Source organism: Xenopus laevis, chromosome 3S (genome assembly GCF_017654675.1).
Source record: "Xenopus laevis strain J_2021 chromosome 3S, Xenopus_laevis_v10.1, whole genome shotgun sequence".
In the NCBI taxonomy this organism is placed as follows: Eukaryota; Metazoa; Chordata; class Amphibia; order Anura; family Pipidae; genus Xenopus; species Xenopus laevis.
The window spans coordinates 99,383,402-99,455,490 of record NC_054376.1 but is presented as its reverse complement, the minus strand read 5'-3'; the positions used below and the strand labels follow the sequence as shown (position 1 = coordinate 99,455,490).

Genomic DNA, 72,089 nt, shown 5'->3' with positions numbered 1-72,089 from the left:
GAAACAAAATAAGTAGAACTTCTGAATAGTTTACTGACAGTTGACATGTCACTGAAATATTGGGATGCCAGTTTGATCCTATGCCTCTGTGGGCATTGCCATTAGTACATTAACTGATGCATTTGCAATGCTCTAATTTGGCAAAAACTTGTGAATGGGTTATTACTATAGTACGTGGGGCTTTATGATCAGAGGTGAAAGTAATCAAGCAAGTGTAAGGATAGGAACTCATTACTAGTATTCTTAGATATTGTAGTAAAATATATATATGGTTTTATTGATGTGACTTCTGCTCTGTACTGTAATACAACATATCAACTTTTAACTGAATAGTCAATAATCCTAAGAATGTATCCTCAATTACACACACAATAAAGTCACTACATCCTGTTTTACTAATGACCTGAGGCTGTCACCTGAAGGCGTTGTTAATCCCTATATGGAAGCTGCATGCATGAGCAACCCTTTCCTCCTCCGGATACCTTAATGAGATGGTGTAGAACAATTTCATGCTCTGTTTGTTTTTTTCATCCTTTCACCGCTGATGCATCTCCTGTCCAACAAGCTTCACTTGCTTAGCACAAAAAGCCACAAACTGTTTATCTTGCACCTGAATACTTGCGGAATTAGTGATCAAACTCTCCTCCGGTAGCCCCTCTCCATAGGTAGCACCCTCAGGAGACAACTCAGATACCGGTAATAGGGAGTCACTGAATCAATACAAATAGCTTAGACTGTATTCCTATAAAGAGTCTATGCAGTCTTATCATACTGTAAGTACTGTACAGGGAAGCACATTTTGATTCTATAAAAGCACTATTAGACCCTGCTGCAAATATACCAGAAACATGTTTTGCCGGCATTTACTACACTTTTTAAGGATCTGTACATCTGATAGCACAGTGCTCTCCACCTGAATGCAATGGACCATTCAGCTTAAGTCTTATCCTGACTAGAGTTTAAGCCCCCCAATCTCTGCTTTGGTAATGACAGAGGGGCTACTGAGAATCTTTCCTCAAATAATATACCAACTACTACCCTAAGTTATTAGCAAGATTTTAGAAAAAAAATCTACATTTAAATCTCCATCTCCTTGTAAAATAGTGGCAATCTGGGAAATAAAAATAATTAGGGCCACACACAGTGTTTTAGATATCATTGGCCTCATTTACTTAGAGGAGAAACAAACCCCTTATTGAAAAAAACCCCACCCCCCCTACCCCACATAGATCCCCTCCCTCCTCTCTCCAGCCTAGCTGCTACCCCGGTCAAATGCCCCTAGCTTTTTACTTACCCCTCTGGGCAGCTCACGGCAGCTATTTTCCAGGTCTTCGTGTCTTCTTCTGGCGCTTTGGCAATTTCCATCAATTTCAGCGCATGCGCAGTTGTTGCGAACCTGGAAATTGCTCCAACTGCGCATGCACCACCACACCGGTCTCTTTGTCAGATTACCAAAAAAACCCAGAAGATGGCTGCTGTGAACTCCGATCCCTGAATCTGCACCGAAGGGTAAGTAAAAGGTATGGGGCATTTGCCCGGGGTAACAGCTAGACTGGTGGGGGGGGGGTCTATGTGGGGTAGGGTGGTAGGGTTTTTTTTTAATAAGGCGTTTGTTTCTCCTTTAAAGGAATTGTTCAGTGTAAAAATAAAAACTGGATAAATGGGTATGCTGTGCAAAATAAAAAATGTTTCTAATATAGTTAGTTGGGCAAAAATGTAAAGTATAAAGGCTGGAGTGACTGGATGTCTTACATAATAGCCAGAACACTACTTCCTGCTTTTCAGCTCTCTTGGATTACACTGACTGGTTACCCTGGTTACTTGAGGGGGGGGGCACATGGGTCATAACTGTTGCTTTTGAATCTGAGCTGAATGCTGAGGATCATTTACAAACTCACTGAACAGAAATGTCCCATGTGGCCCCCCTTCAAGTCGCTGACTAACTCAGAGTTATAGAGCTGCAAAGCAGGAAGTAGTGTTCTGGCTATTATGTTAGACATCCAGTCACTCCAGCCTTTATACATTACATTATTGGCTAACTAACTATATTAGAAACATTTATTATTTTGCACAGCCTATTTACCCAGTTTTTACTTTCACACTGAACTGTTCCTTTAAGGTGGTCATACCATAGCTGATCCTCTAAGGCAGTGAGCCCCAACTAGTGGCTCATGAGTAACATGTTGCTCTCCAACCCCTCGGATGTTGCTCCCAGTGACCTCAAAGCAGGTGCTTATTTTTTAGTTCCTGGCTTGGAGGCAAGTTTTCATTGCATAAAAACCATGTGTACTGCCAAACAGAACCTCCTGTAGGCTGCTGGTCCACATAGTGATGTGAGTACAAAATAGCCAATCACAGTCCTTATTTGGCACCCCAGGGACTTTTTTCATGCTTGTGTTTCTCTCCAACTCTTTTTTTTACATTTGAGTGTGGCTCACAGGTATAAAAGGTTGGGGACCCCTGCTCTAAGGTATCCAAATGATCAACCTAAGGGCTATACGGACAGATACCATATGAACAGTTGCAAACATGACAACCTCGCACGTGCACCTGCTTGACAAATTTGTGGTTTGGGTGAGTGCTGACCAATTGTTCCAGTTGCAAACATGTAACCAGGTAACCTTCCTTTGTGCAATAATACAAGAGGTGAAAAGTAACTTCGCCTTCTACTGATTCACTGTGCACTAATCACAATTTCCATTTGGTCTATGTTTTTTTACTTTATGGTGGATTTTTATTGATTGCAAGCCTCACAGGTTTTTACTTTTCGTCTATTAAGGATGCATCAAATTTGTAATTTTTTGAAGTTGGACAAATAACATATTCTCCACTTAAAAACAAATTATGTGAGGGATGTGGATTTTTGTAATTATCAGCATTCCAATTTTTGAATTTTTCCCCATGATTGAAATTCTTTGTGCAAATACTCCCGTAATTCAAATTATGGTTTCCAGAACTTGAATGTCTGATATTAATTAAGAAAAATAATGTGAAAAAAACAAATATAAAACTTCAGCATCTAAAAACTTGCAAGTTCATGTAGAAGTCAATGGAAGTTGTCCTAAGCAAAAGTTCTGTTTTTTTCAGTTTGTGTTTTATGAGTTTTTCACATTTGAGAGTTTTTAGAACATTGAGTATGATGGGTAGAATGAATTTAAGTATTTTTTTAACGGTTTCATTTAATAGTGTTTTTTTATATCTGAATTTTTTAAATAAATAAGCAAACATTTGGGTTAGGTAAAAATAATTTTGGAAAAAATTCTAAAATGTGCAAATTTGAAATTTGGCAAATAAGCCTCCCAGAATCAGCTGAATAAAAATTCTGCAAGTGCATATCTTAAACCACATCCTAGGTTCAGTGTATCACTAGTTTTCATCTCTTCAGTGAGTCAGGGCAGGACTGCCATCAGAAATCATGGGGCCTGTACAACAAAAAATTCTGGCCCCCCTGGGCCCCGCCCACCATCACATGCTCCACCCTAGACCCCATACCACAGTAAGTAAGCCACACAAACATGGATGCTAAAAACCCATTGGTGGCCAGGGTCCGCCCTACAAGTTAAAAAAAAAACCAATTGTTGGTCAGGGGCCCCCCATAAAAGTTAAAAAAGCTTCACTGGTGGCCACCCCCCCCCCTGCATTTTAAATAACACATTGGTGGCCAGGGTCCCCCCTACAAGTTAAAAAAACATTGGTGGTCAGCGGCCCCATAGAATTTTTTTTTAAATGATCAGGGGGCCCATAGAAAATTAAAAAAAACAATTGTTTTCAGGGGCCCCATAAAATAATTAAAAAAAAAAAAAAAACATTGGTGGCCAGGGGCCTATAGAGGGTAAAAAATACATTGGTCGCCAGGGGTTTATTAAAGTAAAAAAAAAACCACATTGGTGTCCAGTGGAACTTACCTTAGGTTCTTCTTCCTTGTCCTCGGCAATGCCAGACCCAAAAGCTCCCTTTATGGCTTTGGGTCTTTTCATGGCTTCTGGGCTTCAGCTTCTTTTCCTTTAGTGGCTTTGAGTCTTTCTGCAGCTTCAGCTCTGTTCGCAGATTCGGTCTTCTGTGCTTTGTAATCTCAAGACTTCTTCGGAACTACGACACGTTGGGATTTTGGGTTCAGCTTGCATGATGTTAAGGGGAGCCCGGTACAACTGTACCCCCTGTGCCCCTCTGATGGCGGCCCTGTATCAGGGTGCTCACAGAACAGTGTCCCCCACTGCTTTGAATGTTAGTACATTTATATAAGGTATTTCCCTGAATGGAGATGGGTCCAGCATTAGGAATGACCCATTGTACAGCAGTCTTGCACAAGTGCTTGTTATGGAGACATACAGGAAAACCATCTGCTCAAATGTAACTCTACCTGCTCAAAATTCAAAAAATCTACATCACGGACATTAAACTTACAGAGTGCCAGGTGGAGTAGATTCTTCTTTGGCAAGTTAAATAGTAATCTATGGGAATATTATATAGGAATACAGAGGCAAAGCAGAGCAGACAAAATCAGGTAAGTTCTTTGTTCTATGCCCTTTGGCCCTCAACCACGTGTTATAAAGAAGAAAAGTTTCAATCACTGGGGGCTGTTGTAAGACACCACCTGTGACTAAAATCACTAACCCTGGGACTAACCCTGGGCTAGCGTGCCTCTGCCTTAAAAATTAACCAGTACATACCTCCAGAGAGCCATGCCTCCATTTTTTCACAGTTCCCAGTTGTTACTCACAATGAACACTGGGCCAGTTTACCTTTAAAAAGAAGTTAAAAAGTTATGCCCAGAACTAAAAGCCTTTGAAAATTAAGAGTAGGAGTTCTTAAGCTATTTTCAAATCAGTGTAATTCCAGGTCATTTAGCAGTGTCTACTTCAGTGAATTTGGGCCCTAGAGATGTCTTTACATTCTATGAAGCCAAGATAAGAATTTTATTAGCGGAGGAACCTGTTCTCTTTTAGAAGAGAGGATTCTTGCAGCAGAATTTACATGCTTTTGTGGGGAGAGATGAGACTTGGGGAGGCAAGTTAGTATCTGGTTACATTAATCTGGGCTGGATAGGATGAGAGCATTTCCTAGTTGTTGGTTGCAAAGAAAGGGAATTTGGTAATATTGCAAAATAATATCTCACAGGTTTGACAGTGGTGTTAATAATGTGGTAAGATGTAGAGAGATATTAGAGGCAATTTGTAATTGTTATTCATTTTTTTATTTTTTAAAGTTTTTTTGATTTATTCATCTTTTTTGTTCATCAGCTTTCCAGTTTGATATTCCACCATTTATCTTCTTTCTTGGTCCATTTTACCCTGGTAACCAGACTGAATGAGAAACTGAAATATGAATAGCAGAAGGCTGCAAATAATAACAAACACCAATAATTAGTTAACTAATAATAACTTAATTAAATTGTGAACTACTCCAATAAGGAGCGGACTGCTGTGGTGAATCAGTTGCTAACTGGGAAAAGGAGGTTTCTGGATCAGGGATCTTTCTGTAATTTAATTGAATTTGCACCCTTATGTGCTTGGTGCCCTCTTAGTATAGCTTTTGTATTGTACCCTTCTGTGGTGGGTATGGAGAGTCCTTGTAAAAATACCTACACTTTATGTGATTAGTTTTATTTCAGAGGCATAACTACAGAGAAAGTATACCCTGTGGTTGCAGGGGGCCCAGGAATGTTGACCATAATTAATGAGCAGTTTTAATGTCTTAGTATTAAAAGTACAATTTTCCTAAATTGAATTTATTGTGGGGCTCAGTAACATCTAGTTACACTGTTACTTCATTTATACATATTATCATTATGTATGCTATAACTGATTGAAGTACTGTTCATCATTTCTATTATTGATTATTTTTCTTTGTTTTTCTGCAAATTTTTGAAATGCGTTATAACATATCATGTGTAGTCTCTGTGGTTATGAGCAGGGAATATTATAGTAACCCTTCTTCTTTTGGAACAATTTTCTGCACTCATGGGGTACATTTTTTTGTGTCGTTAGACACAAATTACAGCAGTAATTAAGCACTGATTATAACCAATGACATCACTAACAACCGTTTATAAGGATATAATTAACAGGGTATTCATGTTTCTAGTGGAGTATATGACTTTTAAAATCCCCCAAACTTCTAATTGGGGCTATCTACTAGCCTAGAAGTGAATAATTATGTTCGGTAATAAAAAAAAACATTTAGAGACTCTCTGAATATGAGGTGTATATTCCATTACTTTGTAAAGGGCTTGTTCACCTACAAACACCTTTTTCAGTTCAGTTGTTTTTAGATTGTTCACCATAAACAAATACTTATTTGCTTTCCATTGTTTATATTTTACCATTTTCCCAAAATGTAAGTTTAAAGCATAATGTTTGTGTCTCTAGTGTTTCAGTCTGGCAGCTCAGTGATCCAAAAGCATTCTGAAATGTTACAATTTGCTACATTTAATTGCTACATTAGTTGATACATTTCTCAGTAGCATTTGTGGACTATTAGTAGCTATTGTATCAATTCTAAAAGCTGCCTTTAATAAAACTCAGGGACACAGATAACAAATGTATGAACTAAATGTATCAATTTAGAACGGTTACAGAGTCGGAGACCCCCCCTCCCAAAGCTGCTTTAGAAGATGGTAAATGAAACTTTACTCTTCAATATTATGAAAACAGTCACAAATAGAAAACAGAAAGAAATTGGAAAAAGTCTTTATTTCTGGAAAAAGTGTTAGTTAAAAATAATTATGTATAATGTGTTAAGAAGCTTGGGAAGTCCAATTTACTGGTATGGTTTATTGTTGATTTATTGTTTACCCTTTGCTAAATATGCCTTCTGGTCCACATCACAAAAGTTCATTTTTTTCCTAATTTTTAATGTATAATTTTAATGTTTCATACAAATGGGGAAATATTCACCATCAGTAAGAAAACAATGTAGTTGTTATTGGCTTATATGCTCAGTGCATATTATAGGCATTATCAGGACAACATTTTAAATGATAGGTATTATATGGGTAACAAAATTTAAAATGCTAAAAAAATTGTTATATTTAAAAAAGGGTTTATAATAATCACAGAAACACATCTATCTGTCTATATATGTAAGTGTATGCCATTATAGCTTGATCCTTTTAATACAATTGGTATAGTTTTGATTCTCAAATGAAATTGTAGGTCAATTTGCAATTCAATTGGGTCCTAGACATGTCTAGCTGGTTATGTGAAAACAACACTGTAGCAGTTACAAACCTTTTTTTTTATATATATTATTAATATATTGAAAACAAGGAAAGGTAAAAAAAAAAATTAGAAAAAAAGCCTACATTAATGACAATAAAATTACAGCAAGTAATTTAAAATCTCAGGTATACAAAACTTTAAAAGTAACTTCTGGCTCTAGTGATGTCTGGAATACACGTGACTGTGTGTATACAGACAGACAGACAGACACGTGCATAGACACTTATTTGTGTGGGATTGGGTTATATATGTGTATATTTTAAAACGTCTCTCAAAAAATGTATTTTCCCTTTGCAATTCAACCTGAAGTCTGAGTACTAGTTTAGCTGAGTTGTAGGTAATGTCTGACAACTGAAATGAAATAATCTTTACTGAACACAGAATTTAATGGTGCTAAATTCTATTTCATCTAAAATGAACCTGATGTTCACCTTACAAAGCATCAATTTAATTTGACCCGTTATTTGTTAATTTAATCAATAATTTCGTTATGTCAGAAATGTTTAGTAATTCGTGATACAGTTTAATCCACCCACCCCTACAATGTCTGGTAATCGCTGCTTGTTGCATTCGTACCGTACAAAGCCGGTGAAGGTCAGTGAAAACCGAAACGTTTGCATTGTGCACTATATAAACACAGGGGCAGTGTATTTATACTTGTATTTAGGTGCTATCGCTGTAAGGGTTATTACATATATTTATTCGTGCAAGTTAGGAAATACGAAAGGCTCTTTGCCCAAATTTAACAGCCGGGACATAACAGTTTATTGCCTCTCCCCGAAACGTTTTCATAGGCAAATCGGTCATCGGTTGGATATGAAAGAAGAAATATAATCAGCACAAAAAGCAAAATGTAGGATATTTTTTTTCTCCAGGAAAATGAGAGGTTGAATTGAAACGTCAGACGCAGTGATATTACTACTAATAAGTGAGATGATGCAGCGCATGGTATAGTAAATTGGCGCAGAATTTGGGAGGCTAGTAGTGCTGGCTGGGAGAAGAGAAGGTGTAATTGTAGTAGAGCAGTACAAGTAGGTAGCACATAGGTGCACCCTTGCCAAGTGCCACACAGCACAGCAAACTGCCAATTAATTGCATAACAAGGCGCCTAGGACTGTACATAAGGTTATGTAAGATTATAAAGTGCTTGGCACTAGTACTGGAATGTAGTTGCTGTACAGCAGATGTTATTATCAGCCAAAGTGCAACCACCAACACTCACTGACCGAACTCCCTGAAGTCTGACAACCTGACTCGGATTCCATTTAGTACTATCTATCCCTAGGATTTACTGTAATGGGGATGCACGTTGTAGAGAGTGATATCCTGAGACAATTTGCAATTGGTTTTAATTTTTTTTTTAATTATTGAAGGGTTTTGAGTTATTTAGCTTTTTATTCAGCAGCTCTTGACCAATCTGGTAACTAAGGTCCAAATTTCCCTAGCAACCATGCATTGATTTGAATAAGAGACTGGACTATGAATAGGAGAGGCCTGATTAGAAGGATCAGTAATAAAAATGACTGAGCAATAACAATACATTTGTTGCCTTACAGAGCTTTTGTATTTTTTTTTTTACAAGGGGCCAGCGACGCCCATTTGAAAGCTGCAAAGATGCAGAATAAAAAGGCAAATAACTATAAAACAATAGAAAATAAATAATGAAAACCAATATTTTAATAATAAAAGTTACCTTAAAGGTGAACCACCCCTTTAAATTGTCCCAAGAGCTTGCATTTTGTGTATTTTCCAGCATCAGAAACAGCTACAAGCTTCAGCAGTAATGATACAATGTGGTTGTACTTACACCCCCTTTTCTTACAGTTGCACCTTCCTTCCAGAAATGAGAGTTTAATAATTTCAATACAGTAACAATACAGTTTTTTTTCTTTAGAACTATCCCATGCTGCAGCTGTGGGGGGGATCCTGCCCAATGTGCTGTGTCTCGGTGGGGCTTATGTGTGTGCAGCGCAGGTGAGTTGTCGGGAAAAGGGAAAAGAAAGCAGGGAGGGAAAGCACAGGGACAGCAAGCAGATCACTTCAGTTCATCCTCCCGGCAAGGTGCTAGAGACTGGGATCGGAGGTGCGACATGCCCACGCCCATCTTCAACGCTATTGGTCGGTGACAGGATGACAGGCCAGCAGGGACGGGGATTAGAGCAGAAACCTGGGAAAGGTACAATCTGACGCGCAGAAGCCAATACCTGCCGCAACCCTCCCTCTCCCGCTGTCCTGAATCCTTGCGCCCAGTTTAAAGTATTGACACTATCCGTGCGCTTGGAGTGGGGACAGAAGAAGAGACTTATCCCCCCGGGCATTGGCAACAAGTTCACGACATATTGGGAGGAGCGTAAGTTTCCTTGGGAGAACGACCAGGTATTTTACCTGCTGCCATCGCAAAGCACCGCTAATTGCAACCCCCAAACCCGGAGCCTCTTGGTACAGCTTATTCCCTGACACTGACGTGGAACAGAACTTGATCTGGGACTGGGATACGTTTCGCCTGACTGTGCGGCACCTGCTTCAGCCGGGGACAGAAACCTCTACATCTACTGCCCTATAATAATAAGGATCCGCAACACTGGGCCGCTCCTTATAGCAGGTGTCCTGCCCGGCTGGGATGAGGATTTCCCTACATTAGTGATCTGCCCCAGGGCAGCGCCATGTTTCTACCCCCAGTTAGGAAGGGCTTCTCCATCGAAGCTTTGGTGGGTCCAGATCGATTTCCCGAGGAACCCCTTAGGCCCACTGCACTCAAGTACCCTGATCATGGCCATGGGCTGACCCCGACCCCTCTGCGGCCTGGGCTCCGCCTCTTGGGGGTCCCAGACCTTCTATTCCCAGACCCAGTGGCTTCTCCCTATGGGCCCAGCTTGGGACTCGCTCAGCATCGCTTACTGCACCGGGACCCTCTCAGTTTCTGCCCCTGGATACTCCGCCACCGGCTGCCAGGTGAGGCCTTAGCTATGGCTCTGTACTAGCGGATTCTATTGGGGGCACTGCAGGGGTTATATGTGTCAGTGTAGGCTACAGGGATTACACTGGGAACTGGCATCTGCCAGGCAGAAATTGGATAAAGGACTGTGAGTTTTTGGAATAAATTTGTACAGAAAACAATGAGTGTGAGAGGGAAGGGATTGTCCTGGGGACTGGCTGCAATATTGTCAAACACCAAAATATATGAAGTAACCATTAGACTAAGCTTTTGCTTAATTTGTTTCATGAATCTACTTATTATATGTAAATATGGGCTACGTGTATAGAGATTGTGGTTCACCTTCACCCACATTTTAGTGTGTCATAGAATGGCCTCTAAGCAACTTTTCAATTGGTCTTCATAATTAATTTTTTTTTATAGTTTTATAGTTTTGTGCCTTTTTCTTCTGACTCTTTGCAGCTTTCAAATGGGCGTCGCTGACCCCCACTAAAAAGCAAAGGCTCTGTAAGGCTACAAATGTATTAACATTGCTACTTTTTAGTTTAGTCCTCTTTTTAATTTAGACCTCTCCTAATCATATTCCCAGTCTCTTATTCCAATCAGTGCATGGTTACTAGGACCCTAGCTATCAGATTTCTTAACATGCTAATTAAAGAGCTGCTGAATAAAAAGCTTTATAATTCAAAAACCTTAAATAGTAAAAAATGAAAACCAGTTGCAAATTGTGAAGGTGAACAGTCAGTTGAGGAACGTCTGCAAAAAATTTAATCAAAATGTGCAAAAATGGCAAGAGTGGCAGTAGCTTTGGGGAGTGTTTATCAAAGAACATAGAGAGAGTTTACATGAACACAGACTCACTAAATACCATTTCTAATAATAAAATGATTTAATAATGATTTAATAAAATGATTTAATAAATTAAATAAAGCTAAATAATTCTCCTCCACCTTCAGATTCCTATCATCTTTGAAATAATGTTTAAAACTTCTAGGTGCCATTTCTAGGGCTATATAATAGGAAACATATGTCATATACATTTTCTGATTTACAGTATATGGGGTTAGATGTGTCAGTGTAGGGTACAGGGATTAAATTGGGAACTGGGATCTTGAAGGCAGAAATTGTATAAAGGATGTGAGTTTGTGAAATAAATTTGTACAGAAAACAATGAGTGTGTGAGGGAAGGGATTGTCCTGGGGACTGGCTGCTGGCGAGTCTGACATTGAGGGTTAGACTACATGAATGTATGTGAGAAGCCATGTGTGGCCCCTGGCATAGTCAGATTCATGTGAACCGCAAATATAAGTGATTATAGAGATGTATGTAATATCAGATTGGCCATGAACCTTTTAGCAAAAATACTGAAACAGGAATGTGACAAGTTTTTATTCACACAAACAAATTTGGGACTATTTTATCCACCCGCATTTTGATGGTTTGATGGTTTTGATGATTATAGTCTTTGGGATCTCCACACGGACAAAGAAATATATATATATATATATATATATATATATATATATATATATTAATTTCATTGTAGTAGTTTAAAGTCATGTGTAAATGTAATTGCCATTGAAACTTTATCTGTCATTGGTGAAGAACGTTCTCACAACTTCCCAAAACAATTCCATTCGATACATATTGTTTCTGCTTGCAACATTGTTTATACATAGGGTTACAGATAATTTCATGAGCAAGTGCATATAAAATGTCCCAGTTGCAGTGTATGTATTATGTGCAATTAATGTAGTGCTGCCCTGGAGAATCTGCTGCCATTGCACTCTCCCGCCTGCCTGGTGTAATCATCCACAGTAAATAGGCGCAATATATATATATATATGTGTGTGTTTATTGTTGTAGTCGATGTTGTTGTCGCTCTTATGTCCTAAAGTCTCATCAGAGGAAGGAAGAAGATAGTTAGGGAAGATTTATCTTTCTATAGACTCGCAACATGTCTATTCTTGCAATTTCTGCGTGAAGACGCCCTTGATGTTGCTATAAACTCAACTTTCAGAGTCTCTATCTTTGGAAAGGAAATTGTAGTTTAACAACCTACCTACTTGTCGCCTAAAGTTTTGGAAGTAAAACTATGACATGCTTTGGTCAGTCCATCCTTGATGTAGTCGCATCTGGGTGATTGATTTTTATATTCTTCATGTAAATGACATACCCGTGGGTATAATATATGTCTATATGTAGTATAGGAATCTGATTACATTGAATATGTTGAATTGCTGGCCTATTACATGTTGTCAAAATCAGTGCTTCATAATTACTAGCATGAAGCAAATATCACTTAAGGAAGGAAAGGTTTTTGATTAATACAGTTTTTTTCTGATTAATACTAATATATTATTGTATCTGTACACAATTGCATATACCCTGAAAATAAAATCTAAATTATATATTATTAGCACTAAGGAATAAGAAATAATATATGCATAAATAACAATAGTACAGAACTTTTTATTTTCAGCCAGTGGCAGTCTTTAGGGCAAGGCCAAACGTGGCGTTTTTGCAGCGTTATTACATTGCGTTTTTAAAAAAGAACAGCCATGCATAAATATGCCACTAAAACCACATGCGACCGTCAACATGCGTTTTTCAACACGTAGGATTCTTTTCCCAACATGCACTTCTCGTTGTTTTCACTGTTCTCATTGAGAATTTGGACGCCATATTTAAAATACGCTGCGTATTTACGCAAAGTGTGGTTTCAAATGTGCAGATCCCATAGAGTCAATTGATTTGGTAGTTTCTTGACATATTGGCGTTTCTGCTAAAAAAACGCCAATACTGGCGTCCTGTGGCGGATTTCAGCTTGCAAGCGCCCTGTGTGAATCGCCATAGTGCGTTTTTCATTAGTTTCAGTGGCAGTGCAGTTTATGCGTATTTACGCCTGGCTGTTCTTTTTTAAAAACGCACCGCAAAAACACCACGTCTGGCCTTGCCCTTATAAAACTTCAGTTTTTTAGGACTGAACATAAGAATATGTTTATAATCCACAAGAACCATGATTAACCCATAAATGTATATTGAGAACTGAATCCACAGTGACATGTAAAAAAAAATAGTTTTGGGATCATCAGAAAACTTTTATTAGGGTCCCAGATAACTGCAGGAATCCACATAAGTTGCAGGGTCAGCTTCCAGCACACACGCAATATTTTCAAACACCAAAGTATAAGAAGTAACCATCACAATAAGGGGCATATTTATCAAGGGTTGAATTGAAAAAATGTCAAAATTTCGAATTCAAAAAGACCAACCGAAATTAAGACTTTTAAGTTTTTTTTGGGTCAAATATGTCAGTTTTCGATCGAATAAGTACCAATCGAAATAATAGCGCAATCGATCGATTAGATTCAAAGTTTTTCCCCAAAAAAACTTTGATTTTTCAAAGTCCCCAATTGACTCCAAATAGGTTCTAGGAGGTCCCCCATAGGCTAAAACAGCAATTCAGCAGGTTTTAGATGGTGAATCGTCGAAGTTTAATTTTTCAAGAGACAGTACACGATAAATTTGATATTCTGATTTTCGAATCTTTTTCAAATTCAAATCGAATTTGGACCATTCCCTAGTAGAAGTACACAAATAGCTCGTAATTCAAATTTTTTTCATTCGAAAATTCACCTCGACCTTTGATAAATCTGCCCCTAAGCTTCTCTTCAGAAAAGGCAATCGGGTGATCCATCGTGCGGCAGTCGATTTCTCCTCCCTGCCTTCCATATAGGAGATAGCCAAGGAGGAGAAAACGAGCGCCGCATGATCGCCCTGTCGCCTTTTCTGAAGAGGAGCGCAATCTGAGTTTTAATTATTTCTAAATAAAGACTTTGCGATTTTAAAGTTTAATATGTGTTGTTTTTTGTTTTTTTTCCGTAGTATACTAACAAATTTTTTTTTTAAACATTTTAATGTTACTGGTCTTAAATCACAGTGCCATTATAAATGTAATGCATGCCATGGAGGCTGTTGTGTTGTGTGGGAGTTGTACTTCAGCAGTAACTGAAAGGCTGCGGGTTGGGTAGCACTGAATTATAATAATACATTTTGTGTTTATTAAATATTTGCATTATTCATTTAAGAATTATAAGAATCCTGCCACCACAGGAAGAAACCTCTGCTCCAGATTCCATATCCTTTATCTCCACCATGCAATTTGCCAACCTAGTTGAGGAATCTTTCCATATGTTCAATAAACCAGAATAAAATAGTTGCCCAAAAATCCCAGGAAAAAATAAAAACATATATAGAACAAGGGATCAGCACACTCCTTTTTTCAATAGTGAATGAATGCTTTTATTTTTGCATTTTACCCAACATTTCGGTCCCATTTGGGGACCTTTTTCAAGGTTCTTCAAGGATTATATGATTTACCAATTGATCGAGCACCTCCAACTATTGGATGTCAGAAGTGCGGGCGCTCCAAGCAATTTTGTATATATAATATATAGATAATTTTCAGCTTGGCATGGCAACAACTAAAAGTGTATTCTTTGCTCTTGATTGGCAACAAGAGACATTTCCCTTTAATATATATATACAGTATATATCAGTCTGATGAGTATCTGCGCTCCAGGGCAATTCTTCCATGTATAGCTGGGGTGCACGGTTATAATGTATGTATATCCATGAATATCAAAGAACCGGCACACCCATGTAAAAAATCGACACCTCTTTATTTTTATCGTATCAAAGTCCAACGTTTCGGTCCTCATTAGGACCTTTTTCAAGGATCTTTTTTTCAAGGACCTTGAAAAAGGTCCTATGAGGACCGAAACGTTGGACTTTGATACGCTAAAAATAAAGAGGTGAAGATTTTTTACATGGGTGTGCCGGTTCTTTGATATTCGTGGATATACATCCATTATAACCGTGCATGCCAGCTATACATGGAAGAATTGCCTTGGAAGACGGATATTCATCAGACTGATATATACTGTATATATACATTTCCTGCTAAGTGTCTTTCAATAAATACACAGTGAATTGTGTGAACATTATATTAATACGCCCATTTACCTTATACAGCTATTTTGTGGATATACAGATTTCTAGATCATTAGATGGATGTCAAGAATACAGAGGGGTATATTTATCAAAGAGTGAAGTTAGAGATCGCCACAGTTCGCTAGAGTGAAATTCCACCACTTTCCATTCATTTCTATGGGATTTTGAAAAGTGTATTTATCAAAGGATGAACTTTCACTTTCACCCATTGATAAATACTCTTTCAAAAACCCCATAGAAATGATTGGAGAGTGGCGGAATTTCACTCCAGAGGACTTCGGTGACCTCTACTCTTTGATAAATATACCCCAGAGTCTCTCTCCTCTCTTCTCCTTAAAAGTTTAGATTTAAGTTTTAAAAACACCTCTTTCCTTAAGTAATGGAAGCACACATAAATTTAGGGGCCCCTTGACTACTCAAATAGGCCACACATTGTATATCATGCTGCCGTGCTGGCTAGCAATACTGTCAGACAGCCCTGTAGAATATTCCCTTATTACGATTACATTTCAAAAAAATGCCCCTACATGTGTTTTCTTGCACAGGTACACACTTTGAATCACTTTTCAGTATGCTGTATATGAAAAGATTTCTTTTTGTACTTGTACGATGTCTGTGTAGCACAGTGATTTGGCATAGTGAATAGTAAATGCTACCTATGCTTATCTGAAAACAACACATTGCAGATGTTTTAATCAAATGTGGCAACGTGAGTTACATTATGTTGTGTGCATATAAATATTTCTATGTACTTTCCACTCCTTAACATCTTTGAAGGCAGAAAAAAATGGCTTCCTGGTGGGTGCCCTAGCTATAAGACCACAGGTGAACATATAGGGACTGCCTGTGCAATACTGATAATACAGTATATTGATGAGCCATAAATATTTTTGAATTATTATTATAGCTAGACCAATACAGGCACCAAAACTCAGACTAGTATGGTCTAGAAGGGGCACCCAGCCATTCTTGACTTATTTGAGTGTTTTGTGCTTCCTGTGCAGGTGTTAAATGGGGGACCTCCTAGAACTTATTTGGAGTCAATTGGTCGACTTTGAAAAATCATAGGTTTTTTTTCGAAAAACTTTGAATCGAATTCTATCGATTCGTATGATTCGAATTCGGCCGAATACGGACCTATTCGATCGAAAACTGACCTATTTGACCAAAAAAAACCTTCACCTTAGGGGCATATTTATCAAGGGTCACATTTCAAATTCAAAAAGACCAACTGAAATTAAGTTTTCTTTTGGTCGAATAGGTTTGTTTTCGATTTTTGTTTGGGGGAAAAACTATAATTTTTCAAATTCCACCAATTGACTCCAAATAGATTCTAGGAGGTCCCCCATAGGCTAAAACAGCAATTTGCAGGTTTTAGATGGCGAATGGTCGAAGTTGAATTTTTAAAAAAACAGTACATGATAAATTTTGTTATTTGAATTTTCAAATTATTTTCAAATTCGGATCGAATTTGGACTATTCCCTAGTCAAAGTACACAAAAAATAGCTCGAAATTCAATTTTTTTTCATTCGAAAATTCACCTCGACCTTTGATAAATCTGCCCCTCTAAAATTTCGGTTGGTCTTTTTGAATTCAAAGTTTTTTCAATTTGAAATTTGACCCTTGATAAATATGCCCCTTAACATAAGCTTCCTCATACTGAAGTAAGACATTTTCTAAATACAATCACTTAAAAAAAATTGCATTGTTTCTGAAATAATCAAGTTTATCTTTAGTATTCCTCTCTTAGCATCTGTTTCTCTTCATTCTGTCTTCATGCAGCAGTTGGGTGTCAGATGAATGATCCAATATAACTTATGGGGGGGGGGCTTCTTTCCTAGCAGATGTATTAGAGCTCACTCAAATAATGATTCCAGTACAAACAAAATATAACAAAATAACTGCCTTTTGCACATATTCTGCATGAAGAGAGACAGGATTTCTGGCTATTTTAATAGAGTGAGCTCTAATACATCTTCTAGGCAAAAGGAAGCCCCCCTATTGGGTCATTCATCTGACACCCAACTCCTGCATGAAGACAGAATGAGGAGAAACAGATGCTGAGAGAGGAATAGTAAAGATAAACTTGAGTATTTCAGAAACAGTATATATTTAATTAATTGTATTTAGAACGTTTCTTATTTCAGTATGCTGAATCTTATATTACATTTTCATTTTTGCGAAAGTTTCCCTTTAAGTGGTGGTGATGGTGTAAGTAAACGTGCTTGGGCCCCTCTGCAAAGACAAATGACAAAAACAAACGTTCCCATTGTTTCCCTTTTCACTTTCATAAAACCTTGTCTTAGGACAGTTCCATTTTTAAATTTAAATGTAATTAATTGTAAATAAAGCAAAAGTAAGCAAGACTGATTATAAACAGAACCAGTTTTAAACTAGCTGGGATTTGGAGGAAGAGTTTAAGGTAAAAATGATGACTTGCAGTAATCTGTGTGAGATCAATAACATAAGGAAAACATTGGTGCATTGTTGTGTGTCAGAAATAGAAAAATCTGTCAATTAAGTCACTGGTTACATTCATGATGAGATGTCCCGAAGCTGAATTTCAGACTGAAAATAAGAGAATTTCTATTTGCTTTATTGGACTACAACTTTTAAGTCATATACCATCTTAATACAGTGATGAAGAATCTTATCTGGGGTGTCACCTTAAAGAAAATATCATATTTATTTTATTTACCCCTCTAGGAAGTTTGTGATCAGATTATACACAATACACTGCTGCAACCAGAAAATTGGATTTTTAAAAATATTGTGTCACAAGGATTATATATTGCTAAGAACTTCATCCATTCCACTTTGTTCTTTTACATTGTGGGAACTATGTCCTCACGGAATTGCACTACATACAAAAGAAAAACATGACTCATTATATTGAGTCTGAGTCAATTTCCACATATACAACATACTTTTACAGTATATTAGCCGCTATTTGTGATGTGTAAAAGGTTGTCAGGCAGTTCTTTGTGGTTATTCAGGATCACTGACTTACATATTAACTAATTATAAAAAATAACCGCCAGAATGCCTTTTGTTACAAAGGTATTATCGCACTTAATCCAGCCATTTCTTTTAAAAAACACACAAGCCATGCCAACAAAATAATGAAACTCTTCACAGAGTTGTGTAGTGGAGGTGACTGTGCAACACATGGAAAGTACAGAGTTATAGTTAGATATGTTACATTAGACAAAATCTCACACGGGGACCAAGCAACGTTGTTGAAGAATAAGTACTGAAGTATAGAAGGGCACATTTTTTGGTTGGTCCATCTGCTGTATTGTTAAAAAACAATTATGAATAAAACCATCAAAAACAGTGTCATAACTGATAAGATATCTGCTGAATTGTACTTTTAAGGGAACTCTGACATATGTTCCTTATATTTAAATAATGATAATATGAAATTAATGAACATTAGCACCATATTTTTCTGGGGTGATTTTTCTTGCATTATATTTACATTCAATTTTTTTTTTAAGTGACAGCATGTTAACTTTGATATTAGATGCTGGCCATGTACCCAAGTGTCGAAAGTGTGTGGAGGGGGGGGGGGGATGCATCCACTAATGGTAATTAGTGATGTGATTACATTTCATCTTAAATAATCAATTTATGAAATTATTTTACCTTCAAAAAATATGCAGCTAATATTCATAAGTCGGAAACTTTATACATAGAAGTGGCTGGCAACTGCAAGAAAGGAGTAACAATTACCACAGTTTCCCCTACGTGACATAGCTTAGTTACATCGCATTCCACCCCTTCTGTATATATGTTGTGCTCGTGCTGATGGGAGTTTGTTTTCCCTATATTTGAAAATGGTGTTCATTTTAAGGTTGCTTGAGGCCAGTTAGATTTAACACAGTGGGAAGCAGTAAATGTGTTTTCATAGGCTTTGCTGTACCGCTGGGGCCCCTCTGATGCTGAGGGCCCAATAGCACTGATTGTTTTGTCTATTAAACTGAAAACAGATGTTTTTTTATATTAATATTGTAAGATAAAATAATGACCAACTGTTTCCCCTTTAAATACAGCCTAGAATTACATGCTATAACATGAGAAAATGACTCATTTGCAATATATGCTGACTTGATACTGTGGGGCATGCTGCTACTTATAATAATAACCATAATAAGTTGGGTATTATTACCTTGTCACACAAACTTCCTGCCAATCAATAAACCTCTTTGCTGTTTGCTTCAATCCACTGTAATTAAACATGCCAAGTGTTAGAATCACAAGACATTTATATGATGCGTCCTTCATATGTGTTTTTTCTTCAAAGTTTCAATTATCACATTCACAAAAAGTAAAATAACTCTGGTGATCTGCAGTGAACTGGCCTGTCACCCTTTTGTCAGTATGCCCTCCAGGTATCATGTTGCAGCTTAAAACCTGTTTAAGAGCTCATATGAATCAACAAATAAATAAGAATTTACAAAAAGCAGCTCATTTTGGCAAAAAAAACATCATTTTGTGGTTTTTAAGCTGTTGCTCAGATGTCTGCAAGATGGAGGCTGTTTTTTTTTTGCATGCACTTCCTGATTTCTAAAGAGACCAACGTATATCCAGTAGAGATTCCAACTGTACCTCTGTTTCTGTCTATTTCACAGAACCATGCTATGAGATCATAGAGGACTAATATGATAATAAAATCAAATTTGTTGCTGAGAATATTTCAAAGTGTCGTTTTTAATTGTATTAATGAAACATTCTAAACCTATAAACAGCTAAATGTAGCTTCCTACTAAAACTTTATATTTCTTCACACCTGCATCAAAACAATTACAGAATAACAAGCTCCTCATAATCCATTTGATTTGAGTCTAAACTCAGCACTTTTGAGTTTAGCCCTGATTTCTGCTGAGAACAGTGACTGGCATTAGCTAAACTACACTAAACTTTATTATGATGGAGACAGCGGTATTTTATTGTGGCTTTTGAAATAACTTTTCCCAATGTTGCTTTTGATTCTGTAATTTAAGGAGAAGGAAAGGTTAAGTAAGCTTCATCAGAAAGGTCTATATAAATCTACCAGTAAACCCTCAAAGTAATGCTGCTCAGAGTCCTCTGTCAAAAGAAACACCACATTTTTTACCTTCTATTGTGTACAAATGGACTTCTGTATCAGACTTCCTGTTTTCAGTTTAAACCGCCAGGGCTTGGACTTGAGCATGCTCAGTTTGCACCTCTCCCCCTTCCTCCTCCCATCCCTGCTGTAATCTGAGTTCAGGGCTATGAGCCAGCAGGGAGAGACTCAGGCAGGAAGTAATGTCACACCAAGCTAATATGGCAGCTACTATCCTAAACAAATAGAGACAATGTCTACAGCTGTTTACTCAGGTATGGTAAAGCATTCCAAAGAATAAAAATGGCGTTCTAACTTGTACTTTTGTGGCTAAACTATTGGCAGTAAACTGCCTTGGTAGCTTTCCTTCTCCTTTAAATTTACAGAAATGTAATTTATGTTTATTATAAACTGTATACTGATAGTACATTAGGCTTTGCCCCGTGCGCTTGATTGGCAACTGGAAGATCAATGAGAAAGTTTTCATGCCCATGACAATACCACTCTTCATTCAGGGAGAGCATTTAAGAAATATATGTTTGTTGCGAGATACATCTTCCCAGACCAGTTTGGAATGCAGCCAGTCCATTTCTTAAACAAAAGTTTTATAGACACGTGCCATTATAGCTTAGATGTGTTTTTGCCAAAGGCATAAGCCACCTATGATTATCATAATATTTTTAAGACATTATATTTTTATTCTGTGTTTAATCCTGTGAAAATCCTTTCCCAGTGACTATTGTTCAGAGATGCCCTTACGCTGGCAAAGTTTGCACACAGAAAATTTAGGGGCAGATTTACTAAGCTCGAGTGATGGTTCGAATTTCAGAAAGTTCGAATTTCGAAGTAAATTTTTGGGTACTTCGACCATCAAATAGGCTATATTCGACCATTCGACTTTGATTTGAACGATTCGAAGTAAAAATCGTTTGACTATTCGACCATTCGATAATCTAAGTACTGTCTCTTTAAAAAAAACTTTGACTTTATACTTCGCCACATTAAAGCTACCGAAGTGCAATGTTAGCCTATGGGGACCTTCCAGAGCACTTTTCTACGTTTTTTTGGTCGAATAGAAATCTTTCGATCGATCACTAAAAATCGTTCGAATCGTTCGTTTCGAACAATTTAATCGTTCCATTGAACGATTTTCATTCAACCGCAGGATTGCCAAATTTGTTGAAAAAACTTCGAATTCAACATTTTTTAATTCGATGGTCGAATTTCGTATTTTTTTGTACTTCGAAATTCGACCCTTGATAAATCTGCCCATTAGTGTTTTAGTTGCTCCCTTATTGAGTTGCCTCTGTGTCATAATATCAATGTTATGATCACTATTCCCTAAATGCTCAACCACACAAATGCTAGAGATGAGTTCAGTATTGTTAGTTATTACAAGGTCCAAAAAGATTAATTCTTAGTAGGCTCCTGAACGAGCTGAAATAAAAAGTTGTCATTCAGCATATTAACAAACCTGATGGCTTTAATTCAGGCTTTACAAACAGACAAACTCATCCACCCTTTTTAATCCCTCTGTCCCTCTCAAAAAGGGTATAGTCATTTAAGTTCACAGTTCAGTCACATTTTTCATCCCACCAGTTATACCAATTATATCATAATTTTTAGTGCAAGCAATTAACTCGCGCTCTCCCATTTTACCTGACAAACTCTGTGCATTCGCCAACATGCATCAGAGGTAACTACTTCTTCCTCTGATATTTACCTAATGGAGAATTAGTTCTTAAATTAGTATTAGCCTGTTTTCTTGAATATGTCCTACATTCTTGTCAGTGTTAATTGTTAATCAAGTTGGTAACATAAAAAACTAAGCTTTTTTTTATTCTTTTCCTAGGAGACGAGAATAACCCAGATAATTATTTGCTTCATGGGCCTTTCTCCCGCAAGCCGAAAAGGATACGAACTGCCTTCTCACCTTCTCAGCTCCTGTGTCTTGAAGGTGCTTTTGAAAAGAACCATTATGTGGTGGGAGCAGAAAGGAAACAACTGGCTAACAGCTTGTTTCTTACAGAAACTCAGGTAAAGTATCTTTTGCTTTACAGTCCCAATATTACACAGTAAAATCACCAGACACAAGTCGCTTCTTTTGCAATTTAAATGTTGTTATACATCAGTGATATCTAGCATGTAGTCCTAAAGCCTTTAGCTGCCATCATAATGCTGGAACTATGTGGATTAACAACCCTCCAAAAAAGGTTCTGCTGAATAATGTACAAAATCTGAACCTTACTTTGCACATTTAAACTTAAGCATAATCAGAAAAAAAATGGCATCATCTGAAAACATGCAATATTTTAAGGTGTGGAAACTCACATGATTTTAAGGCCAGTGTTACATGGGGTACATTCTCTGCTGCCATTCTTCAGCCAGAGGTTTTTTTATTTTGGCCTGTTATTTAATTAAATTAATTTGCCTCACTAGTACAGGTATGGGACCTGTTATCCAGAATGCTGTGGACCTGGGGTTTTCCGGATAACGGATCTTCCCGTAATTTGGGTAGATTTAAGTCAACTAGAAAATCATGTAAACATTAAATAAACCCAATAGGCTGGTTTTTCTTCCAATAAGGATTAATTATATCTTAGTTGGGATCAAGTACAAGCTACTGTTTTATTATTACAGAGAAAAAGGAAATCATTTTTAAAAATTTGGATTATTTGGATAAAACGGAGTCTATGGGAGACATCCATTCTGTAATTCGGAGCTTTCTGGATATTGGTTTCTGGATAAGGGATCCTATACCTGTAGTGACCAGCTTGTTTTTGCCAGGAAATACTAATCCTTTGACCAATCTCTGTCTTTCAAAACAGCTACTTTGCAATAGGCCTGTTGGGGTGGGGGTAAAGAGTCTGTCATGAAATTCTTCAGACTAGACTGTGATAAAAAATGCTGGGGGCCACACACTGTGTCTGTCACGAAATGCTTAGAGTCAGAAAAAGTCTGGAAATTGTAAGGGCTCCTTGTACTTATTTACTTGTTCCAACCATATCAGAATCAATGTGCTTTTGTTATGTCGACTTTTATTATGTTTTTAAATACAGGGAGGTATGCATCTGTAATGTCTGTACTAAGCCCGGCCAATATGTAGGGATATTGGTAGCTGCTACTTGTAGCTGCCTAGAAATAGTATATTTTCTATATAGGAATTAGTTTATTGTGTCCCACAGAAAACAATAAAACCAATTTCTAAACAGCTTCTAATCCCTTTTGTGTCATCATCATCATCATCGTCATCATTTATTTATTTATATGGCGCCAACAAGTTACGCAGTGCTTTACATTAGTTTATAACGAACACTTAATGGTTTAGGAACGCACACCTTGACAATTATGTTAAAAACAAAGGTTTTCACATAACCTGATAACATATACTGTAGATATAATACATCATTGCAAAGATTTCTTTTTTCACTTATGTATATTTTCTACTCCCTTTCTATTCAGGTAAAAGTGTGGTTCCAAAACAGAAGGACAAAGCACAAGCGTCAAAAACTAGAAGAAGAGTGTCCAGACTCTCAGGAAAAGAGGAAAAGCACCCAACATGTTAGTAGATGGAGGATGGCAACATGTCAGCCAAGTCCTAAGGATATTGATGTCACATCAGATGAATAAAAACAATGACTTGACGGAAACAGACTGTTAATGGATTTTTACAAGACACCTTCCCTGCAGACGTTGCTTAATTGAAGTCTGTTCTCAATTTGTAGAAACACAGATAACACAGTTCAACCCAAACTTTTTGTCTACAAATTTACATTAAGGAGTAACACGAACACAATATTTTAGACAAAGGACTTATAATAAATAATTCTTTGACTAGTTTTTTTTTTGTGATCTGGACTAACAGAACTTTATTTTGAATTTAAAGGAACTATACCGTGCCCACTTTCCCACTCTTGGGCTATTTTCTATCACTTCTTCAGCAGGATATTTTTAATAATAATATTTTAAAGGACCAGTAACATAAAAAAAAATTCAGAAAGCGATTGGGCGATCCATCGTGCGGCGCTCAATTTCTCCTCCCTGCCTTCCTTATAGGAGATAGCCAGGGAGGAGAAATTGAGCGCCGCATGATGGATCGTCGCCGTGCCGCCTTTTCTGAAGAGGAGCCAAAGCGGAGTTTCTGTAAGTTATTTCTTAATAAAAGCTTTGCGATTTTAGGGGTCCGTTTACTAAAGCGCAGTAAAAATACGCGCACAAAATATAGACAAATTTGTCGCTGAAAATGTTTTTGCCAGTTTACTAACCTGCGGTAAATATAAATTTGCGAATTTTATTGTGCAAGAATATGTTTTCGCCAGTTATCGCATTTGCTGAAAATAACGCTACGTACACATTAATGCCTGGTTTATTAAACAGCGAAATGTACAAAAGACAAAATAAACTTTTACCGCCATCTATATAGTGGCAGTAATTTATTTTTTCGCCAGAAAATTCTCAAGGGGACAGGAAATATTCCACAACACCTTGATGTTTTGGATTATTCTTTTGTCTGCTGCTACAGCAGCCTTTTGAGATGAAAGACGATTTATTATGGCTAGGAGGGACCAAAGGCTTCGTCAGCCTAGATTAAACCACATTTATATGATGCACACAGATTTATTGGTAAAACTTGTTTATGAATTTTATTTATATGATTCTATTGGCAGAGGGTTAATCTTGTGACTGGATGTATTGAAATGTGGATTTATCTGATGCCTACATGTTTGATTGGGTGAAATCTGTTTACTGTGTTGTTCATAATATCTATAAAGTTTAGCAGTTTTGAAGATACATATCTGGCCATGAATCATGCCATAATAAACGCCATAAAACAAGACTATTTTATAGCATAAATATTCGCAAACTTAATTTGTCGCCAGAAAATTCACAACCCGCTAAAATTACCGCTAACGTAAGCTGGTTCGTTAACGTAGTTACCGCCAGTGATTGACAATGACTTCTGAGCGCATCGCTGTTTAGTAAACTTAGTCGCTGCAAATATTCGGGAGGAAAAATATACGCAGCGATAACATGCGGAAACTTAAAGTCACATTTACCGCACTTTATTTAGCGGACCCCTTAAAGTTTCATTTGTCTTGGTGGTCGACTTCAATACTTCGCCAACTTAAAAAAAGTTTTTTGTATTCGAAGGAAAATCGTACGATAAAATCGTTCGAATCGTACGATTCGAAGTACGATCGGAGTACGATCGGAATACGATCGTACAATGAATAAAATCCTCCGACTTCTAATTCAAATGTCGGAGGATTCCATTCGATGGTCGAATTTCGAAGTATTTTCCTTTTCGAAATTCGATACTTAATGTCAGGCTTATTTAAAAGTATAGTTCATTTTAAACTAGTACAAAAAAAAAACCATTTACCTCAGGAATCTACTTTCTTCATTTGATGGAGCCAGTGTAAATATATATATATTTAAGTTGAAATATGTGGTGATGCACACGAATAAAGATGTATTACAGGTTATCAATACAGTTAGCAAATGAGATGAACTCAAAATAAATTAAAATACAGTATTAACGTTTATATGGTCTCCTCAAAGTGTAAATAAAGTGATGCAGCAACATAAAAGTGTGTCTTTATTCTAGTATGCATTCTAGTATACTTTGTGGCTTGTATTGAAATGTTTTGATCCATTTTGATCCATTTTTTGATCCATGTTTTGATCCATTTTGATTCATCCATGTCAGGGAAACTGTTTGTACACAGGTGCAGAAAATGTCAAAACCAACCCAACAAAACTGGGTGGGCAAGATCAGAGTGACCCTGACATGAAACAAGCATGTTGCTATACCCTAAGGTACAAAAAACATAAGCTTGAAAGGGGTTATTCACCTTAAAATGAACTTTTAGTATGATATACATATGTGATATTAGGAGACATGTTTCTCTTCATTTATAATTATCTGTGGTTTTGAATTATTTTTTTTCAAGCGACTAGGGTCCCAAATAACCCCAACAACCAGGCGGCAATGTGAATGAGAGACAGGAGAATGAATAGGAGAGGCCTAAATAGCAATAAAATTGTGTGCTCACAGAACGATAGTTTTGGCTGACAGGGTCAGAAGAAGATTAGGGATAACTTAAAAACTATAACATATAAAAAATTAAGACCAAGTAAAAAGTTGCTAAGAATTGGCCATTCTAAAACATACAAAAAATTCATTTAAAGTTGAACCACCCCTTTAAGTTTCATAGCTAGCAGATTATCACATGTTCTATGCACAGGTGGTAGGAACAGACTGCGCATCCTGCTGCTCCTACCTTGCTCCTCAAAATTAAAGGGCATGTAAAGGCAAAAAAATAAAATCCCATTTTTACTTTCTTTAATGAAAAAGAAACCAATATACTGCTAATTAAAAAATGTGTACCGTTTTTATAAGAAATCTGACTATATGCAGTGAAATTCTCCCTTCATTTACTGCTGTGGATAGGAATTGTCAGACAGTCCCTAACTGCTGAGCAGGGAACAATCATACTTATGAACAGCAGGGGGAGCCCCCGCCTTACTTCCCAGCCGTGCAGAACTCAAGCAGCTTTGTTTATGACGATCCCTAAGCAGCCCAGACCACACTGAGCATGTGCACAGTCTTAGTCTTGCAAAGATGTTTAACAAAGTTACAAGATGGTGACCCCCTGTAGCCCCCTGTAGCCAACTATTATTTGTTTGATTAGGCTTGTGGTGCAGTAATTTCATGTTTATATTTAGTATACAAAATAAAGCATTTATTCTATTTTAGACTTTACATGCCCTTTAATAGGAATGTAAGGGGCTGAAGGGAAGGATGTCTACATGCCTCCCCCTACATGCTCCTTTTGAATCGAGTGTGGTTAAATGCACTTTATGTTAAATTCAAAGCTGAGGTTATTTGCACAATGCTCCACATAGTGAGAAAAGTAAATGTTCACACTTTGTGGGGCATTGTAACTAAATCCTAAAATATTTTGGGCTAGAAAAACTTTATTTATAAAGCAATACCTACCAGATTTGTATAACATCCTAAGGGTGAACTTCATCAGGGGTAATTAATATGTCTTCATGGTCTATGAACACGGGAGGAAACCTAAACATGAAGCAGGAAAAACATACAAACATCTCAGGTAATAATCAGTCTCAGGATACCGGATTTGTATAACATCCTATAGTTCAATTTTATCAGGAGCGAATTAATCTGCCTACATGTTGTAGGAGGAAGCCATACAAATGCAGGAAAACCATACAAACTGAATCAATCCCAGGATACCAGCACTGCAAGGCAGCAACGTAACTCTGAGTCAGGCTTCATTTAGTTGTACTCTGGTATATGTGGTATAAGTAGGTGATTATTTTAACCAACAGCCTAAGAAATCTAAAACAGATACTGTCATTAGAATAAAAGTATTCACTTTTGCATAAAAACAAAAAAAATAAATTTGTGTTTAGTAAGGAAAATGCCTTACTTTAAACTTTAAATTGTTATTTTTAGCGCTTGCATGGGGAATCCTTTTACCAGTACAGCTATCAGACCTATTATCTTGAATTCTCTGAACCTGGGATTTTTATGAGAAGGAGATCCCCATACCGTAATTTACCCCTCATATGGAATTATGGCGATTAATTCACTTAAAAAAAAAAATAATTCAAAATTATTTTCACTAATTATTGTCTATTGGAAATGTTAATAGTTGAAGATATAGTTATTTCCCCAAACTTTATGTGAATGTATTATTGGCTCAACTTGCTTTAGCCCAGTCAAAGCTGCCATGAGCTCACTGCCACATGATATTTATCACCCCCACAGTATTTGTAATTCCATTGCAAAGAGCAAGAAGACAGTTGTGGTTTAGCAGTCCAAAGAGTGGGGTATGATATTACTGAGGGGGGCTGTGCTGGCCAAACAGAGGATTAAGGGGGTTATTTATTAAGCTCTGAATACCCGAAATTTGGATTTTTCAGACCTTAAAAAAATAAAAATCTGAATTTTTCAAGATTTATTCAAGTCTGATGGTATGAAAACTCTAAATCTGTAAACCCGGCATCTCAAAGCTTTCGGGTCCTGTTTTAGTCAACGGGGAAGGTCCCAATGTCTGCGCTGCTGTCAGTACTGATATCCGATGATTTCGGGGATTTTGGGCCAAAAAGTCCAAAAACAACTAAAAATGTGTGGTTTTTTTTGTTTTTCAGGCAAAGGTCCGAAGTTTTCCGGTTTTTGCCCAAACCTATTTTTTTTGAATGATAAATAAGGTCCATTTGGGAATTTGGAGTTGCTCGGATTTTTCTCTTAGAAATACTGAGATAAATTCGGAGCTTGATAAATAACCCCCTAAATGTCACTTTCATAGCAGAAACAACTCCTTGGGTGAGTGTAGGTTGGTTAATACTAGTTTTTTACATTGTGTAGCCTTAGGGATACTGCTGTCCTTCCATTGTATTTCCTTCTCTTCATAATACTGATATAACTTCAAAGATTTCTAATTCAAGTTTAATGTAAAGATCATTTGTTCATAAAGGATAAACACACCCTTCCCTTTCTCTGTATGTTCTCATCAATAGACAATGACATATTTGCCTCTGTAGAAATAATTTAATGAATGTCAATAGAAAAGTGTTTTGTCATTATCAAAATTAGAGTTTCTTACCTGCAACTGATACTGTATATGTTAACATAGAGGGAAGAAATCCTTTGCAGCCTCAGCCAATCATCGTTGCCATAGGGGCACTATGATGCCAAATAAAAAGATCTAAGAAAAATAACTATAGTATAAAATAGATAACTGGCAAGTGGCAATGCCTCATACAAACAAAACATTGATGGCTATGAGTGGACAGACAGGATGGGATTTAGGAACTGGGGACATACAGTAGGGGGCACATTTTCTAAGGGTCAAATTTAAAGTTAAAAAACTTCTAAATTTGACCATCGAATTTGATACTTCGATAGTCAAAGTATTTTTTCGATTGAAAATGGCTGTCTTCGAGCAAAGTAAAAATCGCTCGAACGATTTAATCCTTCGAATCGAACGATTCAAAGGATCGTACAAAAAACTTTGGCTTCCAAAGGTTCTAGGAGGTCCCCCATAGGCTAAACAGCAATTCTGCAGGTTTAAGGTGGTGAAGTGTCGAAGTCGACGTTTTTTAAAGAGACAGTACTTCGATTTTCGAATGGTGGAATTTGTGAAGTTTTTCAATTCAAATCGAATTTTGGCCTATTTGATAGTCGAAGTACCCAAAAATTACTTTGAAGTTTTTGAATTCGAAAATTCACTTCAACCCTTAGTAAATGGGCCCCTAGGTGTTTGGGTGTGATAAGCAGATGACCTTGCACAATTTTTTCTCACCAGAGCTCTCATTGTGCTCTTTAAAGCCTTAAACATTCATTGTTGGTAAAAATAAAGAAACTGAATATCACTTAAAAGGTTGTATATATTCTAGCACACACATTTGCATGCCTCGTGCTGACCTGGAGCAACATTGTAATTGAATTCTTATTGCTTTCTTTTGTTCCTACCTTTATAAGTGCAACAAGTCTGCCCATGACACATGTCTAAGCATTGTTGTCTGTCAATCTTTCACTGGCTGCCCTTACAGGTAACCATTTATCTTCTGCTCATAGTTCTCTGACAAAAAGAAAATGTAGCCATATTTTCCCTTAGGAAAAACAGAATTATAGCTCCATCCCTCTTTAGAACTTCAAAGACCACAATTCATCCATCACTACAAGATATTTCAGCAAACTGTCTTGAGAAAATTGAAAAAATTGAAGAATTTGCCATTTCCAATAACTGAACTGTAGGATTATGTGGGGCTACATTATACCCCCAAAGCATAATATCCCATAATAAACCATAATTTAAATTCCCATACCTTTAGTCCATATCTAGGAGCCTAGTGTAGGTAAGAAAGTGGCTACGAGAGTGAATTTCTTTGAACTATGAAGGAAGCACACCTTGTGGCCCAGGCCCCGTTTGCGGGGTCTGCTTCCTTTATAGTCGGAAGCTTTCGCATTAGAAAGGCATTTTCAGAAGATTTGTTGCCCATAGTAGTGCAGATTTACCTGCAGGTGATAAACCTCCTTGTATGCCAGAACTATACTGCACAAAATGACACCTGAATGCAGACTTTAGACGTCTAAATATGGCTATTTTTTTAATTAAACATGACAAACACACATTTAAATAATTATTATTAGCAGTATATAAGTAAAGAGCCATTCTAATTAGTGATGGGCGAATATTCCCCTTTCGCTTCACTGAAAAATTTGTGAATTTTCCGCGAAATGGCGAAAAATTAGCAAAACGCGTATTTTGCCACCCGCATCAAATTTGACACTGGTGTTGAAGTCAATGGGCACCTGAATAATGTTGATGCGCAACAGTTGTGACGCGATTGACCTTTCCGGTGCATATCCAAAAATTTTTGACACCGGCGAATTTTCGTGGTAGTTTTGGGAATTTATTTGCTGGCGGCGAAACATGGAAATTCGCTGCGGAGTAGCTCCTGGCGAATTTATTTGCCCATCACTTATTCTAATTCTTTCCCTTGCTTTTGGTAGTATCTGGAAGGGCCCCACATAATGGCACCACAACAACATCTTGTTCCTTCACAAGGAAATTGTCTGTTTTGACATCCGTAGGGCACATATTAGATTTGATATCAATTTACAAATGTTTCTTGCTGGGCTCTGTATACTGTAAATGCGTGTTTTGCCACCCACATCAATTTTGACACTGGTGTTGAAGTCAATGGGCACCTGAATAATGTTGATGCGCAACAGTTGTGACACGATTGACCTTTCCGGCGCACATCCAAAAATTTTTGACGCCGGCGAATTTTCGTGGCAGTTATGGGAATTTATTTGCTGGCGGCGAAACATGGAAATTCGCTGCGAAGTAGCTCCTGGCGAATTTATTTGCCCATCACTTATTCTAATTCTTTCCCTTGCTTTTGGTAGTATCTGAAAGGGCCCCACATAATGGCACCACAAAAACATCTTGTTCCTTCACAAGGAAATTGTCTGTTTTGACATCCGTAGGGCACATATTAGATTTGATATCAATTTACAAATGTTTCTTGCTGGGCTCTGTATGAGAACATATGAGGGAGAACTGGTAGCTGTGATAATGATAAAAGCTCACAGTCATAATTTACAGGAAGCGTGAAGTGGCCATTTCCAGACTGTAAATCTAGATGTCTGCAGGGACTTCTGTGAGTATTGTCCTTTCTCTCCCTCTGTCAGTTTCCCTTTGATTCACAGCTGGCATGACAAGATAATCACATCCTGTCATTGACCTAAAATCTTCTCAATGGTTTCCTCATAGATCGGACGTGCATGTTTTAGGGTCTAACACCTGTTTATGCTAAGGGCACGTCCAGACAGAAACTGGGCAGTAAATAGCACAGATCTGGCACAGCAAAATTCTTTAAACACCTTCTTCTTACAGTTCTGTTTTAGAATTCAAAAGATTACGGAACCATTCACAAAATATTTAGTTAAGTATTGATCTATATGCTAGTTTAGGGAACTTCAGATCCCTTCAAAAAAAAAAAAAAATTAAAGAACATATAAAGAAACACTGAGAAAATGTGCCTGGTAGAATACCCTATACCAACCGATCAGAAGCTGACTACTTATTGGATGCTGTGTGTTAATAGGCTTGCGTTGGGTAAATTCTGCCTGTTTTACTTCCATTAAAATTTGGAAAACCGCAACAATGCATTGAAGTCAACGGGGCATTTGTTGCACAACATCTTATCAAACTGAGCAACTTTTTTACAACAAAAACAAAACATTACAGTCTATGGGTGTTTTTTCCTTGTGAAATGTTGCGAAATATTTAGACCATTCCCAGTTCCAAGGTTTCCCAACTCCAATAGGCAGACTTACAAATAATTCAGCAAAAGAGGCAGGATGGATACAATGGCACATCTAAAAGATTTATTTTAAGAGATCTTCTTATTTAATAAGCTGCAGAAACAATACTGCCACTAGTGACCGAAAACAAAAATGTATAAATATGCTTGCTTGAGCCTTAATCTTCCCACCATATTCCCTATTGTATTAGTATTAGTGAGATAACACACTCTTCTACACTTGCAGAATTTGGCTCAGGCAACTCAACCTTCCAGCAATGTGCTTCTTATTCTTTATATAAAATTGATGGTGTGCAATATTCATAATAACTACATATAGTTATGTACTTACAGTTGAACTGTTTCACTTTGGTTTTTAAAATTGTTGCCCTTCTAAATTCAAGAGACATTTTGAATGTGTTTTCCCCTAAAGATTATGATATAGGCTTATATGGAGAAAGCCAGGACAGATTTTTGGCTATGCGCCACTTAAAAACCATCCCCTATAATAGCCAGGTGTGACAGTCACAGAACGGGAATCATTTGAAGAAGATTTAGAACCTGAGAAACAGATGGTTTTCTCATTGCTGTCACCACCTATACAAACGAAAATGTGCTGCAAAAAATGTCAGTTCACTTTGTCATCACTTGGGTCCATTTCCCAGGTTGTCAGGAATTTTGATGTACCATTAAAAGGAGAAAAAGAAAAACAATTTCAAAGAGGGTGCATTTAAATGATTTTGTTGTTTCATAAAATATTCAAATACATTTGAACTGTTTCTGAGTATTCTGAAATGTTACAATTTGTTGCATAAGTTGATATATCTCTCAGCTGCATCTGTGGAATATTAGCTAAACAAATGTTCAGTGCTTAAATATGATCTTCACAATAAAAGTCACTTGTGCACTGTAATCACTCCTTTACCGCACACCCAGTGAGTCAGCCTACTCACCAGATATAGGCAAGTATTAAGCCGAATGGAAAGGAATAAAGGTGCACATGGTCCTGCAGCAGATCTTCAAATGCCCAGTGGTGACAAAATGTTCTAGTGGTAAACAGGTTGGATATAAAACATAAAACCAATATATAGTGTAGCAAGTTTTAATAATAAAAAATTGCCTACTTCCAAAACATCCAATATAGGCACAGCTTGTAGAAAAACAGTATTTCTATTTAAAAGTTTAAAGTCATATTTAAAAAGGTATAAATTGTTTTTCTGTTGGATTTTAATGGTCATTTTTCACACATTAAATTGTATATACACAATTTGTATCAACTTACTACACTATATAGTTTTTATTTAGGGTAAGGCCACACTGGGCGTTTTGGGGATATTTGGTCGCCTGGTGAATAATCACCTCGTCTTTGCGGCGCCCAATCTCCCCTTACGCCTTCCCTCACTCTGCACTGGCTAAAATGAAAAAACGCCAGGGCTAATCACACGTGCCGATTTGTTTTCCTAAGTCGCCCAAAGTTGCCTCACGAGGAAATTACGGCGACTTCGGAAAACGAGGGAAGGCGTTTGGGGTGATTGGTCGCCGCAAAGACGAGGTGATTATTCACCAGGCGACCAAATATCACCAAAACGCCCAGTGTGGCCTTACCCTAAATGTGCACTTCCTTGTAGTTCTTCTACTTCTATATGAGATTGTGGAATATAAACAATGATTATATCAATTATTACAGCTGCCTTTAATGATACTCAAGGATTCTGCTCAGCAGGGATGAAGATAAAAAATGTAAGAACTAATGAATCTTATAGGACAGTTTAAAGAGTCGATGACCCCCTCCCTCGTTGCTTAAGAAAGACACAAGAAGGTAAAAATTTAAATTTACACTTCAATATTAGAAAAACAGTTATAAATAGAAAATACAAGGTAATAGAAAAAAATATTTATTTCTGGCAAACTATCTGAAAACAACTGAAAAGAAAAAAGTGTTGGAAGGTGTACACCCCCTTTACACCCTTCTCTGCTCAATACACAACATTTGCTTCTCATCTCTTCTGCTACTTGCCAATGGTTTTTGCTGAGTCAAATCCATCCTAAATTGAGTCCATCATAAACCTTATGTTATTAATTATCATACAATTATTAATATTATTGGAATTTACACATTACACCATGATGGTGAGATTTTTTCTTACACTTTATTTTCTAGCCTGTTTCTCTTTTTCTTTTTTTTAATTTTTGATTTTTTTTGGCCTTTGGCTGTATTTTTTTGTTTTCTGTTTCTTAATCTTAAAATAGATAATATAGGACAAGAAGGCTATAAAAAGATACTTTTAACTAAAAGTGTATAGCATTAAGTTATAAGGTAATGGGCTGAATGAACCTGTTAAAAGAAGTCAGATCTTAAACTCATGTAAAAAGCTTCAGGCGCGTATAGTACTGCTCCAAGAAACCCATTTTAAAGAAGGCCACAGCCCAATAATAAGGGATAAGCATTATACACAGATTTATTATAGTAACAACCCACAGAAAAAAGCAACAGGTGTGCTAATAATGATCCACAAAGACTTACCTTTTCTGTTACAAGATAGTAAAATAGATAAAGAAGGCAGATACTGTATGTCATAATAAAAGGAGAAATAGGGGCATTAAAGATAACTATACCAAATATATATGTGCCTAATCAAGTTCAAGTGAAATATATAAATATGTTTCTAGAAGAATTAAACACTTTCAAGGAGGGCATAGTAATAATGACAGGAGACCTCAATTTGACGATGAACCCAATAATAGATTCTTCCAATGGGAAAAAGTCATATATCTTTCAAGGGGATAAAAAAGATAAAACAAAGATTGGCAGAATTATATTTAGTAGATACATGGAGAGTCTTCCACCCTATAGTCAAAGACTACACCCATTTTTCTAAAACACATCAAGTCTATACGTGGATAGACTACTTATTTATATCACAAGCGTGGCTTCATCGGGTTACCGAGGCCAATATTGTCATGAACCTGTTTTCGGATCATTTTCCAATAACTTTCAAGATGGATATACCCCAAATGAATGGAAGAAAACAGATTTGGAGATTTAACAATTTATTTATACATAGAAAGGACATAAAAAATAAAATCAGGGATATCTTACAACAAATTATAAGAGAAAATTCAGGCCCAGATATCAGTCCGGCGACGCTCTGGGAAACAAAAAAATGTGTGCTTAGGGGTCGGTTGATTTCTTTCAGCAGTAATCTAGAGAAAGAAAAAGAAATTAACAGCTTAATTAAAAAATATCTATACTGGACAAAAGCACAAAAGAAAAATAACGGAGTATATGTCAGTACAACTCAAAAAGAAAAGATTGCAGCTGAAAGCAATACTTGACCAGGGTACATATAAGGCCTATATGTATAGCAAACAGAAGGGGTATGAATTTGGGGACAAATATAACAAAATACTTCGCTCAAAGTCTGAAAAAAATGAATCAGGTCACTCATATTACATCAATAAAGGATAGTGATCAGAAGGTTCATTATGATACATATATGTAAAAACATTTCAACAATATTACCAATTATTATACAGATTACAAGAAGGGGTAGAACAAAACGGTAAATTAGATGAAATAGAACAATTTATAAAAAAAAGCACAGCTACCATCTTTATCAATAAATTAGATTCTCCATTTACATTCCAAGAAATAAGTGATACCATAGACTCATTGGCAGCAGAGAAAAGCCCTGGACCGGATGGGTTCAATGCTATACGGTATGGGACCTGTTATCGAGAATGCTTGGGACCTGGGGTTTTCCGGATAACGGATCTTTCCGTAATATGGGTCTTCATGCCTTAAGTCTACTAGAAATTCATTTAAACATTAAATAAACCCAATAGGCTGGTTTTGCTTCCAATAAGGATTAATTATATCTTAGTTGGGATCAAGTACAAGGTACTGTTTTATTATTACAGAGAAAAAGGAAATCATTTTTAAAAATTTGGATTATTTGGATAAAATGGAGTCTATGGGAGACAACCATTCCGTAATTCGGAGCTTTCTGGATTTGGGGTTTCCGGATAAGGGATCCTATACCTGTATATTATAAAACATACAAGAAAGATTTAATTCCCTTGTTAAGTTCATATTTTAATTCTATAAATCAAATGCATGGATTCCATAAACAGGCGAAAGAAGCACACATAATTATCATACCGAAAGAATATGATAATATGATAATATAATGGTAAAATTAGAACAAGGCTTTCCCTTTAAATTGGCTAACCAAAGTATCAGATATTTGGGAGTGAATATGACTCCCAAAATGTCTGATCTCTATAATATTAATTTTGTTTCTTTATTGGCATCAGCTCAAGAAAAGGTAAATATATGGAACAAACTAAATCTGTCATGGCTTTGTAGAATACAAGCCGTGAAAATGATTTTGATGCCCAAATTGATATACTATCTACAAGCATTGCCAATAATGAAACCAGAAGTTTTCTTCAAAAAAATCAAAACATTGATTATAAAATTTTTTTGGAAAGGTAAACCGTCTAGGATCCAATATAGATAATTAATACTACCAAAAGATAGGGGAGGGTTAGCTTTACCAGATGCACAGCTTTATTATACGTCAATTCATCCAACACGTATAAAACTATGGTCCCTAGAGGACAGGAAGAAGGAGTGTTTAGTCTTGGAACAGCAGTGGGTTGAGAAACCATTGTTAAATTATCTTTGGAATGATCCTAATTGTCTACCCAGAACAGCTAGTGACCACTCACTAATTCCTCCCACATATAAGTCATGGTATAGAAACAGAATAAAGATGAATTTGTCTAAAGCCTCCTTTATTCTACAACCATTAGTGAACAATATCTCGTTTTATCCCAGCCTAGAGCAAGATGCTTTTAAAAAATGGCAAGTAATAGACGGCAGACCTATAAAAATTATAGATTTTTTACAGAACAATAAAATAATATCATTAGAAGAAATTCTAAAGAATGGTGTAGTCATCCTAGAGATATATGGAACTATTGTCAATTACAACATTATATTTACAAAATTAAAGATCAGATTGGAATAGAGAGTTAACAAAATGGGAATCTATACTAGAGAGTAAAGAAAGTTTTAATAAAGCAATTTCCACCATATATAAATTATTATTATCAAATATCTCCTTAGGGAAAAATACAGCGCGTAGGGAGTGGGAAAAAGATTTAAACACCATAATTTCCCCTCTAATGTGGAATAAGATTCAGGCTTCAGTACATAAATCATCCAGGGTTGGCAAGAGTGAGAGAAATGAACTATAAATTAGTAACAAGATGGCATCTTACTCCAGTTAAAATGAATAAGGATATTTCCAGAAAACTCAGACATTTGTTGGAGATGTGGCAAAGAAAAGGGGACACAAGCTCACATATGGTATAAATGTAGGGGTTTGAAAGAATATTGGGAAAAGATTCTGGAAGTAATAACTGCAGTAACGTCTATTAAAGTTAATGCAGAGGATCTTCCATTAATCCTGTTAATCTTAGGTAGAGATAAAAATGCAATACTGGCTGATCCACTTACCTTGCACTTATTGAATGCAGCCAGGTCAGTAATCCCAAGACATTGGAAGGAATCGGCTCCCCCGTGGTATGTGGAATGTCAGCAGTTAGTTGAAGAAACTAGGAAGCTGGAAGAAATAACCTACATACTTCAGAATAAAAGTAAAAGATATTGGAAAATATGGGAACCTTGGGTACTGTTTCTGAATAGATAGACATAAATGGGAGGATAAACTCAAAGAAGATTCAATGGAAGACCTAGCCGTGCAAAAAAGAAGCCAGTTGGGGGTTTAGCAGTCAACATATATATTTCAGCAAGCACCATGGTGTTATAATTATATGCGCTTCTTGCCTGTTGTGTATATTGTATATTTTATCATGAAGAGAAAATATGCTGTACCTGTTTTATCTATTTTTTTTATCTTTTTGTATTTCTGTTATTATACTATCTATGACATATTTTTCTATTAAATAAAAAAATAAAAAAAATTATCATACAAATCAAACAGGACACAATTATACTGTAATAATAATGGAAAGTCTACTAAAGCACATGACATGCAGACTCTCTCACTGGTAAGTCTAACTTGTGCTGGCTTGGACCTACCACTTCTTGGAAAAATATTTTCCTCTCTAACACAATTTCTTAAAGCATAAAATATAATAAATTTAAGCATTCAAGTATCCTGGAACTGCTTGTGTCTCACCTATCTGATTAAAAGCACTAATTTGACAGTTTTATAGGGCAATGAATAAACAGATTGTTGGGACAATTAGTTGTACAATTGTTTTAATTAAATGTGCAATCCCACTTAACCAACCAGAACACAAGTTTCTGCAAGCAATTTAACAGGATAAACAATTCTTAGGCTGCTATTAAAAACAAGCGTTTGGCTGCTTCTCTTTGTTTAGCAGATATATTACACACTTAGTAGAGCTCTTGGGCTCATAACAGTGCGTGTTTTCAGAAGATCCTCACAGGAGCACAGGTAAATTAAAATAAGATTTCATCAAAATGTTACTATAAAGAATTTTATAACTTTTTTGATCCCCTTTTTAGCAACTAGTCCTGTCAGGTATAACTCTTTTCTTCTATGGTATAGAGCAGTGATCCCCAACCAGTAGCTTATGAGTAACATGTTGCTCTCCAACCCCTTGGATGTTGCTCCCAGTGGCCTCAAAGCAGGTGCTTATTTTTTTATTCCAGGCTTGGAGGCAAGTTTCGGCTGCATAAAAACCAGGTGTACTGCCAAACAGAGCCTCAATGTAGGGTGACAATCCACATAGGGGCTACTACACGGCCAATCACAGCCCTTATTTAGCACCCCAGGAACATTTTCATGCTGGTGTTACTCCCTAACTCCTTTTACTTCTGAATGTTGCTCACAGGTTCTATCTGGTATAGAGTATAAAGATGTCTGACTACTAGCCTAAGAATTAAGGCTAGTAAAGTAAAGTTAGAAGGTTTACTAGCCTTAATTCTTAATCACCAAGGTGAGGCTGGAAGATGAAAGGGGTAACAAAAGACACTAGGGCTCATTTACTTCTGGAAGTGCAGTTGCAGTCCCAACAATATCCCTGCTGTCTGTTGCATGTAAATCACTTTCATTAAAGGCACCAGTTTGAGCATCTGGCACTACCATATGTTTGCAGTCAACGCTGCCCTGTCCTTTATGCCTTCCCTTACAAATCAAGTGTTGCTGTTCCTAATGAAGGTGGGGTGAAGGGAACCCTGAAGCTTCCGCCTGATCAGGCATTAGCAGTAGCTCCAGGGTTCCCTTGGCACCCAGCATCAATAGGCACAGAAACACTTGTGTCTAGAGAGTTGGGCACAGGTGTCATTCACATGAAAATTATGCCAGGCAGCACATTGCTCCCTTGAGACTGCAACGGAGCTGGAATTCTGGAAAAAAAAAACGCTATTATGCTCAAAACTGCACTTTGCTCATTGAACTTGTGGACATGCACCCTACACTGATGGAGAGTATGAAGCTACTTTTTTTCTCTGCACTCAAATTACTATGGTTTGCTTGACTTTTATTAGCAATTAGCTTTAATAAACAACCTGCCCCAATCCCCTATGGCAGGGATCCCCAAATTTTTGAACAGTGAGCAACGTTCAGAAGTAAAAGGAGTTGGGGAGCAACACAAGCATGAAAAATGTTCTTGGGGTGCCAAATAAGTGCTGTGATTGGCCATTTGGTAGCCCCTATGTGGATTGTCAACCTACATTGAGGCTCTGTTTGGCTGTGCACATGGTTTTTATGCACAAAACTTGCCTCCAAGCCTGGAATTCAAAAATAATCACCTGTTTTGAGGCCACTGAGAGCAACATCAAAAGGTTGGAGAGCAACATGTTGCTCACGAGCTACTGGTTGGGGATCACTGCCCTATGGTGTGTGTGGTCTACTGCAGAGCACAGAAAGGTAAAAATAAATACTATGTTAAGACAAACATCTGTTTTGTTGTATTTAATAAGTAAATGTATATGTTTCAACTTACATACAAATTCAACTTAAGAACAAACCTACAGACCCTATCTCGTACATAATCTGGGGACTGACGGAGTGTGAAAAGTGCAAAAAAAGGCACAATGGTAGACTGGGGAAAGAAGTGCTTGTGGAATGAGCACTTACAGTAGGTGGTACATTTTTGCACTACTTAAAGGAAAACTATACCCCCCAAACAATGTAGGTCTCTATAAAAAGATATTGCATAAAACAGCTCATATGTAAAATCCTGCTTCATGAAAATAAACCATTTTCATAATAATATACTTTTCTAGTAGTATGTGCCATTGGGTAATCATAAATAGAAAATTGCCATTTTAAAAAATAAGGGCCGCCCCCTGGGATCGTAGGATTCACTGTACTCACAAACATACCAACAAACCATACATGTTAGGTCACATGAGCCAATTAACAGACAGAGTTGTGTCTTTTGCTTCCACACTTCTTCCTGTTACAGTTAGAGTTGAAGTATTTCTGGTCAGGTGATCTCTGAGACAGCACAGAAACCATCACGAAATGGTGGCTCAAGGTGAGAGATGTAAAAGGGCAAGATTTACTTAAATATATATTCCAGTTTGGTAAGATTCTTTAATATGCCACTTAATATGATATGAACTATCTGTTGCTTAAGTGTTCATTTTGGGGGTATAGTTTTCCTTTAAGGTGGCCATACACAGAGAGATCCGCTCGTTTGGCGATGTCGCCAAACGAGCGGATCTCTCTCCGATATGCCCACCTTGAGGTGGGCAATATCGGGCTGATCCGATCGTGGGCCCTAGGGCCCAACGATCGGATCCTAACGAACGGGAACGGGAGGTCGGATCGCTGGACCGCATCAACGAACAGATGCGGCCGCGATCCAACGGGATTTTTTGTCCCATCCGATCGAGATCTGGCCAACTTTCGGGCAGATCTCGATCGGGGAAGCCGGTCGGGGGACCCCATACCTTACTCAGTCTATGGCACATGTTTTCTGTGCAGTTTACAGCTACAACCTGATATCCTTCATAAACAAAGCCTTTTCTATACCTAGGGGGGTTATTTATTAAAGTCCAAATCAAAAAACTCAAAAAATTACGATTTTTTACTATAAAATCCAAAGTTTTTATTGTACTTCATGATGTAAGAAGTCAGAATCTGAAAATACTCCATCTTCAACCTGTCGAGGTCCTGTATAAATCAGTGGCAGATGTCCTATTTGTAATTTGAAAATATTAATGTCTACACTGTGTTTCGTACGATAATCTGAACATTTTGGGTTTTCCCGCCAATTTCGTGAAAAATTCTGACTTTTCGAGCATCAAATCGGAAAAACTGATTTTTCGTTTGACAATCCGAAAAAGTAGCATTTTTTCCCAATACTTTTTTGTGGTTTTTCAATGATAAATAAGGGAAAATCATGGATTCTAGTTCATTCTAACTTTTTTTATTTAAAACATCAGAAAAATTTGGATTTTGATAAATAACCCCCCTAATCTTGTCTACCTACTTTGCAACATTTCTACTAAAAGAGTGAGACTAATTAAAGAATGTACCATTGCTGGCCTGTTGCAAAACCACTGTACTGCATCCCAGGAAATATCCTAAATCATAGCTATAACTGATATTTGAAATTACAACATTTTGATTTTTTTTCTTTTTTTTCTACTAGGGTGCTGAAAAACTGCATGTCATTGGATTTACATTACAAAAGAGAATTTAACCCTTGGTAATTTCTCTTAAGACGAACAGAAAAAAACAGTGTAGATTTAAGAGCAAAACACTATGTCTTTATTGCTCATGAGTGGCATCACTAACAAATGTGGAAAGTGCCTCTAACACGTCAATCATTTTGGAATCACAACTTTCATCAGAATGTCTCTGTGCCTGTGGTTGAATGCCCTCTTGTCATCCTTCCAGTAGCATACCATAGTTTTCTTTCCTTCTAGTTCTGCTCTCAGTTCTCACTTCAAGGTGATAAAATCTAATTATCTGAAATATGCACTTAATGACGTGTTAATTGGTCTGTAGGAGTGAGAAGATGAGATGCTCGCTCATAAAGTAACTTTCTTTGTTTAACAAATGAATGAATATTTCGCAGGTCCAGCAACAACAAGATGAACCATAAGGAATTATGAAATTTCCAGGAAGCAAATTCTTTCAGTGGTATTCGAGGCTGCCTTAATATAGTCCTTAGCCATGTCCTTTAAGATCAGAGGGCACAGTATTATTTCAAGAGTCATATATTAAAGAAGCAGAGGTGCAGGCATCATTATATTCTGAGTCTGAACTAATAATGCAATACATCATACCATTGAATATTAGAATTAACGTTAAGATTGAACCCTTTCAATGAATGTTTACTGTACCTTCTTACTGACCTTTGCTACTAACTTCATGCAGCATAGCCCAAATGGTTTTACAGAGAGGTCAATGTAGTAAGTCCCAAGCTTGTTGGTAAACTCCAGAGGGGGAATAGCAGTGAATTTTGTCAGCAAGCCATGTAAAATAATAGTTGTAATTTGGAGTCCTATTTTTAATTCCAGCCAGGGCAATATCAAAAAACACTTAATCATTCCCCTCACTCCAAAAACATACAGGAATGCATATGTTGGCCCTATATAAATAAAGTATAATACTACTACTACTACCAGGGCTGCCATCAGGGGGGCACAGGTGGTACAACTGTACCGGGGCTGGGCCTGAAGGGGGGTCCGGCTGTGCTGCAGTTTTCAAATTAGCCGGCTTCTCTTAAATTAACTGGCAAATAACTGAAGCGCTAAATACCTGAAGACCCTAAGCCACGAAAGTTGAAATCCTGTAGTCACAAAAAGACCCAAAGCCACAAAAGGAATTGAAACTGAAGCCGAGAAAAAAACAGAATCCACAAAAGGAGTCAAACTTCCACTGAACACCAATTTTTTTAAATAAATTTTTATTAAACCACCTGACCATCAATGTTTTTTTAAAAAATATTCTATGGGACCCCTGACCTCCAATGTTTCTTTTTAACTTTTTAGGGGGGCTTGACCACCAATGTTTTTTTGAAAATGTTTATGGGGGACCCTGGCAGTCAATGTTTTTTTAAAAAAAAACTTTTATGGGAGGCCCTGGTGCCAATGTTTTTTTTAACTTATACGGGGGCCCTGACCACCGCTTATGTCTGTGTGGACTTTTTACTGTGGTGTGGGCAGGATCTGGGGTAGGGCTTGGGGGTCGGCTGGGGTGGGAGGGGACCATGGGGCCCAGAAAATGTTGCTGTACAGGGGCCCCGTGATTTCTGATGGCAGCCCTGACTACTACTACTACCAATACTAATAATAATATGGTATGTAAGCACTGGTAAAGTTAGAATCAGTCAGGCTTGTATTGGAAGATATTACAAGAATGTCATAGGATTTAGAAATAACATAGCATGTGATCAAACAATGTAACATAATGTAATCCATTCAATAGTGCTGCGCAATATGTTGGCGCTATATAAATACAAGTTAATAATAAATAAAATAAATAGTGGGAACTAGTCTGTTGGACAACAATAACGTGAAGTTGGTGTACAGGCACAAGGACAGATCAACCGTAACCCTCACCTGTAAAGTGAACACTTCAGTCCAGCCAATAAATACAAACCTTCTAAAGGAATATACCAACCACAGCTGACAGTGCCTTGCAACTGCTCTATACAAAGGGCAAAAGGATGTATTTGAAATACCATGCAAGACCTGCCCATTGTTATGTGAGCCTTGTTTTATTGGCTGATAAGAATTGTTTGAAAGGATTACATTTGCATTGACTTGCAGAGGCTCTTAGCAACAAACATTCTTAAATGTTATTAGATAAAATTACAGGTAAAGTTGCTGTAGTTTTAGCCAGTAAAAATGTTACAGGGCAGCCCTTTTGAAATAAAAAAATAAAAAAAAGTGGTATAAAGGTGATGCCATTATTAAAAAAGGAACTAAAATGAAATTAAATTCTGTGCATATGTGTGTTTGGCACCTGGGGTTTTCCAGATAATAGATCTTTCCATAATTTGGATCTTCATACCTTAAGTCTAGTAGTTTATCATCTAAACATTAAATAAACCCAATAGGCTGGTTTTGCCTCCTATAAGGATTAATTATAGGTTAGTTTTGATCAAGTACAAGATACTGTTTTATTACTACAGTGAAAAGGGAAATCAATTTTAAAAATCTGAATTATTTGACTATACAGTAATGGAGACAGTTTTTCTGTAATTCTGAGCTTTCTGGATAATGTGTTTCCTAATAACGGATCCCATGTCTGTACTAATCATAAAAAAAAGCAAAATCAAGTTCTGGAAATCAGGCTTGCTGTAGTCACTCTAGTGTGGAGATCATGTCTTTCAGGGCAGCTAATAAATTGTGTTAATATTATTGCCATGGTAATGGTAAGATCTAACAAGTGTCGCCTTCTAGTCATTTCCATAATAAAAGAAAAAAAATTAATTGTCACAAGTTTTAATTCCTTTGTACCCAAAGTGCATCCTTTATGTAAAAGGAGAGAATGTATGTCACCTTCCCTTTCTGTTCTGAGTTATTTCAAGGCAGAATTATGCAAATGAGCTTGTTTCACAGCAAAGCGTTAATTAACAAGGTGATACCTTTTACAATATTTGGTAACACGACAGATGCCTGCAGATGTATAACGCAACCACAGGAACTAGTGCATGCAATAAGGAAATGAGGATCAGGTGTGCTAATGAACACGCTGGCTCATTTAAATAAAGCCAATCTGTTTGGGGAGAAATTAATTAGTGCCACAATTACATTCAAAGAAAGGTACAACGAAGGGGACCCTTAATGCTTAGATGGAAGCAAGAAAATACATGTTTTTGTTACAGTTTAAGCTGGGAATAAAAATATTGCATTGAGTATTTTGCAAAGGCAATAGGGAAAAGTGATATTAGCACCAAACATGTACACGGGCTCATTAATACTAACAACAAAGTGTGCATGAGTTACTAAAAGATGATGCAGCATGTGTCAAAACCAATCATTCTTTATGTTAGAAAGAAGACTGAAGGTGCATATTCTACATTTAATAATACATTCCCCTAGGGATGCACCGAATCCATGATTCGGTTCGGGATTTGGCCAAGATTCGGCCTTTTTCAGCAGGATTCAGATTCAGGCCGAATTCTTGTGCCTGGCCGAAACGAATCAGAATCCTAATTTGCATATGCAAATTGTGGGGAGGGAGGGATTTCACGTGACTTTTTGTTACAAAACAAGGAAGTAAACCAATTTTTTCCCACTTTTTCCTTCCCCGTACCTAATTTGCATATGCAAATTAGGATTCGGATTCCGTTCGGGATTCGGCCGAATCTTCCAAGATGGATTCAGGGATTCGACCGATTCCAAAATAGTGGATTCGGTGCATCCCTACATTCCCCTTTCTACTGGTTATGTCTTCCATATTCATGTAGATAGAAACCCTAAGTGAACATGTTTGCCTCATGAGGAAACTTCGGGCGACTTTGTAAAGTAAGGGCCACAAGTGCCATTGCCCAGCAATTTATATTCTAGCCGACGGCATGCAGTTCGGGGAGATTAGTTGCCCGGAAGAAGAGATTTTTCGCCAAGCAACTAATCTCCCCGAATCTGAGCTTGTGCCCTGACCCATAGGCTAATAGAAGGATTATAGAGAATAACTGAAAACAGGGATGCATGAAATGCATCATTTATGGATTCAGCCAAATACTGAATACTCGATAATGGATTTGACTGAATACTGAGCCACTTCACAGCTTAATTTGTATGTTTTAATGTGAGATAAATCTCTGTGAACAGAAAACTGTCACATTTTTCACACAAGAACTTTAAAGCCACATTTAAGGGTTTGGATTGAATTTAGTGAATGCCTACTAAAACCTTGTACATGATATATTAAGCCCATTGAATCCTGGAATAGGACATCTCTGGCGCAAGCATTGCCCCGGGCACAAATGCTCCTAGTATGCATCAAGTACAAAGTTCATGTTGCAAGGAAACATTATTTCTCTGAACTCCAGAATAATTTTAGGTGGCCAGAAAGTAACATGTGCATGATATTCCAATGAGAATGCATTTTTACACCCATATTGGAAAAATACATGCAGTTTCCAGAAACACTATTAATGTTTATCTGCATGCCCATGCATAAAGTGCATAGTATAATAAATTATCATCTAAAGTATAATCTAGACTTGATTTAAAACCCCAAATGGCCTGAGAGTCACAACTGAATGATATACAAGAAAAGGACACAGCACACATAAAAAAGTCAATAAAGACATAATATGTAGCTTTATATTAGACAGTACAAAGTAAAAAAAAAGAAAAGAAAATAAATATATATATAATAACTATATATATAAAGTATGCTTATTTTACTGATCAATTGTGCTGAAATTAGTTCATCATTGGTTTAACCTGGTACAATATGATATTGATTCTATGAATATAAATTATTGGGTGTTGGAAATATATAATGTAATTTTATTGTAAACTGTATAGAGCTCTTCCAAAAGTAGCTTATACTGAGATGGACTGGACCAAAAAAACCTGATGGGCACAGTTGACCCATACCTGCTCCCCGGGTACTGGGGCAGCAGTGGCAGCACAGGGGACCTTTGATGTCACGGAGTGAGGATCCTTGAGGTTGTAGCTCCTGTGGGCACCCCAGTCTGACACTAAGCTTATAATACTGTTAATATAACCTAATTGTGCCAACAGCTTAAATTGCAATTTGCAGTACTAATATTTCTTTGGACTGTACATTAGCAAGCATTCAGATTCTAGTCCTCTTCAATTAGCAACTATTAGCTTAAAATAACCACTTGTGTTTGCAAAGCTCTTTCTCTTTTCCAACTAACTGTAGCAGGTCATTTAATGGATGGGTGCTTATACTTGAAAAGGAAACCTTGACTTCCTTGAATGCAATGTCTGTGGCACTGGGTGGACTGGTTTTGTTTGTTTTCTTCTCCAAGGGAGAAAAAGAGAAGATTGCTGGTATATATTTCTTGCACAGAAATAGCTGGTGGCGAATGTAACACCTGTGTTGCCCCAGGCAAATGATCTTTACTCATCAGAAGCAAGTTAGTGGTCAGACATCACTAACCCATATCCACTTTAGCTCAAAGCTGTCGTTCAGAGCATTTATCTGATCCTTCTTGTCAGGTGCACTAATCCTTGTGACAATGGGACAGAGCAGGCTTTTTTTCTCTCATTCAATCAGTTATTGTTCGTTCTGACAGTTTGCCTGAGATTTGTTTGTTATTTAAGCATCATCAACACATCCTTAACGACTTTGGTTTCTCTCCTTATCAATGACTAACGAGAAATTAACGCTCGCCTAAGATTTGAGCAGATGGAAGCCGAGACAGCCAAGAAATGTTACAAAACAAAGGTGTTTTGGGAGGAAATGCTTAAGAGATGATCTATTTAAGCTTTAAACTTTAGAACATTGTAATCTCTGCTTTCATTTATTGTGACCAGTGTTTCCGTGAGTAAGTATAGAAAACAAATTACATTTCCACTGATATGGCATGAAATGTGACTATTTGTTCAATGAGACCAGACAGTAAAACTGGGAGACCACTGGCCAGTTTGGCTACACATAAAGTGGACCAAATCTACCATTATAAACACAGATCCAGCCTGTTGACAGATAAATTAAATTAGCCAGTTCATCTGTTTCTGTTTACAGTTGCGCTGTATTTTTCTCACCACCAGGGCCGGATTTACATAGCAGACACCCCTAGGACCACTGCCGTTCATCGCCCCAGTCCCCTTTCTTTGTGCACATGCACTGGGGATTGGTGTACAGGAATTTTTATAAACGATTGTATCTCATGCAAATCCCCAGTGCTTCCGAACCAATGCGGGTGTGGTTGGGCGGAATGCCACCCCCCTAAAATTCTGTCACCCTAGGCCAAGTCCTTTGTGGCCTTTCCTCAAATCTGGGCCTGCTCATGACCAAAATAACTCTGGCAATTTTGAAGCATATACATAAAATGAGTGTCTCCCAGACTATAGAGCTGCCTCCCTGGAGGAGGTGATCAGCCTGAATACCAGATAGCGTGAGCGTTGGGGAGAATGTGCATTTGCTCTCTTAGATACACTAGAAAACCCAGCATAAAGTTAAGTTTGGATGAGACTTGCCATCTGATTGCTACCTGCCCATAGGGTTGCCAACTGGTTGCCATATAAAGATAAATATATAGGAAGGGCGATATTTTCTTCCAGAAAAGGTGGCAACCCTACCTGCCCTGTATCCATTGAAGTAATAACATATCGTGCAAAAATGCTGAATAAGGCATTTCCATGCAATTACCTGGGTTTGTCACATGTAATGTGTTTTGCATGCACCAACTGGAAGGCAGGTATCTTTGGGAGCTTTTGCTGTAGAAGAGATTTCTCATGATTGATAAAGTGTCCCATTATTCAGGTTGGCCCTGGCCAAAGGCTAGACCTTCACACTGGGCTTAAACTAAAAATGCTTTACAACCAATGTGTTATGGATTGACTGCTCATGCCTTCAAAAGCTTCTGATCAAATTATCCACTTTGCGGAATAGATCACTAGGGATGTAGCGAACGGCGGAAAAAATGTTCGCGAACATATTCGCGAACTTGCGACAAAACATGCGAATAGTTCGCGAACGTCGCGAACCCCATAGACTTCAATGGGAAGGCGAATTTTAAAAGCTAGAAAAGACATTTCTGGCCAGAAAAATGATTTTAAAGTTGTTTAAAGGGTGCAACGACCTGGACAGTGGCATGCCAGAGGGGGATCAAGGGCAAAAATGTATCTGAAAAATCCATTGTTGACACAGCGCTGCGTTTTGTGCTGTAAAGGGCAGAAATCACACTACGTCACTCAGGTGATGTTTCTGGACACGGAATGTGAAAAAGCTCACACAGCTAGGTGGCACTTGGTTAAAGACTGGGCAAACAATGCCTGCAAGGGCAACGTATACACTACAGCAGTGGATACGGAATATATTATTGCTGCTTGGAAAACGTCACTCAGGTGGTGTTTCTGGAGACGGTATTATTATTGATATTTAGACAGAATGTGAACAAGCTCACACAGCTAGGTGGCACTTGGTTAAAGACTGGGCAAATAATGCCTGCAAGGTCAACGTATACACTACAGCAGTGGATACGGAATATATTATTGCTGCTTGAAAAACGTCACTCGGGTGGTGTTTCTGGAGACGGTATTATTATTGATATTTAGACAGAATGTGAAAAAGATCACACAGCTAGGTGGCAGTTGTTTGAAGAACAGATGCAGATGAGAGATCAGCAGCAGGACAGCTGCCCACAGCAGCTACATACAGAGCACTGCAGTAGAAGGTAGATTACTAGCCAGCAAAGCTACCTAACCTAAAATGTCCCTCAAATCCCTGCAGAGTTCTGTCCCTACAATACAGAGCAGTATCAAGTAGATTACTAGCCAGCAAAGTTACTATCAACTGTCCCTCAAATCACTAACAGCTCTCTCCCTACACTAGCTCTTCCAAGCACACACAGGCAGAATGAAAAAACGCTGCAGGGCTTAAGTTTATATATGGAAGGGGAGTGATCCAGGGGGTGTGGGGGTGGTCCAGGAGGGAGAGCTTCCTGATTGGCTGCCATTTATCTGCTGGTCTGGGGTGAGAGGGCAAAAAGAAGCGCCAGCTAAGGCGAACCCAAATTGGCGAACGTCGCGCGACGTTCGCGAACATTCGCAGAACGCGAATAGTCGATGTTCGCGCTAATTAGTTCGCGAGCGAACAGTCCGCGAGATCCCTATAGATCACAATAGATTGAACCCCAAAATAAGTCCAGGGCTCTTTTGTTTTTGGAAATTCCAATAATAAGTATAGTTTATATAATCTTTCCTGCCAAATGATACTTCTTTTTAAGCCAAGTTGAACTAATCATGTTCTAACCAGTTTTGGTGAAGATTATAGAAGATATATCACATTAGTCCGGCATAATGTTCACTTAAGAGCAGATGAATCAATCTCACATATTAAACATTTTTAGATATTAAACAATACTAGAATATTAATTGCTTGAATTGTACTGATATTTGGAAACTTCCAAGACGATTTCGCTAGAATCATATGGGGGTCTCATAGACTTTGACTTTAAAGCAAATAGAGAATTTTCAATAACTCTGTTCAAACAAATATGTTTTTAATGGTTCTTTTGAGTAAGCAAATATTTTGGTTAAAAAAACACCAATGAGAGGAAGGAAGAAAATACAGTTTCATGTATATTGTAATTTATGACTCCATCTGCAAATATTATTGAAGTTCTTCATAATCTGTAGTAAACTAGGGCAAGTTGCATTTGTTCTTCCTTTGCAGTTTAATTCTTGAGGAATGGATTTGGTTACATTTGGGGGTATTCAAGACATCTACAGTACTGTTAGGAAGCAGAAAGTAATTACTAGTTGACTAGAGCTACCAATTAGCAGTAAGCATTTACTGGTCTACTGCAGTTAAAATTAAAAACATATTGAAACAACATAATTTTGTGAAAAATGGTGCCTGGATGGAAATGAAAACAACACATCTATTTTTGAAAAAATATAGATTGACTAAAGAGTGGAATCATGCTATTTTCACTTTCATCCTTCTCTTCTTTAAAAATAGATTCATTTTAGCATTCTATTAAGCAAAATATATAAATAAAAGATAAACCTGTGAGAAATCAAGAAGTGTCTGTGAGCAGCGCATCAAAGTTATTCAAGCAATTGTAGATTAACTCAGCAAACATTATCACCCCAGCTGCAGCCTTAATTTGTGCAAGAAAAGGTGTGGATGAGACCTGATAATTAGTACATCAGTCCGGGACCCCTTTGCGACAGATTGTTAGCTTTCGGGCTTCCGAGGATTTATTTCTCACTGACATTGGTGCCATTTAAAGACAAAGCATTAACCCTTTTTTTATTTTTTTGCAAAGATTGCATGTAATTAGGTTGGTGATGTTGTGCACCTGCCATTTACCGTACTGTTTTTTGGTATATAACAGAAGAATGTCAGGCAAATAGTCAGGAATAAATCACTGGTCACAGGAATAAATCAATGGTCACAGGGGTTAGTTGACAATTCTATCTAAGTGGCATCAAGCAGCAATACATTTAATGAAGACCTCTGTGGAGCTTGATGGGTTACAGTAAGAATCCCAGGCTTTTAAACAGAGACAATTTTACATCTCCTTACACTAGATGGCCTTGATGGAGAGAGAAGAGAAGATGTGACATGACTAAGTGTCATACCTCTGCTAATTCTAATTATAATGTGCTTAGGCTAGGGGGCATGTCACTGTAACACAAGAAAATGAGACAGTTCAGTCTGTTCTTTGAGACCTGCATACAAATTAGCACTTCCAAATGTAACTAATAATGGTAATATTTTGCTTGATAGCCGCCCTTAATTACTTTTTCAGTTGCTGCTAAAATTAAGCACTAATAATCACCACTGATTTTAACAGCACTAAATTACAGCTCCTTGGAAGCAAGGCAGTTAGAATGATTTGATGATGCTTGTGCTTTAACAAAAAGTAAATAGGTCTGATGTGAGCAAACAGGGCTGATCACTGCTCATCTCCAGGGCCACCAGGAGGTACCCAGGGTACTGCATAGGTGGCCTGTCCAGTATAAGAGCAAGTGTGGCATTGTGCAGGAGAGACCTGCTATCTGCTGGATCGGTACCAAATAAATCCTGTACCCTGTGCCAGACTCTCCACCTGTATAGAAGCTTACTTTTGCAACAATACATGAGTGTTATGAGAAACAGTGATGATCATTAAAGATGATGGGCGAATATGACCCGTTTTGCTTTGACAAAAGGCATTTTTTCGCTCTACGATTTTCCTAACTGCACAACATTTTCTTACTATCCATTATTGTCTATGGGAGTTTTTTCCCAGGCAAAACAAAACAAAATATTTCGCTCATCCCTATTTAAAGGCCTTAAAGGTACATTGTTGATTAAATAAAAATGAGTATAATATAAAGAGTAAAAATTATATATAACATTATAAAATAGGTTTAAGGAGAGGGACATGAGTGTGTTTGTGTGTGTTGGAGGAACAGGATGAAACAGGGAAAGGAAAAAGAGAATAGAACACTAAAAACAGAGGAGAAAGAATGGGAAGAAGATACAAGAAAGAGAGAAAACAGTCTGTAATGGGAAAATGGAGTGCTGCAGAATGGCCAGGAATTTCAGAAGAAAGAGGGGAAAAGTAACAGAGGGCAAAGAGAAATGAGGAGAATATAAACCATTATAGAAAGGGGCAAGTAGAAAAGAATATTTGCTACAGCAGGAGATGGGAAAGGAATTGCAGAAGATGAAATAGAAAGTAAAAACAATGGGTGAAAATTGAGAAAAACAGAAGGTGAAGGATAAAGTGTGAAAACAGAAAAAGAAGCTGAGTGAGAAGGGAGAGGAGGAAAAGGAAGATGAATTGAGGTATATGGGAGAAAAGCAAGGGGGCAGGAAAGAGAAAGGAGCACTAATGAGAAAGTTGCTGGAAAAGAGCACAAATGAGAAAAGGGAAAAGAGAGAAAAAGAGAAATAAGGTAAGCAGAAGATAAAATGGAGAAAAAATGTCAGTTAGGGATGAGCAAACATTTTGCAGAGTAATTTTTCACATCTTTGACTTTTTAGACATTTGCTCTGCTACTGAGTGTATAACTGGAATGCCTGCCAAAAAGCAAGGCAGGACCACTGCTGCTATAAAAGAAATAAAAACAGTCCCATGGATCCCAGAAAATGCATTTTTCTGCCATGTCAACTTTTAAAGAAGCAAAGTATTTTTTGTTCCCAATTATACAAAATACTATATATTGTTTTAACTAAAAGTAAAGTGTTATTTGGTTAAAAGTTGACCTTTAAGAACTTGGCCAAATGTGAAGATATCAGCTAACATAAGTGAGGCAGTGGAAGATTTCCAGTATTTATAAGGTCTTCCTCCATCACACATGTATAGCACAGAGAAGACTTCTGTAAGTGATACAGTTACAATTGTTTGTATTTTAACTGTAAATTATCTTTGATGAAACTTTGAATGTTATGTTAAGTCAAGGGGAAGGGAATCAGCTAACAGTGACCCTTAAAGGAGAAGGAAAGCTACGGAGGCATTTTATTGCCAATAGATTGTCTGCAATAGTGCAAGCTAGAATGCTAAATTTATTCTGTAGAATGTTTTACCATACCTGAGTAAAAAGCTCTAGGAACTTTCTGTTTGTTTAGAATAGCAGCTTCAGTATAAGCATGGTGTGACATCACTTCCTGCCTGAGTCTCTCCCTGCTCACTCATAGCTCTGGGCTCAGATTACAGCAGAGAAGGGAGGGGAGGGGGAGAGAGGAGCAAACTGAGCATGCTCAAGCCCAGGGCAAAGAGGTTTAAGATGAAGGCAGGAAGTCTGATACAGAAGCCCATGTATAGACAATAGAAGGAAAGAAATTAAGTGTTTCTTTTGACAGAGGACTCAGAGTAGCATTTCTTTGAGGGTTTACTGGTATATTTAGGTGGACCTTTCTGATAAAGTTTACTTTGTTTTAATCTTTCCTTCTCCTTTAAAAACCTATAATATAGAAATATAGAAGAAAAGAGAAGCAAACCCACCCAAATGGCAATAGTACAAGATTCAGAGCTTCGATTAAGGGAGACTGCGTTGGCAGCTGACAAGGCATATAAAGTGTAGCCCAACAGCAAGATTCATTGGGTTCTTTCTTTGCACTCCCTTCTTTGTAATACTTTTTACTTTCTCTATGTCTATAAATATAAAAATCAACATCCACTGAGTCCACTCTAGGGGAGCAGATTTACAATACATGCATAGACTAGGCAATGGATGCAGTAATGTGTGTATCCAAGAACTGAAGACTTTCAGGTTGCTGCACTTTCCCAAACCAAAAGCCACCAGTAGAAAAACTTCCCCTTTTTATATAAAAAGCCCCTTTGTTCCTACTGATGTGATATAACTTTGGAATATTACCTTCAGGGCTGCTATCAGAAACCCACTAGGCCTGATAAAGTCCTGATAAATAAGGCATCATCTTGGTCCAGGATTAGCTATGTAAATCCTTGGGTTAGAGTTATGTTAGTTGGTACCTTGAGCAAACACAGAACATAAACAAAATGAAAAGGACATTTTCATATTCCATCTTAGCCATTTTTCAAAACATAATCATACTTTAAAATAATCACGTTATGTAGAGAGTCTGGAAAAACGTAATGATATCAACATAAAAAGAAGAGATGGAAGTGAAAGCTTTCTGACTCAAATACATTTTCTTTGTAGGTTATATGCTCCGGAATGACTTACATGTGATACTAGCCTGGTTAATAGTGATGAGCGAATTTGTCCCGTTTTGCTGAAAAATTAGCAAAATGCATCGAAGTCAGTAGGTGCCAAAACATTTTTTCCGTGCAACAATTTTTTGAAGCATGCGAAAATGCGCCAGTTTTTTATCTAAAGGCAACTTTTTTGTCCAAAGTCAATGGGCGTTTTTTTTGTTGCTGCATTTATATGTCACAGCAAATTTTTGGCGCAGTTTCGCGATAAAAAATTTGCAGATGGTGAAATGCAGAATTTCGCCATGGCTGGTGAAAAAATTCACCCATCACTACTGGTTAGATCTGCATATCTGTTAGGCCATCTGTGTTAAAAACATTTCACAATTCAATACAAAGAGCTCACTAGAATCAATAATAACTGAATCATTTAAATTGTACAAGAATCAAGTTGATGAGGTGATAACCTAGAGGGCGTGCGACTTGGCTTGTTGTGGCAACTGATGATTTGAGCAAAACAATTTATTTGCTATAAACTACAGCATAGCACTGAGTCATAGAAATTTTTTGAAAGGTAAGCCACTAGGAAGTTTGGTCATGTGTCTAAAAATCTAGTGTTTGTTCTTAAATACCAGATATCATGGGAGCCAAAGTACTCAAATGCACCCCATGTTTATATAGAAATGGCTCATGCTGTGCAATTCCTACAACAGAATCACTTAATATTTTCTTCTTAGAAAGACATTACTCAGCCTGAATAAACCAGGTCAAAGGCAAGTCCTGTCTTATCCCTAAATCAAAGATACTTACACAGTGTTTCTCCTGTGCCCTTAAGGTGTTAATAAGATGACTGACTTTGATGTTGCTTTTGAGACTGGCTGAAAATAATTGCCATTTACAGATACATAGTTACATAGTTAAATCGGGTTGAAAAAAGACAAAGTCCATCAAGTCCAACCCCTCCAAATGAAAACCCAGCATCCATACACACACCCCTCCCTGCTTTCACATAAATTCTATATACCCATATCTATACAAACTATAGAGTTTAGTATCACAATAGCCTTTGATATTATGTCTGTCCAAAAAAATCATCCAAGCCATTCTTAAAGTCATTAACTGAATCAGCATCACAACATCACTCGGCAGTGCATTCCACAACCTCACTGTCCTGACTGTGAAGAACCCCCTACGTTGCTTCAAATGAAAGTTCTGTTCTTCAAGTCTGAAGGGGTGGCCTCTGGTACGGTGATCCTCTTTATGGGTAAAAAGGTCCCCTGCTATTTGTAATGGATGCTGAATAGCGAACAAGCAGACTAAAGCAGTGTGCTTAAGTAACAAGAATTAATTATGAAACAAGGGTATCAAAACTACAAGTATTTATATGGCATACAAATAATCTGATGCACTTTCTATACTCCAGTGCATTAGTGAAGTTGATTGATTTACCCCAACCTTTTCTATATGTTCGTGCTTTCTAGTGCTTCTATCTGTAGCTTATCACGCATTATTTATGCAGTTCTCCTTCTAATCCAATCTCACCCATGGCCTCTGAAAATACACATAGATTGCCATGCCACTGATGCTTACAACAAGTCAGGACAACATATAAATCAGATAGGCTGTTACTGTAAATAAAGTCTGGTGCCAAATAAAACTTGATTCCAAAGCAGGTAATGTTATTTAATGCTTTTAAAGATAAATAAAAAACACAAATATGTCACCTCAAAATAAAAATGCCTCAAACAGAGTCAGAGATGTTCAACCCACTTACCAGCAGTCTTATGGGTGTTGTAAAGTAATTTTGAGTGTGAACTAGTGCATTTGAGGCATTCATATCTGTTTAAGTCATTGCAACCCATACCAAGCTGATTTCATAGTATCTGAATTGCTTGAAAGTTTTCCGTATAGAGTGCAGTTTAGAGGGGAATGAAGTTCAATTACCCTATAGGTACAAATACTACAAAGCTAAAGCATAAACATTTACAAGTCATTGTGATTTTTCAAAAGACAGGGGCTACCCTGGGGTTCAGTAAGCAGTACATGCTAGCACAGGCTTTTAGTTTGGACCCTGAGGCTGCTTCTAACTAAAATATAAGAGATTTATCCAAACATTAAACACAGCCTGTAACTGAGAGAAGACAAGTTCTGCTGAACTATTTGACATATCCCTTGCCAGGTCTTCCTGGTGGAATAATAACCAATTGAACCCACCCATCATTCCAACGGATGAACTATTAATAAACTCGTTTATGCCAACACAATTACTAATACAATGGGGCAATTTGATTTATTTCAGGTTTTTATTTAAAAAAAGCATGGAAGTTATAAATAATACAATGACAAAAACAGAGTTAGAAGAATAGACATAGTTCAAAAATGTTTCTTTCACATGCTCCTTTACAAGCATGGATTTAGCCAAACTCACAATGGCATGCCAAGGTGCCCATTCTATGACCATCTCATCAAATGTCATAGTTGGTTTATTGTATTTGGAATTCATACAGCAAGTTATTATACCATCACAGTATAACTGTATGCAGGATTATTTGAAATGCACCTGTATCTGTAAATCAGAATGCCTGAGTGATCTCTTTGCTTTCACAATAGTTGCTTCATCTTATTGTAGTTACTTCATTATAGACCTAAAGTGCCAATGTACAGTATATAAACATCAATGTTTTGTGTGTAATGTGGTTTAGACCAAAAAAGCTTGTAAGACAAGAACGCCTTATATAGTTTACTGAAGTCTACATGATAATTAAATAAAACAAACTCTTAAGGTTAATTCCCTACCTTAAAACCAGTAGCTGTTATATACACATCTCATTTAACAAGTTACTCCCTTTCCATTAACTGCCTTATTTCCTAAATCGTATCCACAGTAAGTCCATCTATGTGGAGATGTTCCTTACTTTTGGAAAGGTATCACCTGCTAGTAGTGATACTAAATGTCACTAAATGTCACTTGCACATGCATTCAGATATCACACCAACCCATTTTCCTCAGTTTAAAGTCTCCACCATTTAAATATATGAAAGTAGCCTTTACTATTTATTATTTCACTATTGTAAAATGTTATCTAGACTTTTTGCATGTGAGTATTTGGCTTTGGCTACATTTGGACTGCACTGGTACACAAATGAATCTGCCAGGCAAACTCCACTTCCCACCTTCCTTGGCTTTGCTTTGACATTATTACTAAGGTATTTTCTCACTGTAACCATAACTAACACAAAAAGACACACCAGGTAGAAGGCAATGTTGAAAGAAAACAGAAACCATATAAAGTGCTCTGTTTTGTTGGATAGCTGGAAATATATTTCCAGCATAGGTAAGATTTCACATGCCGCTATAAGTAAGGTTGTAAAAATAATTCCCAGCGGAGAAGGATATGACCGTATTTTCTTCCTCATAGTCAAATGTGTTGCTGGGACACCAGATGATGGGATATTGCAGCTAATTTCTACATAGATCTTCAGCAAAATAGAGTACAGAAATAGAGTAAGTACTGATGTAAAGTAGACAACTGGAATCCACACTGGAAACCCCTTTAACAGAAGCATTTGTGGGGAGGGAGCGACCAGTAGGCTGACAACGTAGAAGGAGAATGAGGAAGACAAATATTTGATGCCTATCAACAGCAGTATGACAGAATAGAAGAAACCCCAGAGCTTTTCAGTTTTCCACACCATGTTAGACTGTTGCACAGAATGCACAATCATAGGTACAACAACAGGAATGCAGTACAGCAGGTATGTGAAGCTGTCTCCAGGTAATACAGAGGGGATCATCATCCAGTTACTGGTTTTAGAGTTACTTGTATTCATTCCAAACTCCTCAACATCAGCAGTGCCTGAAAAAAAGTGAATAAGATTCAAGTCGTTGTGAATGATGTGTCTTTGTCATAATATGCTCACTTAATTAAAATATCTCCATATATAGGCCACCATATTTCTTCATCCCTCTGATACTATGGCACTAGCTTGGTCTTAATATATTATAAAAAGAATAATGAAATATGACAATGTTTTAAGCCCATTAACTGATGAGTTTTGTGGTCAGTAGTCAATCAACTTCATACCAAAACAGACCTGAACTTTTCCTTTTTGTTGCTCCCTAAATAAGTCTGCCCTCTCTTTTACAACCTATTGTAAAATGAAGGTTCTAAAAGACAATAAAGACATCAACATTTTTTTATTTTAATTAACCCCCTCTCTAAATGTAAGTTCTAAGTCAAATACTATCCTTCACACTTCCTTTTCAGTGGCGTATTTAGAGTGTGATGGGCTCCTGTGCCAAAAAATCTTCAGAGGGGCCCCACTATGATCCCCATCCTAATGTTTTGTCGCCCATTGACTTCAATGCATTTGGCAAGTTTTCTGCAAATTAGTCTGGTTCGACCATCACTACTCACAATGACTTTCTTGCAGGATTTATATTTTCCTACCACCTACTGACAACATTATAGGACCAACAAAAATCCATGAAATTCCCAGATAGATAATTTGTTCATAATTATGTTTGAACTATTCTTTTGCCTCTACATATTTTGCAATGTACAGTGTAGCATACACTCTGTCAACTGTCTAGTCTTTTTTAACAATCCACACATTCAGCAAGTTTTTTTTGTCATTTTCTAATACCATGTCAAATAACATAAATAGATCCATACCATTATTTTCTGTTGTGCTCTTAGGTTTGGCTAACCATTCACTGAGCTGTAGCAGGAGGTAGCTGTTGATCAGAAGTAAGGCCGCTAGTGCTTGAAGGTGGTAGATCTGGCATTTTAGAGCTGATATAAGAAGCTTTAAAGATGTTTTTTTCTGATATTTATGCTCAGGTACTGGAGTATGTGGTTTTGAGAGGACTGCAGAGAGGGTGAATAAAAGCATTGCCACCAGGGAGAAGGCTAACAACAACTGAATTTCTGTTGGAGGAAAAAGTTAAGCAGTTAATCTTAACATGTTTCATGAAAATTATTATTTATTACATATTTTTGCCTAACAACATTTGAGGGCTCATTTACAAAAGGGGCATCCCAGCAAAGTGCCACATTGCCATGTTTTCAAAGTGCCATGTTTTTATTAACAATTCAGAAGTAGGTTAAGTAGTATGTTCTACAAAATGTGTGTTATTCAGCAATGTGGATACCATTTTCTCTCTCTCCTTCTCTGATCATATTAACACCACTGTCAAAACCTGTCACTTTTTCTTACACTATATTGCCAAAACCCGTCCCTTCCTTTCACCTGATACATCCAAGACGCTCATGCATGCTCTCATCCTATCCAAACTAGATTACTGTAACCTTCTACTAACTGGCCTCCCTAACTCCCATCTCTCCCTCTACAGTCTGTATTAAACACTGCTGGCAGAATTATCCTCTCATCCAAAAGGGTACAGGCCCCTCCCCTGCTGAAGTCCTTATCATGGCTTCCTATAAAACAAAGAATAACTTATAAACTCCTCCTCATAACCTTCCTCTGCACCTAACTACATCTCATCTCTTGTTTCTCTATGTTCCTGGCCAAAACCTCCGCTCCTCTCAGAGCAACCGCTTGGTTGTACCCCCCACTACTACTGCTGTTTCCCGTATCAAACCCTTCTCTCTTGCGACTCATTATATTTGGAATGCCATACCTGAATCTTTCAGGAGAGAATCCTCCTTCAGTGTTTTTAAAACGAAACTCAAAGACTACCTGTGGGAGCACCTGGATAACACCTGAACCGGCACTTATATAACAGTGTAACAAACTGTAACCTGCAGCACTTTAATACCCCTCTGAATTGTGTCTGTATGTCACCCTCTCATTTAGACTGTAAGCCAGTGATCCCCAACCAGTAGCTCTTGAGCAACATGTTGCTCTCCAACCCCATGGATGTTGCTCCCAGTGGCCTCAAAGCAGAATGTTATTTTTGAATTCCAGGCTTGGAGACAAGTTTTGGTTGCATAAAAAACAGATTTACTGCCAAACAGAGCCTCAATGTAGGTTGACAATACACATAGGGGCTACCAAATGACCCATTACAGCACTTAGTTGGCACCCCTAGAACATTTTTCATGCATGTGTTGCTCCCCAACTCCTTTTACTTCTGAATGTTGCTCACGGGTTCAAAAGGTTGGGGATCCCTGCTGTAAGCCCTACGGGGTAGGGTCCTCTAGCCTTTTGTTTCCTTGACACTAAGCTGTATTGTAATTATATTTTATAGTTATGTGCCTAGTATTTCTAATAATGCACTTATTGTTACTTATTATTGCAGTAACCCCTTTTTTGTTACTACTAATTTATTGTTTTGCTGTACAGTGCTTTGCCCTCAAGGAGCGCTACACAAAAAAAAATATACATACATACATTTTTTCATTGATATCACGTTAGGGATGCTGCAGGAATAGCAGCATTAGTGTGGGATTCACTGGAGTCTGTTGTTTGTATTGTCACAAAAGCCCCACACTGCCAACTCAGGGCAAGTATTTATTCTAGAGTTCGCTGTTGTCAATGTTGCCCTGTATACCACACTTACATGGAGAATTCTATTTCTTGGCACTCTATTTCGTTTCTGGCACAAAAAAAAAACCCATTCCATCTTGCTTTATGTCTGAGCTACTAGATATACATCATCATTTGGACTCCAGTCCTTAAGAGGGATATAAATGAGCTGGAGAGAGTGCAGAGATGTGCAACTAAATTGGTTGGAGGGATGGAAGACTTAAATTATGAGGGGAGACTGTCAAGGTTGGGGTTGTTTTCTCTGGAAAAAAAGGCGTTTGCAAGTGGACATGATTACACTTTACAAGTACATTAGAGGACATTATAGACAAATAGCAGGGGACCTTTTTACCCATAAAGTGGATCACCATACCAGAGGCCATCCCTTTACACTAGAAGAAAAGAACTTTCATTTGAAGCAACATAGGGGGTTCTTCACAGTCAGGACAGTGAGGTTGTGGAATGCACTGCCGGGTGATGTTGTGATGGCTGATTCAGTTAATGCCTTTAAGAATGGCTTGGATGATTTTTTGGACAGACATAATATCAAAGGCTATTGTGATACTAAACTCTATAGTTAGTATAGGTATGGGTATATAGAATTTTAATAAAAGTAGAGAGCGGTGTGTGTATGGATGCTGGGTTTTCATTTGGAGGGGTTGAACTTGATGGAATTTGTCAACTATTAAGTTGTGTGGGATAGTTGCATCACTAGGTTGTAAATGCCTTCCTGACTTTCTGTTGAAATCATCTCCCCTACCCAAAAAACATAACTTGCCCACTCTCTACTCAAAGCCATTTGCATTTTCTTTTTTTCCCAAAGTTTCAACCATTGTTGATGTAGAGTCTAAAATAGAATAAGGCTAGAAATGCTGTATTTTGTATACTAAATATAAACATGAACTTACTGCACCACAAGCCTAATCAAACAAATAATTTATGCTTTCAAAGTTGGCTACAGGGGGTCACCATCTAGTAACTTTGTTAAACATCTTTGCAAGACTAAGACTGTGCACATGCTCAGTGTGGTCTGGGCTGCCTAGGGATCTGCTTTCAAGAAATCTCTTAAAACACACTTCTTTCGAGAAGCCTACCCTCACTCTGCTTAACTACCAAATGCAACACCACATATAGTACCACATTTCTCACCCACTTAATTAGATCTTGCCCACTCCCACACCTTGTGTATTACTCCCTTCCTTTTAGAGTGTATGCCTATGCATAGGGCCTTCCTCACCTTTTGTACCAGTATTGATTGTGATGTATGTAACTCCATATCTTCTATGTATATAATTCATGTGATTTCGTTGTATAATCACATTTACTTTACAGCGCTAGGCAATATGTTGGTGCTATATAAATACATGTTAATAATAATCATAATAATAATCGTCATAAACAAAGCTGATTGAGTTTTGCATGGCTGGCAAGTAAGGCGGGGGCTCCCCCTGCTGTTCATAAGTATGATTGTTTCCCTGCTCAGCAGTTAGGGACCATCTGACAATTCCTATCCACAGCAGTAAATGAAGGGAGAATTTCACTGCATACAGTCAGGTTTCTTATTAAAACGGAAAACATTTTATAAATAAAGTATTTTGGAGATAGATTGGAGCAAAAATCTGTCTAACACTGCAATACTTATGCAACTTACCTGACACAAAGGTAATTTTCCAGGAGTTGTTCATCTCTCTGATACATATGTATTCCAAGTAGATGTGAAGGAGCCAACATATAGATATGTACCAGATAAGGCCTGTAGAATTAGATTGTGTATTGATTACATAAAATCTGGGCAGCAGAAATGTATGTATTTTGCAAGGATTCACGATTTGGCCACGGTGAACCTTTGTCACTTCTAGGCAAATATACAGTATGCTGTGTTCAAACACATATGGTTTAAATGCATATTACTATTGTATATTCTGAGAAACCAAGTCATAATTGCACATTGCACATTCTAAACATGTTTCCCCCAATCCATTTGTACAAATGTGTTGTGTAAACCAGACACAACAACTTTACAAAATGCAGGCACTATAAAAAAAGGCATTTAAGTTTTTGTTTTGCACTGCATCTGGGGTCAGGTTTATTCATGGAGATTCAAGGCTAAATAATAGAATATTTCAGATCCTAATGATACCGTTAATCAATGTCTGAACACTTCTACATTATGAGAACTTCTACTGTACACGTGTTTCTTTAAGATAAACATCTATTTTTAGCATCAGTTTCCCTTAATGATATATTTTAACAGTATCTATAATATAATTATTATTAGTAGAATTGCATGGGTAAAACAGCAAAGTATTTGTTATTAATTGTAGTTATTACAAAATGTATTCAAACACTTTTCATTGACTCTCATCTGAATTTATCTAAATTCTATATTTTGTTTAAAAACATTTGAGTTCTTGGCATAATACTCACCAACTGAGGGTATGTTGACTCGCACCTGTCTACAGATCAAGGCTACTGATGGCTTTGGACTGGCGAGACTTAAAAGTTTATCGGACATCTGATGGATAAAGGAAATCGTTTTTTTTCGAATAAGTAGATAAACTTGTTTTTTCTTTTTCAAGAGAAAAATGAATCCTCTTTGTAAGAATGTATAAAAAAGACATTTATGTATTATAATGGCTTATTTTTAGTGCCCATGTTTTGACACTAGGTGCAAAAATGGGTGCGTGCTTCTGCATATATAAATACTTTCAGGGTGGCTGCTGGGCCTTCTGAGGCAAGTTTCTCAACTTGTCTTGTGTCAGAAACATCACTACATACTCCCACCAGGATGCATGTGGAATTATGCTGGTTGTACTGGCTTTGCTGAATATGGCATAAAGGAGTCCTGTACATTACACCTGTCCTGAGCAGGCAGTAAGTAGAAGGCATCTTAGAAGTGCCTAAGGGTAGTGGCACATGGGAAGAATTGTTGCCTACAATTTTTCTTGACGTGGCTGCGGGTGACAAATCTCCTGAAAATGCCTCTCGATTGCCAGTAATTGCAATCCATGGTGGCATGTCCAATTTATCACTAAATCACCCGAAACTTAGGGTGATTTAATGATAAGTTTGCCATACCTCCAGCAATTTTAATTACCTGCAGTGGAGAGGCATTTTTCTGGAGATTTGCCGCCTGCAGCAAACAAATCAAGGGTGACAAATCTTCCAGTGTGCCACTACCCCAAACATGGTCTTTACACTTCAAGGCCACCATAAATTGTACATGGTTGAGGGATTAAATACAGAGTAATATATCAGTGAAGTTTATTTTTCTCCTTGTTTCAGAACTGCATTGTTTTAAAATGATTAATGACTGTCCCCCTATAAGCTCTCCTTAATTTGTCCTGGACTTACCTTCTGCTTGCAGAAGCAAGTAAAGAATACTGTATGTATTACATTCCCAAAATATTGATATCCTATTTGCATATACAAGCTAAACCTTTGGCCCCTTGTTTTAAAGGGTTTGTTCACCTTCGTTTTAATTATTATTGATTGATTATTTAGATTTTTATTCAGCATTTGAAGCAATCTGGTTGCTAGGGCCCAAATTGCTTTGAATACTAAAAGATGAGTAAGATGAGTAATAAAAAGTAGCAACAAAATACATTTGTTTCCTTACAGTTCCTTTGTTTTGTATATGGGGTCAGTGACCCCCATTTGAAAGATGGTAATATGAAGAATGGAAATAATCCAAAAAGTATAAAAAAGAAAATATAAAGGCCATCTGAAAAGTTGCTTAGAATTAGCAATTCTGTAACATGCTAAAAGTTAACTTAAAGGTCAACCACCATTTAACTGGTGTGTTTAATCTGTGCCCATCCAGAGGTGCAGGTATGGGACCTATTATCCAGAATGCTCGGGACCTGGGGCTTTCCAGATAACGGGTCTTTCCGTAATTTGGATCTTCACTCCTTAAGACTACTAGAAAATCATGTAAACATTAAATAAACCCAATAGGCTGGGTTTGCTGCCAATAAGGATTCATTTTATCTTAGTTTGGATCAAGTACAAGGTACTGTTTTATTATAACAGAGAAAAAGGAAATCATTTTTAAAAATATGGATTATTTGATTATAATGGAGTCTATGGGAGACGGTCTTTCCGTAATTCGAAACTTTCTGGATAACGGGTTTCCGGATAACGGATCCCATACCTGTAGTACTTGCTAACAAAATATAAGTGGGAGTGGTTGCAGGCAGGCCTTGCCTTAATAAATGAGTCCCTGGAGGTTGAAGTTCATAATTGCAGCAACTCTGGAAAAGAATGATAGCCTGCAGCCCAATTAGGGAGAAATGCTACGAGGTTACACTGACTGTACACCACTGATTTTCCATCAATCAAGGTATTTGGCCTTCAGCCTGAATGACCCAATCTTTTTCACTTTGGCCAACACACCTTAAATATACTGGGCAGTTTCCAGGATGCCATACATGTGCCAGCAAGTTTGCAAAAAACTTTAGGATAAACAATAAGAGGCTGGGACACTCTGTAAAACAGATGGGTTTTTTAAATGTCTAGGTTAAAACATTGGGTCCCGGCAATTTTCTAAAACTTGCAGGAACACTATTTCTATGACACTATTTACCTTAATGCAAGTAAGCTATTTATATGAAAAGTTGTGTTGTTACATTCACAGATATGCAAATACATAAATTACTATTTTCTTTAATTGAGCCCAAAAAAAACTGGCTTGGCTCGGTTTCAGAAATAGTTTTCTCAGCACAGAGTAAAATTACTGTGTGCACACATCACAATATACCAGCAGACGTAAACTATTAGGTATCAAATTAAGGGTAGACTAATGGTTGGCACTGAGGGAAAAATGAGAATGTAATGTTACTGGCACGAGGGAAAATATTATGTAATGAGTGTATATTGGATATAATGTTTGTACTGTATATTACCATTCAGAAGACTAGATATATTTTGTGTCCATTTTTACTGAGTGAAACAAAAGTTGTAGTATAAGTTTATTAGTTTAACTTGGGGCAGCTGGGAAATTGACAAAATGTCTAGCCCCATGTTAGATTTCTCTTTTGAGAAATGGATTTCAGTGCAGAATTCTGCTGGAGCAGCACTATTAACTGATTCATTATGAAAAATTATTTTTTTCCCATGACAGTATCAAGCAAGCAAGTTGCCATATTTTGTAACTGTTTGGCTGCTTTACAATATTTAGTTTTGGTATTTAGAGCAACTAATATGGCAACTCCCAGTTCTTTGAATAAACAAATAATGATAAATAAGGCTGAATGTGCAAAGTAGCATTATGTCCTACTGAATATTTAAAAAAATCGAAACCTTACTTAGAAATTCAATATATTTTACTTTTAAATGTAACTTTAAAATGCAAAATGCCATGGTAGTATATATAAAATAATATTTACCATAGACTTGTTGGTCAGTAGCTCCATTGATCCAGAATATTTAGGACACGTACTCTCCATAGGAAGGAACACTGGTACAAGCCGGCCTATGATGAACAGTTCACTTTAGTACAGACAAATTGTGTGTACAGGTCTGTTACCTGCTTTTATAGAAACCTTTATCTTTAGAAAGATAGAGAACAATGTGAATTCCATGCAAAGCTGATCAATAACCCTAATCAGTGCTCCTTTATCATTACTTTCCACACAAAGCATTTGATTTGGGTTTTTTTTGGACTTGGTGGCAGTGAAATCATCTGGGACACGGTAAAAGGACAAGAAAGATACATTTAATAATAACTATAGATGTCATATTGCTAGAGACATGGTCACATCCCCTTTATTTTGTGCAGGCTCTGTAGCACCATGAAGGGATCAATCTGTAAAAGCGGAATTTGACACTAGTATAGGACATGGGCTTTTTGTTTCCAATGTGAAATGGCTACTGGCACACAAGGGCCATTGACTCCTTGAGTGACTCAGCACAATTGCCTAGTGCAAAGTACCTTTAGGCTTAATGGTTTTCTTGCAGGCGAGAGCAGGAACTCATATAAAGCTGGCCATAGACGCAAAGATCCGATCGTACGAATCGTGGATTCGTATGATTTTCGGACCATGTGTGGAGAGTCCCGACATTTTTCGTCCATCGGAGATCGGTCGTTTGGTCGATCGGACAGGTTAGAAAATTTCTGTCGCCTGCTGGTAATATCTCTGCGTGTATTGTCGATCGTACGATTTTCAGAGGGAGACTGTCACTAGTGTTGTCAGACATAAGTATCGTACGATTGCTGTCAGGGGCAGAACATTGGCTGATCTGTTCTTATTTGATCGGAATGGTAAAGACTTTGATCTGAATGGTTAGTGGAGGGTCGGGAGATGGGAAAGTCCGATTGTACGTTGATTCGTACGATCGGATCTTTGCGTCTATGGCCAGCTTAAGTCTCCACAGAAAGTAGAAGACTTCTTGTGTAGCAGAGTCTGGACATTGTATACAGTAGCACTCCACATGCAATTCCAGTCCTTCTCTAAATGAAGATCTTGAGTTGGATTGATTGCAGCAGCCCATTAAAAATTTGCTATTAATTGGTTTCTATGGGTTATAGGACCAGGGCAAACATAGCCCTTTTTGTGCACATTTAAAGTCCCTATCCACTGAAAAATTATTCATACAGAGTAAGCTATTTGGCCAGTTTTCATGTGTACAAACACTGGCTAAGTATCTGCCATCCATATAGATTGAAGCAGGTGAACACTTGTGATAGGTCAAACAGGACTTGTTGGGACTTCACATGCCTCACACTTGGCCTGATGTGAATAAGTACAATTTTGTGACTAAGGCATAGGAAGATTAAAGGTGCCCATCAGCGTTGTTTCTTAGAAAATTGTCGGCTCCTGTAATGCTGCCCTCCTGCCCACTTACCTTTCCAGGGGGGAGGCAGCAACGCTAGTGCGCAGAGTGCAATTGTGCCAAAACTGGAAATTCAACTCATAAAGGCACCAGGAGCGGCTTTATGCCGCCCCTGGAAAACTATCTGGCGCTGCTGCTTGAGGCGAGTTAATCAACTCTCCTCATTGTTGGAGCACCCTGGTGCCCATGCAAATTAGGGTATATTTATCAAAGAGTGAAGTTAGAGATCGCCACAGTCAGCTAGAGAGAAATACTGCCTCTATCCATTCATTTCTATGGGATTTTTAAAGGCGTATTTATCAAAGGGTGAACTTTCACTTTCACCCATTGATAAATACTCAATCCCATAGAAATAAATGGAGAGTGGTGGAATTTCACTCTAGGGGACTGTGGTGATCTCTAACTTCACTTTTTGATAAATATACCCCTTAGTGTCTTCTGATCAAATCATCTTGTTTATGCACCATAATGACTGCTTTCCCACATGTTTGTTCAGATATCAGTGGGGATCGGGTGGGGATGGTGTCAGTAGTCCATGGCCTAGTGCCTAATTGATGCAGCCTGGCCAAATAACTAGATCCTTGTGAGTATGACCAAATGAAATGCTTAGTTTTCTGAAGTCGCCCATAATTGCCTCACGAGGAAACTTCGGGTGACTTCGGAAAACAAAACGCTCTGTGTGCCTGCCCCCAGTCGATTTACATTTTAGCCGGCGAAAGACAGGGGAAGGCAGATTGGGGAGATGAGTCACCGCGAAGAAGAGCCCAAATCTGCCCGCGTGGCCAGACCCTTAAGGTTATTTTAAATTGCATTGCTCTAATAACATTAGAATGGCTGCACTAGACTTTGATGTAGGACAATCTGGAGACTGAGTCATTTTACACATACACTATCACTACACTTTTCAGTCTGCTCCAGAACATACTGTAGTGGCTTTGGGTTATCATATAAATTCTTACTTTTCTTCTGTTCCCTTTGTAATAATGGTGGTTTTAATCTGACTGTTTGTTTAGATAATACCAAGAGCTGCTGAATTGTCTACAGAATCCTCTGGAACCAGCTGCCCTGGGTGAGACCAGTTTCATCTCTGGTGACTCGTTTGCTTATCAGTTTATTGCATAGATTGCCCACAGTGATCAATAATCTCGAAATTGTTATAACACAAACCTGTGCATTAGAGACAGTTTTAATGGTTTGCAATAACACATTTTCCATATATGTTAAGCCAATACTTAATACAGAGAAGATGGCATTAGCTATATCTGTTTCCACACAGAGCAAGATATCTAAATATCTAAAAAATGAGCCCATGTCATGCTCCTTTGTCCTCTGATTGTTGTTTGGTTTCACTGACCAATCTAATTATCACCAGACTACAAATGTAAACTGGAAGGAACTATCATATCTGGGCGGTCTCAGGTAAGTACTGAACACTGAAGTTAAAAGTAATTAAAGGGGTTATTTACCTTTGCATTAACTTTTTTGTACAATTTAGAAAATGTTATTCTGAGACTATTTGTAATTGGTCTTCATTTTTTATTATTTGCTTTTTTTTTTAAATTATTTTATTCTTTGTTCAGTTGCAGTTTGGAATTTCAGCAGCTACCTAGTTGCTAGTGTCCAATTTAACCAATAAACCAGGCAGTGGTTTGAGAGAGGCATGAATATGAATAAAGAGAGGAGGGCCTAAATAGAAAGTTAAGTAATAAAAAGTAACAACAACAATAGCCTCACAAAGGAATCTTTTTTTGGTTAATGGGGTCAGTGACCTTGTTTGTGACCCCCATTTGAAAGCTGGAAAAAGGCAGAAGAGGAAGGCAAATCATTTAAAAACTATTAAAAAGATTAAGACCAATTGAAAAGTTGCTCAGCATAGTTCATTTCTATAACATATTAAAAGTTAACCTGAAGGTGAACCAGCCCTTTAAAGTGGGACATTCACTAAGATTCGTAGTTGGGCCAGGCGTAACTTCGCGGCACTTCACCGCACTTCGCCAGGCGTAGTTTGCCATCGCTTCGCAAATTCACTAAAATCCGAAGTTGCACTTAGGGGTAGCGTAAGGTTGCGAAGTTGCGCTAGCGTTGATTCGCTAAGCGAATTGAAGTTACGCTAGCGATGGTTAATTTGCATACGGCGCCAAATTCAAATTTCAATGGAGGAATATGTAGCAGCACTACAAATGCCTGGGAAAACTTCAAAACATCAAATAAAATTTTTATTTTGCCCTACACATGTGCCCACTGTATAGTTAAGTTGCCATGAGTTAGGAAATGTAGGGGGGAAGGAGGGGAGCCCCAAAAATGTTTTCAATCTTTTTCAGCCTATCACCCATAATATAGAAAAAACGCCAGCGTTTTTTGGGACTTAGAAAAAATTTTAACTTTTTTTGAAGAAATCCCTATCTACTCTATTGCACTTCGCCTGGTCTGAGGTGGCGAAGGAAGTCTAGCGTAAAATGTAGCGTTCAAAACAATGCACGCGTTAGTGAATTTGCGTAGTTACATCCGTTGCGCAAATTCGCCAGGCGTAAGGGTGCAAAGTTACGCTAGCAAAGTTACGCCAGCATCTGTTAGTGAATTTGCGAATTGACGCTAGCGTTAGGCGCTTCGGCGCATAGTGAATTTGCCCCAAAGAGTTTGAGCCCTATGTCCTTAAACTTAAATGAAAATATAGCTCTGAAACATGGTACTTACAGAAAAAGTAACCTAGTATTTTATAAAGGCATTAGCTAGGCAATTAATTTTGTATATATTCTATTTTATATGTAATTTGAATAACCACAGCCCTTAAAATGATATTATTATTAATATTAGGGATGCACCGAATCCACTATTTTGGATTTTGCCGAATACCGAACCGAATCTGAACTCTAATTGCATATGTAAATTAGGGGTGGGAAGGGGAAAACATTTTTTGTTTGTAAATTAGGGTTCGGATTCGGTTCGGCCGGGCAGAAGGATTCAGCCGAATCCGAATCCTGCTGAAAAAGGCCAAATCCTGGCTGAATCCCGAATCGAATCCTGGATTCGGTGCATCCCTAATTATTATTATTATTATTATTTGGTTTTGCGTGCAATTACAATTATTATTGAGGGCTGCTGTGTCACTAATGGGAAGAAGCTTGTTTCTCTTGAGAAAGAATATCCTGGACTGAATTATATTCAAATTTCCCCAGTGTAGCCTTTCTCAATGTGATACATTCAAGTGGAGGTTGACAGAGAAATGCCAATGAATTTACTTGCAAAAATGAGCTGTTAAATTAATACCGTTATTTAAAAATTAAAAAGTCAGAAGCTGCTAAAACACAAAAAAATAAATGAACTGCAAAAAGTCATTATGTCATTTGTCTAGTATTTGAAATGGTTTGGGAAGTATTCTTTTCATTTTCTTTCCCTTTACAATTGTCGGCAAAAACACTTTTTGTGATTAATTGGTCTATACATAATTATACTTTATACCTATGGGTTATGTATGACTCACGTGGTATTTTGACTGCTGTGGTGGTATCAAAACACTGTTACTTGCCTTGAATCACCACCTGGTACCTGTCAATAGTGTGATTAACATATAAAGGTGCATTTTTGTAGCATTAACTGTGGGTTCCAGATGGCTAATGCTGGGAATACACTCTGCCAGGGAGAGGCATTTTGATCACATTAAGGCAATCTAAACACTGTGTTTGTGCCATGTGCCATTCAGATGAGTAGCTGTCAATGACAGGCAACATAAAAATACATTTTTATTTTTTCCACGAATCTCAAAAAAAATTGTGGTTTCCCAAACCATAAAGACCTCTAATACAAAAATTTGCCTTGTAAAAGTTGTCAAGGTCATATAGAAGTCAGTGGGAGCTGCTTGAATCTTATTGGACCATTTTAAATCACTTCAAGGTTTTAGAGGTTTTGAGGGGTTTTTTTGCTAGTAATTGCTAGAAAAACTTGAAATTTTAGAGGTTTTAGAGGTATTCGTATTTTTTTTCAAGCATTTCATTCTTTTTTTCAATTTGGGTCTTTTAACAAATTTCATGACATTCCTGGTTTTAGAAAAAGTGATTTTTATTCATGGTTTTAAAAACCTACAAAACCACAAAAATTAGATTGTTCATAGTTAAGCCTTCACGTCCATACTTTGGGGAGAATTTACAAAAGTGGATTTAACTAAAATTGTATTAAGAGATATTTTTTAAGTTAAACTGTATTTTAATACAGATTTATAAAAACCTAAATTTTTCGGTTCAGAACGCCGATTTCAGAACGTGCCTTTAAAGTGGATTATTTGTCCATACAACGTACACATTTTTTTTTTTAGTTATTAACAACTTTTTGCTGGTGTTAAAAATGTCACATTTAACACAA

The 72,089-nt window shown here is 37.4% G+C and overlaps 2 protein-coding genes across 2 annotated transcripts; one reads left to right on the top strand and one right to left on the bottom strand.

The window, feature by feature from the left end:
* The first annotated feature begins 9,146 nt into the window (after positions 1-9,146).
* On the top strand, positions 9,147-24,329 carry emx1l.S (empty spiracles homeobox 1 like S homeolog). The gene is made up of 3 exons (XM_018256088.2): positions 9,147-10,172; positions 22,114-22,298; positions 23,724-24,329. Exons 1-3 carry the CDS (start codon positions 9,884-9,886, stop codon positions 23,889-23,891), a joined length of 642 nt encoding a protein of 213 aa, XP_018111577.1. The 5' UTR covers positions 9,147-9,883; the 3' UTR covers positions 23,892-24,329.
* Positions 24,330-56,668: 32,339 nt separating this feature from the next.
* Positions 56,669-66,394, bottom strand: XB22062450.S (uncharacterized XB22062450 S homeolog). The gene is made up of 5 exons (XM_018256087.2): positions 66,287-66,394; positions 63,327-63,414; positions 62,551-62,652; positions 59,084-59,338; positions 56,669-58,264 (listed from the first exon to the last, which is right to left on the bottom strand). The coding sequence occupies exons 1-5, from the start codon at positions 66,344-66,346 to the stop codon at positions 57,474-57,476; spliced, it is 1,296 nt and encodes a 431-aa protein (XP_018111576.1). The 5' UTR covers positions 66,347-66,394; the 3' UTR covers positions 56,669-57,473.
* Between the last annotated feature and the right edge of the window lie 5,695 nt (positions 66,395-72,089).

Excerpts from the sequence above, each read along its gene's own strand:
- emx1l.S (XM_018256088.2), top strand. The coding sequence starts at position 9,884 with ATGTTTCTACCCCCAGTTAGGAAGGGCTTCTCCATCGAAGCTTTGGTG. Across the intron at positions 10,173-22,113 it reads ACTCCGCCACCGGCTGCCAG|GAGACGAGAATAACCCAGAT; the intron begins GTGAGGCCTTAG and ends TTCTTTTCCTAG. Across the intron at positions 22,299-23,723 it reads TGTTTCTTACAGAAACTCAG|GTAAAAGTGTGGTTCCAAAA; the intron begins GTAAAGTATCTT and ends CTTTCTATTCAG.
- XB22062450.S (XM_018256087.2), bottom strand. The coding sequence starts at position 66,346 with ATGGAGAGTACGTGTCCTAAATATTCTGGATCAATGGAGCTACTGACC. Across the intron at positions 63,415-66,286 it reads TACTGACCAACAAGTCTATG|ATGTCCGATAAACTTTTAAG; the intron begins GTAAATATTATT and ends TTTATCCATCAG. Across the intron at positions 62,653-63,326 it reads AGTCAACATACCCTCAGTTG|GCCTTATCTGGTACATATCT; the intron begins GTGAGTATTATG and ends CTAATTCTACAG.